A 72089-nucleotide genomic window follows, 5' to 3' on the forward strand; every position below is an offset into this window, starting at 1 on the left:
TGCGTTGGCTAAGAGCATCAAGATCTGCATTGGAGTTCCCAGAGCAGCGTCCAATGGGCTGTTGTAGCCGACGCGAGACAGCCCCCACTTCCTGTGCTACGGATGATAGAATCGCTTCGCCATTACGTTCGTCGAACAACGAGAATTCGCCGACATCCTCTCCCAAGAGCTATTTCGACACAGTTTTTCGATGTTCCATCAAGCTATTATGCCGTACAGCACTTATGTCCCCTGGCATAAGCCTTTGTCATTGCACTCCAGCCATCCCTGGACTTTGCTACAGCCTCGGGTGTTCGCGAAAGTACCGAGTCTCGCGGGAAGAAATTTCGTGCCTTCAAGTGTTGTGCGTCAGCAAACTCTTCAGGTAATGCACAGTCAAATGGACAATGTGTGCATTTTCACGGATGCGTCTACAAATGAGTCAGAATCCACGTGTGCATATGTCGTCCCTGAGCTCTGCATTGAAGGCTGCGCACAATTGTCTCGTCGCACTTTGTCCACGACCGCAGAGCTCCATGTGATGATCATGGCGATGCGATTTATAGAAGCACATGAAGACCCCAAATCATGGGTTGTTTACAGTGATTCACAGACGGGAATGCGAGCATTACAATCACCGGGCGGATCAGCAGGTCTTGCTTCAATCGTACACGACGCCATTAAGACTTAGAACGCGTGTGTAGTACAAGGACACGACATCATCCTTCAGTGGATCCCTGGCCATTCCTGCATACCTGGGAGTGATGCGGCGGATGCAGCGGCTTCCCGGGCACATCAGTCCGGTCCGGTTCGTAAGCTTATTTTACTCCCTCTGACACCCGCTTAATGTTGTCTACTTTGACGAAGAGACTAAGCAGAGACCTGTGGAACAGTGATTCTGGAAGGCCGCCACTGACCAACATAGACCCAGACTTTTCGTTGGTGGTCCTAGCCTCGCTTCTTCGGTCCATGGAGACCCTAATCCACCGGTTTCGTCTGAAGGTCCCATACAGCCGTAGCTTGCTACACATGATCGGGAAAGCAGCCTCCCCAAACTGCTCCATGTGCGGTGTTGTGGAAGATGTAGAGCATATTTTGATGTCCTGCGTACGATACACTGAAGCTCGTAGTCTTCTACAGTCGGAGCTGGCAGCACTGGACGGCCGTCCGCTCAGCGTTTCAAAAGTACTTGGGCCTTGGAGTCACAGTGTCAGACACCGGGCGTTCTCCGCCATAGTGAAATTTTTCCGAGACATTGATGCAGACAACAAGTTTTGAGCCTATGTGTGTTTTGTGGGTTTTGCTATTGGTCTGTTTGCGTGTTGCGTGTGTGCGCGTTCTGTGACATCTCAGTGTGTGTGAACTTTCTTTCTGTCGGAATCACCACCACCACTAATCATCATCATCAGCGTCATCATCGCCATCCTCCTGCTCACCTTCATTGGCATCACCATTCAAGGAGTTTTCCATCAAAGTAACTTGTGCAAGTGATGCGGAGTTGCGGGCCTCACATTAGTGAGGCCAAAATCTCCATTTTATTTGTTCCTTAAAACCAGCCAACCAACCAGCATCAGTCGCCTGTCGTCGACAGACAGGTAAGAGATGAGCTTTTTAACCCACACAGTGATCGTGATGTAAACGTTCTCTGAAACGTGTCCTCATATTTAATGCGCTCTTGCTGTTTAAGGTGCCGGTGCGGCTCGTGTGTCATAATGCCGAAGGAGATCGAGTGCTTGTGCTGCAAGGAGCTCGAAAACACTTCCGAAAGACTGCAGTATGAGTCCATTACAACCCACGAAGATTTCCAACTTCTATGCCTCAGTACGACTGCCTGAAGGTGGCATATTTTGAACGCCGTGGGCAGCGCGAACCTATGAGCGACCATATTCACAAGTCAGTCACATGTGTCCTTGTCGAACGATGTTAAAATTTGGGCGCTCAAAACTGATGTGGTCGTGCATTAAAGTCGGTAAAAGCTCCAGTACAGGGCGCAGCACATAAAACGACGACACAATACACAACTCTGAACTGGAGAAAAGCAATATAGGCAACTGTGTAATTGTCAGTGTGCTGTGTCTTGAGTCACCTTTTTCTGTATCGCCCTGTGCTTAGCTTTTAGCGATATTGAGTGTTCTTGTTTTCGATTCAGCGAAAAGTTGAAAAAAATGTTGGTTTCTAACAACAACAATAAATGAAGAAGTGATGAGAAGTGAGAAGTGAGTGAGAAGTTGGTTTCTAAAAGAATACAGCATGTGTAGTAATATACAGAGTGTGTGCAGATAAACTGCCGTGGCTCTCAGGTACACGTGGAAATGCCACGACACACACCCTGTACTGTGACCGGTTACCTATTTGCCTAAACTATATTTTATGTACATCTGTGTAGACGATACAGATACACTACGTATCATCAGTTTGCAAGGTGAGTTTTGCACAAGCTTGGGAAAAACAAGAGCATGGTCATCCCATCCTGTGCAGTGAACAGGATCTGGCAAGCCTTCCCCACAGAAACTGCCACAGGCTTCAAGTACCCAAGATCCTAACTGGAGGTACCTCTTCGCACAGCTCGTCTATCGCATTTAAAATAATTCAGCATCTGTATTTAGGGTGATTTATAGCTCTCAGGATGAGGAATGGTTCATGAGCTTGACATGTTGTGTTGAAACACAACACTAGTCCTTTTTAATGAGTCTTGCGGAACGATAGATGAGCACTCCTTTCGTGACATTGTGCGAATTTCTTGAGCAAGACTGATGAACAAACGAAAAGCAGAGTCTGTCTTTCAAATATGCATGTTCCTTGTAACTGCTGTACTTGTTAAGTGACCCATGTTGATGTCCTCCCTCATGTAATGCAGGCAAGGGCCTTTGAGATATATTCATAAATAAAGAAATATCAAAACCAGAAGAAGATGTAACATCTATTGTAACACCTATCCCCTCTCTGTGTGAATGATACATAAACATTCTCAGAAGGTATGTTGTCACACTTTGCCTCATTGTGCATAAAGCATAGTTCCACCTCTTACATCATCTCCACATCCTCAATCTCCCAAGCTGTACAAGGCTAAAGTAATCAGGTACTACATTAAAAATGTGGGGGAGGAAATTAAAAGCTGACACATCTAAAATTCAAAGAAACCCTGGTGCTTTCACGGGGCTGCCCATGGCTCAGTCCTGGATCAGATTCCCATAGAAAACAGCTTTTCTGAGCCTCAGTGATTGATTCCCTTGATTGCCCTGACTGTGAGGCAATACTCATCGGCTTGGTGGCAAGTGGGCTTGCGTCTGATTGTGCTGTTTTCAATAAAGCGAGCAAGGAACATCTCTCTACGGTATTAAGAAGGATATCAACATGACCTGTCAAGGCACGGCATTTCACATTGCTTGAAGTACAACACCGCTCATAGAAGTTACGACCACTTGTGTTGGGATAGCATGCTGAAGTTACCTCAGGCATTGCATCCAGAACTGGGAGTCAGGTTCATAGAGAACATCTTATAAGAGGGACAGCGACAGTGCCCAGTGTAGACACCCCAGGAATTTTGTGCAGGTTTGGGGAGTCACGCCTTTTAACAGTTTTGATGGAAAGCAGTGTGTGTGAAACACTGACCTCTGGTGTGTGAATTCTTGTTATTTATAACCAGGTACACATGCTCTAGTAATCTGGAAAAGCCTTAGCAATCTTGCAGGAAATTGCTAATGAGTCTGAGTGTCTTTTGTGGAAACATGTTGTAACTGCATTTCTATCCACCCTTCTTAGTTGCCCTAGCAAAAGCAAATATGTAATGCTGCACACGATATCTAATGCTAGCACACTAATTGCTTTGAGTGTTTTCAGGCTTCTGAAATGGAGCTACCTCGTGCATACGCTGTGCCATGTCGGCAGGAAAATAAATCAGATTGCCTTTACTTTTGAAATTAGCCCTTCAGTGCTTCATGTGACTGCAAGAATGGTATACCCTAAACAATAGGCAATAAGAATGATTTCTGCAATGTAATGAGCTTTGTAAAACAACAACTTTATTTGAAAATATATTCCAAAAGCCGGGTGACGACCTCCCAATGAGAACATCTGTTCCTTTCGCTCACCTGATATCGTAGCCGTTTTTAGAACAAACATCCGTTCGATAGATCGCCCGCAAAAAAATCGTGAAGGAAAACCTTTTTTTCTTTCTTTATTTAGTTCATTGCGCTTCTTAGAAGACGCGCCTTTCCTTCACCCCCAATGTGAGAGGGACAAAGAGCACACTATCGCCTCTCGCGTCCTGTTAAAAGAATAAAAGGAAACAGAAAATTCAACCCGAGATAAGGCCAGTTCCGATAAAGTCACCCGCCCAAGCAGCAAAATGTACTGAAAGTCGAATGCAAAAGGGGTGGCCGGGTATGTGGAAGTCCTTGAACAGACTCGTGAAACTAAAGAACATTGATAAGACACATACCGGCCACCCCTATTGCACTCGACTTTCAGTACATTGTGCTGCTTGGGCCGATACATTCTTTTTTTTTTTTTTTTGGCAAGTTGAAGCTCATCTTCGAGCATGAGGCGGCACTGTGCTCCTTCCTTGTGCTCTCACGTTGGGGACGAACGAAATACGCGTCTCCGAAGATGCACAATGAACAAAATAAAGAAAAAAATGGCGTTCCTTCACGATTTTTTTGCGTGCTATCTATCGAACGGATTTTTATTCTGAAAACGGCTACGATATCAGGTGACCGAAAGGAACAGATGTCCTCATTGGGACAACTTCGTAGCTTTTATAATTAAAAAATATATTATTAAAAGTTAATTAAGACATTTCCTTTGGACTTTGGTAATGCCCTCCTAAGGAGTGCCCTTCAGGATATGCTATATTGCAATTGATTTCATCTTGAAAAAAGTGTCATATATTTTTTTTTTTTTTTGTTCGCAGTTAGCTGGGGCACACTGTATATGGAACGCCGTGCAGAACCTACAGCAGGTGTTAAATGCAGGGTATATTTTTCTTTTTGAGAGACTGTAACAAAAACGTATTAACATATAAATGCCATTACATGAAGGGAACTGACAGCGTATTGCGTGACCACGTGACCCGTTTGAGCCAATTGTGGGTGTTGTCAGTGGCCCTCGTGTCGACGTCATTTTGATGGTGGGCCGGGGTGGATATTCTATATAAACGTATGTTTTCTCGGTTTGACGCTAGGCGTGCTGCCCTCGGATGAAGTCCAATGTTTAAAATTCGAGTTTAGAGAAACCGTGGGGTTTTAATGCATGCATTTTCGCATAGAGAGTCCTTCTTGGGTGCTTTATCGACTGCAAGTACGAAAACGCTCCCACACTTCTGGTCAGAGGCCCTTTAACGTGCGCCGGAAATTTCCGACACACGCAGCTGGAAGCACGTCGAAACCGCTGTACGGTATTAACTCCACACGCCGCACTTTGAGTCACTTGCTGCTGCAATGCGGTCTGTACCTGTTAGTTTGTACATGTAGATTCCTATACTCATAGTGCCTGTGGTCACGCAAAATTTGGTATTTATTAGAGCCTTGATTTGTGGAAACGATGTACGCGTCCACCATGTTTCCTGCAGCACCTCCTGTTCTTCCTTACGAGCATTCTCACTCACGGAGCAATTTTGATTGGCCCAGACAGTAGTGTAGCCGGAAATATATTTGGTAGGGGAACCCGGGTTCGAATCCCGGTGCCGGCTGTGCTGGCTGGGGTTTTTCCTGGATTTTCCTCAGACGCTTTCAGACATATGTCGGCACACTTCCCTTAGAAGTCGGCCCAGGACGCACATTCCCCCAGGGCGTTAGTCGTGACGTTGCCCACCTTTGTGAGGCCGACAACGGCGAGCCCTTTCACCACCATCACCACCATATTTGGGAGGGGTTCTACGGTAAATTTACAGGGTGAAAAGGATTCCACCCCCCGTTTTCTCAAATGCACTGCCAAAAGTACGAGTTCGAGGCGGGGTTTCTACCCCCTCCCCTTGGCTGGTCCCAGATATCACGGCTTACCGGCGTTCACGGCAAAAGTAGAATCAAGCCAACCCTCATGGCTTGCATGGTTTCCTATGTGAACGCAAAAAGTTGTCTCGCATTCCTAACGGGAGAAACGGCACGCATAACGGGAGAAACGGGAGAAACGCATAACGGGAGAAACTAGCCCCTCTTAATTATAAACCATCGGGATACCTTGCTGCTCATTGTCACGGTTGGTGGTGAACGTGGTGGCGTGTTATTATTTCGGAGCGACGTGCCTGCCTGTGTGTCCGCATGTTGATCGTGCATTGTGGGTGCCGACTTCGTAGGGAGCTGTGCCGGCATTTGCTTCGGAGCATCTGAGGAAAACCCAGGTAAAACGCCCTGACAACACAACCAGTGATGGGATACGAAGCTGGGTCACCTCCCAGTCTCTTCGTTCAGGTTTACAACCGCTTCAAACATCATGCATTCACACCCGCAGGAGTTACTACAAGTAATAGGAGTTAGTAAGAGGAGTTATTACACGTTACACAAGCAGTCATGTCTCGCGTATGCGTAACTCATTTAATCGGAAATTTCGTTACCTGGTGCGCGTGATCCGGAACGAACTTCGGAGCCTTGCTGTTTTCCGTGGCACGTCAGTAGTCAATAGATTAACCCTACGGCCAGGAAATGACGTCAAACAGGAAATGACGTCATCAAGGACGTATGACGTCACTCCAGGCCGCAGCCGCTCCGCCCTCATATCAGTGAGGTCAGTGGATAAGATAGTTAATCAGTGACGTCACATAGTTAATCTTAGTGATATGATATCAATGATAAGATTAAGTAACAATAATGACGTCATCGTGAAACACACTAGGAATCGAACTTGGGTCCTTTAGGTTGTCAGACGAGCGTCTTAAGCCACTGGGCCACGGGCTCTACATGTTTACTTGCGTCGCTAATCAGGATAGAATTGTGTGGGGTGGAGAGGTTGTTTGATTTCTTTTACGCCAGGTGGCGTCATGGGGGGGGAGTTGAGTTCGTTCATCTACAGATGGCAGCACTTCCAGCAAATTTACCGCCGTTCAACAGATGGCGCTACCTGCGCCCCCAAATTTTAAATTTCGCGCCCATTTGACTTCGCTCTTGGTTTAAAAGAACTCCCCACGATCATGTTGTTTTCATTTTAGAAAAAGAAAAACAATGGCGAGCCAGTTCTATGTCAACTTACTGTCAAACGCCTCGAGTGATGTATTTCCTAGTAACACAATGAGCGATTTCGTTCAAAAAAAATTACGAAGCACTTCTACGTCAGTTTCCTGTCAAACGGCTCGAGTGATGTATTTCTTAGTAACACAAGGAGCAAGTTTAGAATGAAACTCGCTCACCCAGTGCAATTAGATCGAAAGTGGCAGGTTGCTCTGACTGAGATGAATATTCCATTTGCAATTAACAATAACACGAGGAGAGCCCCTCCTCGTTACTGTAAGCGTGAGAGAGCAAGCAAAATGTGGGAGAAAACATTATTGTAAATTTTTTCTCCATCCCTAACGAAACAGTAAAAAATAACGAGTATAAAAAAAGAACAAATTCATTCGCTTTTTCATGACTTATTTTTATTATAACAGTTAGATCACAGTTATCTTTCAAGTCTATAGTCATTTCAAAGAATGAGCAAAGCATAGTGCTACTCTAGTTTACAAAACAGTTGAGCTTCGTTGACATTTGGATTTTCATACTCTAATTCACTGTGTTATGCAAAGTAAGTAACGGGCATATTGTAAGACAATTACACACATGTCTCGCTATAGGGATAAATATTCCTTCTATTGACGTTACATGACACAGTCAACCTAACACAGCATCGAATCGACATTTAAATTAAGTCGATCCACATACCGTGTGAGGACGACGATGAGGCAATGTTGATTTTGTGTTGGTGATATCCAAAGCGAACAGAAAGTCCAACAGATCACTGGTCTCTTTGCGGAGGTTTTCCGACAAAAGGAGGTCATCACACTCAAGTCTTGACTGATGAAGTTGTAGGACAACTTTCCCGTTGCATGAGAGAGTCTTAGAAAGGCTGTCTCGCTCCGATGAGGAGCAAAGTCGCTCTACACATGATGCCGACGAGCCGCTGAAGTTTCTACAGTGAGCCAGACGGTATGGGGAAGTGACGGAGACAATCATGAACCGTTCGTACTGCATTTCCGTGAATGCTACAATGAACTCGCATACAGCAGCCTCAGATGATTACGCTCGAAGAGTCCACTCGTACATCAACAGTCTGACTCGCTCAGTCTCACCAGCTCAGTCTCACCAGAGAGGGGCTCGCAGTGACGGCGAGAACATCAGGATTTGACAGGCAGGCCACATGACTGCCCCCCTCTCTGGATTCGACGCTGTGCTAGGAGTTCTGTTGAATGTTTCAGCCATCTTTATGTCAAGGTTTTCTTTCCCATACTTTTATTGACAACCTCCACGTGACAACAGCGTGCCTTGTAGACGTCATAGACACTAATCACCTCTTTCCGCAAACTCATCGCTAGCCTAATCTCACTTCGTTCCGCTTGACAACTTTTGCGCATTCGACATCGTGTTACATCTTTTCCTTCCACGTGATCGCTCCATGCATATGTCTTCGTGTTACATCGTTGCAGTCAACATCCTCGTTACTCGCGGTCCGCAAACTCTTCGTTAACCTTTTTTTCTTTTTTCCTTGCAAAGTAGAGCGTGGGTAGCACTTTCGAAATCTGCTTTCGCAAAGGAAGAGATCCAGTGTCGTCTGCTTTTCATCACTTTTCCGAAGAGAGGCGAGCATGGAATGATAGCGACACATGTTAAGAACTAAAACAAAAAAAAAAACAAGTTGAAACGAAATAGTAATGTCTTCAAAGAGTGCTTGATTATTATGTACATATTTCTACTCACTTAAAAACAAAATAAAATAAACTAGTGATTCTCCGATTAAATCTTTTTATTGAGATACTTTAACAACAATATAACAGCCCTCTTCGACAGCGTAATTCCATATCCAGAATGATGTTGGCCATGTGTTCGACCGAGTGTGTATACATTTTGTGGGCAGCGATGAACTTTTAGCTCCCGATCCTCACACAAACAACATACTTCTACACATTCCTGATCGTAAAAGCTATGACTGACATTCACCAATCTCAAGCACATCTGTAGCTGTTGTGTTTCATTGTGTGTGAGAGTAACTCCATAACGTGTTGGAAGACCAGTCTTGTCCCAAAGTCGTAACGCCAGCAGTGATGCATTAGGAGGACACGTATGGGCATAAACGTATTCTTCCAGCTCAACTTCTTTGCTACAGTTACCTTGTCGAAGTGAAGATGATGACTTCGTTAACTCAAAAGTTACTATGACGAGAAAGAATATGTGACACAGAAGACAAAATAGAAAACACACCCTATCCATTTCGCTCTTTTATGATGAAGTGAGAAGGTCTTAGTATTGAGGATGAATTTATTTCTTATTGACGATACATTTTTCTTATTCACAAACAAGTCGATTTTTCAAAAGGTCCAGAGTAAATAAAGTTATGTACTTGGCAGTTGAATGGAATCCATGCTTTATGGCAGTGTCGATAAAACACAGACTCTTTGTAGCAAGTTGCATGGCATCGAAACGAGTCGAATAGTCAAATAGCTCACTCATTTGCCGTGACCATTCGGTTAGTAAAACGAATGATGAACTTGTTAAAAACGAATCGTCTGTATGAAGCATGGAATACATTTCCTTTGCAGTTTCCCAAATGACTTGATTTGGAGGATTATTCGGTAGAGCTCGAAACAGCACAATGTTCGTCACAATTTGAAAAGCTTCCGCTAATGGCGTCCTCCTGACCGTTGTTAACCCACAATTTGATAGCTGCTTCCAAGAGGTATGTTTCTCATTACATGGCAGATGGAGTTGAAATATGTGGGACCTCCTATTCCATTTACCGCATTCATCTTCTCCTTTTTCCGATTGCTCTGTTTCGTCGTCTGTGGACCATGAATCGCCAGGCTGGGTTTCAACGTCGGACCATGCTGTACTGGTCATTTTTTTTTTCAACCGAGGTAATTTTCTGCTATCCACTGCTTGTCCGCACTTCCACTGAATCTAACTAAATACTGGAGCTTTCCATTTCTAACTCGTCTTTTTATAATCTTTTCTACTTTCGGTACTTCTCTCACTCTTACCATTTCACTCTCGTAGAAACTACCAATGATATCTTCATTGTTAAGGTCACGCAGTAGGTATGTATTAGGATAACCTATTTTGATTGCTCTCACCGAAAAAATCTCTTTCGTAAATGACTGTAAATATCTCTTTGTTAACTGGTGTCTATATTTGGTAATTCTAACGAGATTACCAAGATTGTAAACTGGCTTCTTTGGGGGTTCAGTTGGGGTGGGATAAAGTCTTTCTCGGAAAATGTGCTCGTTTTCTTTGGTTACATCCACAGGTCTCGCAGAGAGAGTCCTGTGCACTCGATTGTTGTACGCTTTGATTACTTGAGGTAGAATCTTCACATAACGTTTATGACCCTGATAAGTAAAGATACGGTAAAGTGTAGACACAATAGTTCTCTGACTTCTCTCAACTATCGAACATTTATAAATAGACATAGAATGATATAACGTTATGCCTTTTCTTTTCAAGAACTCTCGCACTACCTTGTTCGTAAACTCTGTTCCTCGATCACTATGTATCAGCCGTGGAGTGCCGATCCTCTTAAATGCAACTTTAAATGCTCGAAGAATCTCAGGAGATTTTTTATTGCGAATGGGTACAACAGCGAGGAGCCGGGAAAAAGCATCTATACAGAAGAACAAATAGCGAAAACCATCATTTTGCCCTTTTAGAGACTGCATGTCCTTTAGGTCGATTTGGAACATTTCCTGCTTTCCGAGTGCAATTATTTTCCGAAAGGTCTTGGGTCGCTTGTACTCCTTATGTAAGCTGTAAACATCACTTGTCTCCAGATATTTAGCAACTCTGCCCTTCTTTTCACCGATGGCTTGAGCGAGTCTCTGCACTCCACCAAAACTGCCGGCATGTTCTGGGTCGTAATAGGCGGCCATTAGTGCTTTCTTCTGCTGCGAACTCGAAGAACGTCAAGGGATAGATAGGCATTTATTGTAGCTGACACGTCTCCTCTCATCCAGGAAGGTTGTCTGTTGTGAAGTTCATACTTCAGCAATTCGACAATGGACGAGTGTGGCACTACCTTCCCGTGACATATAACTCTTCCGTACTCGTCGTAAGCTAGAACAGTTGTTATCAGTTTGAGTATTGCTAATACCTTTTTATGATGCCTTGGAGGGAAGTGCGACAATATGGTTTCATCTTGAAAATAGTCTTTCTGTTCCTCCTGCACAGGCTTCAATATGGGGTCCATGTTAGGTTTCGGCGGGCACGCTTTGCAGCACGTGTGATTGCTGGCGAGGCACCTTCAGGTGTGCTTGCTTCACTTGTAACAGGCGATGCTCGACTGCTCGATGCTCCCGTTACTCTGTGTTTTTTTAAACGATTTGGATGCACAATAAGTGTTGGTAGATTCAGTTTGACCAATAGCGGCAAGATGCGATCGAAGTAAGGAGGAGTTGGAACATTTCTCGCTCTTGAGACAAGATAATAAACGAGATCGATTATATTACTATTCTCCAACGTTTGACCGTCAACGATTACTTCGAAGGTTTGCGCATTCCAGGAGATTGTTGGTTGTAGAAGTTGCAGAAGTTGGTTTGCTCTGACCTTATAACCACTACTCATAAAACCAACAATTGTGTCACTTTTCTCCCCCTCCTCGGTCTGTGTTCCTTCTTCTCGCGATCCAGGAAGTGTTTCGCTTGTATGTTGTTTTGCAGCTCTACTTGAATGTAGCAAAGAGTGAAGATACTGAATTATCTCTTTTGCCTTGATGTCATCCGGTTCATCTTTCTTCAATATATTTGGGATGTGATCTTCTCGGTAAGGTACAAGTTCGTATTTCTGCATCGATTATACTCCGATTGCTTTTGCAATCGCTCTTCCACCCAATGAGGAGATGAGACCCAACAAAGGTGGCAATAGAAACTGCAGAAAACCACCCGATTGTTGCAAGACCTTTTTAGCTTTCTTGACCCCCGTTGCGTCTCGTTTTGCCAAAATGCGAATTGATGCTGCGTAAGGTTTTAATTGCTTTCTTACTCTCGGAGTTACTGTGATGTTTCCTTCACAAAGGTTCATACAAATTTCTCTGACCGTATTCAACTGATCCTTTGTAGCATGCTCCAAAAGATAATAACGTTGCTCGGGTGACGTAGTTTCTGCGAGCAAGTGAAGAAAATGAATATTCTTCTTTACACGTTTCATGTTTTATATACTATTTGGCGATGATCGTCGGGAAATATGTTCGTCCACACTCGATAGTGGTCTGAACAATTTTGAGACAAGTCAATTACGATGTATGAATACGGTTTCTTACAAGCATCCTTATATATGCTTGTCAATAAGTCGCTTTTGTTCCGTCCAAACAATTGTCGTGAAAGTATTTGTAATTGATCCACAGTTCGAGCAGAACGACATAGAATTAGAGCACTGCTATTGAACTGAATACATCTATACAGAGGATCATTAACAAATAAATATTGAGTAATGAAGATGGCCGAACAGTTGAGATGATGGCATCCAGCTACATAGAAGTTACAGATTTCTTTTAGCCTTTTCTTGTCAGCCAAGCAATCGTCAAATATGATTAAAGAATTTCTAACATCCTCCAGGTTAGTGGGAATATCTTGACTGAAAGTTACCTCGGGAAAATCGTCAAAAATAGGTTGCTTGTACAAGTATATGTATAGTATACGATCGAAAGGTTTATCGAAGACAGTGGCTCTATGCTTGATCAAACGTGTAACGAGTGTCGTCTTTCCACTTTGACTTTGTCCAGATATAGTCATTGAGACAGGAGTGATAAACCTATAAGGTCTAACCTCAGTCATCTCTTCCAAGTAAATGAAGACTGGTATAAATAGCACATTACATAAGACTTTTACTCTTTTTTTCTTCAAGCATGTGTGTTTTTTTATGAAAACGATAAATGGCAAACAACACTTATCCTTTATGCACTCCTTTAGTTTGTCAATGTTGGATATGGGAGCTGAGAAACTCATATCTGTATATCTTGTGCAGCAAGTCAGTGTAGAATTCTCAAGTTCTAGCACTTTCAGTTTGTGCAAACATGCAATATGAGTCTGTGACTGTATCTTTTTTTCGGAACAAGTCTGTTCTAGACGGTTTTTTTTCTTACTTTTTCCTGTTCAAACTTGTCTAGACATGTGATGAGCACGTGATTGGTTACGTCAGAGAAGGTAACCAACAAAGTCAAACATGTCTATGCATGCACTGTTCGCAAAGCGCTATATAAGACTGCCCTCCATGACGATTCTTCGCACAGATCCTCACAGGAGGAAGGGTACGTTACACTTTTTTCCTTTCGCTCCGATATGTGGGAAAGTGTGCTTATATTTATTCTTATTTTCAGCTTCACTCTGTGTGTAGAAAAGAATAAGTGAGCCAGAGTGAGAAGTCACCACAAGAGAAAGGTATGACATCTATTTTGGATAAGCTCGATAAACTCAAGAAAGCTGGAGATGGAGATATTCAGAAAATGAGTACCCTACCGAAGAATGAAAAGCTGGAGGTCTTGGATTTGCGAAAGATTGACACGGTGTACGGCGAAGCGGTCTATGTAGAAGTGTTGATGGAGAATGACAAACGTGTAAAGTTCTACCTTCCTAGTCGCTTTAAGCGTTTGACAGAGGATGATCTAGAGGAGATGCGACAACTGCCAAATCTTAAAATTGAGAAAAAGGAGAGATTCAAAGATGGCAAGAGAGTTGCTTCGCCCGACATTCTATTCACTCATGGGAAGAAAAAGTGATGATACATCGACATATCGGCAGCTCCCATCCTGAGACACTTCTCTCCACATCATGGTGACCTGTCACTTATGTCCTCAACACGAACGTCAGTACTATGCATCAATAGAGGGACTCCAAATTCATCTGGCAAACGTTCACGAACTCCAGACACCCTGCATACCATTTTGTGAGACTCTCTGCACACTACGGAACTACACGAAACGCTTCGAGTTGCATCTACATGACAGAGACGAGGCGGGGCATGAAGTGACAACGTTTTTTCATGAGTATGAACACTATCTTGCTAATGTATTGCGACACTTTGGATTCCCACTGCGCTACTTCACATTTCTTAAAGTAGAACTTGGGCGACATACGCCCGATGAGGAGTTACGACTTGAGATTCATTTTGTACCTTCTAAAGTGAGAACTGTTTGGTCAGAGGGAGATGTACTGCCTTCGATTGCACAGACGAGTAGTGAGATAGCACAAACATTAGAAAACTTAGAAATTCAAGGCTCCGGTTTTTTTCTCTTTCGCATTCTTGCTTGTATTCTAAACATTGGACGTTTGGCTCCTCAACTAATTGGATGTTCCCAATTTGAGTTACCGAGTGAATTGAAACGAAAGTATCGTTCCCTGTTGAATGTGGATTACGGACTACATGAAGATGAAGAGAACATGTGTTTTGTCTTCTCCGTGATTGCTGGACTACATCCTGCCTCGCATCACAGGCGGAGGGCATCTTCCTACAGACCATACATAACACAGTATGTATTTCCTGATACATTTCCCGTAGCTTTCCCAAAAGATGTAGAGATATTTGAGAAACGTAATGAAATTAGCATTAATGTGTACGCGTACGAAAAGGAAGAAAACTACATTTACCCCATCAAAGTTGTTGATGAGGAGCGTCAGAAACATGTGGACTTGTTACTAGTTGACTCTCATTTTGTGCTCATCGCAAATTTTAATGGATTGTTTGTTCCACGTGGACAATTTCATTGTAAAAGATGTACAATGGGCTTCTGCTCAGAGGGAAGTCTGAAGTGTCATTTAAGTATGTGTAAGCAACAGAAAGTAGCCAAGACCATTTACCCAAAGAAGGGAGAGACATTAGCATTTGCAGGGGAACATCTCATGTCAGAAGTTCCCTTCTACTGTGTGTATGACTTTGAAAGTGTGCTGTCACCGTGTCTGGATTCAGGAAATGTGTATGAAGATCACATCCCCTCTTCATTTTGTCTGTTAGTGATACGCGCATCCGACTCATATGTCCTCCAAAAGCATCTGTATCGTGGACCTAATTGTGTCACTGTCTTTATGGAGCTACTGCACAGACTCCATGACGACATTTTGGAATGGATACGTACAATTGCCCCTCTAGAAATGACCGCAGAAAACGAGCAGCAGCATGCCACAGCAAGTCACTGCAACGTTTGCCAGGAATCTTTTGCAAAGAAGCAAAAAGTTCGTGACCATGACCATGTAAGTGGAAAATTTCGACAAACTTTGTGTAACACCTGTAACTTGAAACTGAGAGTGCCTCCTAAGATTCCAATCATTGCACACAATGCCAACTATGACTTGAGTTTTCTTTTGTCTCACTTGCATTTGCTTAAGAAAGTAGACATAAAGGTGATTGCCAGTAGCTCCCAAAAATTCAAGGCTATAGACGTTGGCTCTTATCGATTCCTAGATAGTTTAAACTTCTTGAATGCAAGTCTCGAAACATTAGTGAAAAATCTACGTGAGAAAGGTGAAGACAACTTTCGTTGTCTTCGTCAATTTTTTCCAAACGAAGAACACTTTCAACTAGTTGTTCGCAAAGGAGTGTTTTGTTACAATTTTGTCACCACTTTCGAAGCCTACAATGAGCTTTCTCTACCTCCTCGGGATCAATTCTTCAACACTTTGAATGGGACAGAAGTAAGTGAAGAAGATTATTGTCATGCACAGAGGGTCTTTGAAAAATTTCAACTCCGTAATCTGGGAGAGTATTCAGACCTATATTTACTCACAGACGCACTGCTTTTAGCAGACGTGTTTCAGGGCTTTCGTAAGTGGACACTTGACTTTCACAAGATCGAACCTTTTCACTTTGTGTCTCTGCCCGGATTAAGCATGTCTTGCGCTCTAAAAATGAGTAAGGTAGAGCTAGAGTTGATTCACGACCCTGACGCGTACCTGCTGATTGAAAATGGCATACGAGGAGGTATTACACAGTGTTCGCTGAGGAAAGCGACTGCAAATGTACCAGGAACAGAGCAGTTTGACCCCAAAAGCCCAAGTAGCTTGATCCACTACATAGACGTTAATGGGCTTTACGGTTCAGTAATGAGAGAACCACTACCTTACGGAGGTTTCGAGTGGCTCACAGAGGATGAAATCACGAACTTGGATATAACACACCTCCCAGATGACGCACCTATGGGTTACTTCCTCGAGGTAGATCTAGCATATGACAAAGAAATCCACCAACGGCACAGAGATCTGCCAGTTGCCCCCGAGAAAATGTCAGTTCCCTATGATCTGCTGTCAGAGTATCAAAAGGAATTGATGAAGAAGTTTCACCTTCCTGAGAAAGCTACCGATGCAAAATTACTGTTGACATTATTCGACAAAGAGAGATATTTTCTACACTATCGCAATCTGCAGTTGTATATGCATTTGGGCTTGCGTCTCACCAAAGTTCACAGGGTTCTAAAGTTCAATCAAAAGCCCTTTCTCCGATCCTATGTGGACTTCAATCACGATCTTCGAAAACGAGCTACGAATGCCTTCGAAAGCTCCCAAGCTAAGATTTCAATTAATAGCGTGTACGGACGTTCGTGTATGCAGGTTAGAAAGTTTGTAAACTGTCGTCTCACAGTAACCGACGAACAAGTGCTCAGACTCCTACGCAAACCAAACCTAAAGGAGTTCCGACCGCTGAGCTCTCATGTTATCCTCTTCCAATTCTCTCAATCTGTGCTCCGCATGAGACAGCCACTGTACCTAGGATTCGCGATACTGGAACTGTCCAAGCTGAAGATGTTTGATTTTTACCACAACCACCTTCTTCGTGTAGCTCCAGATACTAGACTGTTGTATATGGACACAGATTCCTTCATCATAAAGTTGAGTGAAGAGAAAGCGCTTCTCGAACTAGCTGACAAGCATCTGGATAACTCTAGCTATGACCCCGATCATCCGTTATATTCCGCGAAAAATAAGATGGTACTGGGAATGTTTAAAAACGAGATGCCTCGTGATCACATTCTCGGTTTCTGTTGTCTAAAACCAAAACTGTACGCTCTCGAACTGAGTAGCAAAAAGCAGTACAACCGTGCGAAAGGTGTGAAACATTCTGAAGCACAGAAGCTTCTTTATTCCCTGTACACCGACGCTCTTGAGTATGGCAGAATACACTCTATTAAACAGAACCTGATCGTGCGCAAAGACAATGTAAACAAAAGTGTCTCAGTGACAAAGATTGCTCTCAACCCTTTGGATACAAAGCGTTACATTTGTGCAGATGGAATTGAAACGTTCCCTTTTGGTTTTCACACCTAATCATATGTATGCATCGGACAAGTGTAAACAAAGATGGAACCAACAGGATGGTAAATGATGGAAAAGCCAATTACCATCAATATAGATGTTACTCTTTTCTTTATTCTTGTGTTTTTTTCTAACAAGTGTTTAACACTAAAGGAGTGTTGATTGTACATATCTTCATTTGACTTATTCAGTGCACCTTTTTTCTAAGTTTTTTATGTGAATGAGAGAGTTGTCACTTCCTTAAATAAAGAAACTTTTTCAAAGTGTTTGCAAAAAAAAAGTGGAGTATGTACTTTGCAAAACAGCTTGTTTCAGTTCTCTTGTTTTCAAAGTGATGATGAAATTGTGACTGTATAATACTTTTCGCCATTTTTGTGAGCTGTCTGATGTAATGTATCCTACTTTTCTTGCTAAGATGACTAAATAAAGGCTCTTTTCTTTTCAAAAACAAATTTATTCACTTTTAGAGTACACTACAACATGACATGTTATCTGTTTTTCGTGGTATCTGTTTACGCACAAGTATTGCTATCAACCTATCATTGAGTTTAAAGTTGGTGTGTGAGAACCTCCGAGTACACTCTTCAAGTAGAAACCCACAGCAGAGAAGACTACCTACATAGAGACAATAAAGTCCACATGTGGCTGAGCCGTATCCCTGCAGTCGTTTCCTGTTGTAGTGAAATGAAGATGCTGGGTGTATGAATTTGTAGAACTCCTTGTATAGTGGTCGCATTCCGTAGCTATCGAAATAAGAAATGCTCCTATCGTTAGAGATATGGAATAGAGTCCAGTGTTCTCCCGGGGAAGATCTTGGAGCTGTATTCACCACATAAAGACCCGGTCCAGCTTTTTGCAATGCAATTTCATCGCGAGCGAAAGTTCCACGAAAGCATGTCCTTGTGCAATGGTTCCGAGCAAAAGCTGCATAAAATTCCCATTCTTCCATTTTGATTCGTTTATACGAATTTAACGCGTCTGTCTTTGTTTATTTCCAGAACACGAGGTGTCTCGGAAACAAAGAGCACCGTGACAGCTTCTGTAAGGTTAGCAGCAAATGTCAATGTGAGACGAACATTAGCTTGAAGCACTGGACTTAGTGACTGCAGTTCCACATCCGGTGTGAGGTGATAATAAAGCATAAATGTCTCTTTTGCATATGCAGCCGGAGCTAGAGGTATATCCTTGCTCTTAAGTTTGTGAAGCAAATTCATGTATCCCTTTGCATAGATGTCTCGTTGAAAGTCGAAGTCGTCGGTGTAGTGTTGACCGCCAACGTCGAGCACTGCTCTTTTGAGTTTAAAATTTTCAAGCTTAAAAGGGTTCCGTTCTCTATGACCCTGATATGCTTCACTCTTGACCATCAATACGGTCAACTTAGAAGGAACTCGTTCACTATAGAGATCATCAAATATCACCTGAGATTGGTTTGGAGCGATTGTCCTATACTTAATCTCTAAACCTCGAAGAAGGTATGTGGCGGGTGTCGTTTGAAGTCTTCTTTCAATGCCAACGAGTACGCTTGGAGAAACCTGCACACGTCGGAGGTAGAGCACAATTCGAGAAAACTCTATTGTATGCTTTTCAGTCTCGCTGGGACCAGAGAGGAGTCTAAATTCGTCAGTACATTGACGCAACACCACTCGAATATCGGTGTTATTAAGGACAAATTTTTCTTGCTGACAGATGTCGCTAAAGATAGGAGAATAAAGATCACAGAGAGTTGATCCTTTGGTGCGTTTATAGCGTGCGAAAAGTCCTTTTGCTTCGTTGGGGATAGCAAAATTTTCAGATTCTCCCACTGGATCTGGTTCGTAAAGCATTGCGGACAAGGTGTGAGTTTGAGTAACATTGTTTGCATTTGTAACAATGTCCAAGTAAGAACGATAGGCATAATGTTCGAAATTAGATACCAGAGTCGAATTAAGATAAATGTGGACATGATGAAAGAGAGAAGATGCAAATGCTTGTACAGGAATAACGTTGTCATTTGTCACTGTACTGCCAGTTGTAGTCAATGCTGCGTCTCCATTTTTACGCACAACTCTACATTGAATGTGTAAGAAACTCGACTGGAGATCAAAGAAGCCGCCACCGAGACCTGGAACATTATATTCAATCACACCGCTCGAGGTAGGTGCAGAAATGGGGAAAAACTCCACATATTCTGACTTCTCCAGAGAAAAGTTTGTCGGTGGAACAGAAAACAGGTCCAACTGATTCGTTGTGCAGAAGCAAGAATTTTTATGTACTAAGGCGATGGTAGACATCTTTTTTTCCTCAGGTGAAAAAGTCAACCTTTCTTCGTTTCTTCGTTGGTTTTACTGATCGATCAATTCTGTTGCCCTTGCTTTTATTACGTTTCCTACCCTTCCCTCTGAGTCTATGCAGCAACTCGTCACGAGTTGAATGGATGGTGCGACCAACCCCTTTCCTTAGTGCCTCTCCAAACGTTGTTCCCTGTTTCACTTCCTCCGCTATGTGACGTCCTGTGTCAAGAAGTTTCCGACCTACATAGGGCGCTACTTGTTTAGTCAGTATAGGTATAAACCGCTGCACCAACTCAGAAAAAAAGCCAGATCCAACTTGATAAAGAGGAGCTGAGTAATGTGGCAATGGTTGATCTCGTTTACCGCTGCCGAAATGCGATATACAACAGGGTGTCTGAGTTATATGCATTTTCGAAAATGTAATGTTACTCCCACACGACCAGAACCAGCAATGAAGGGAATGAAATCACCTATCTCGTTTGCCAGTTCGATTTGAATGCTAGTCAGCTCCTTGACAGTCACATATTTATAGTAAAGATTTGTGAAAGAGTAGGACATAACCTCATTCCGACTCTGCAGTCTAAATGGGAGAAGTCGAAGAAGGGGTGCGGTTATATCACCTACAGCTTCACTTTCGATGATATCGCTGTAAACGAAAATGTAATTTTGCGCTGGGAAGAGGCAGACATCACGCTGAGCAACTGTGAAACTGGAGAAGGTTGTTCGTTTTCCAAATCCAAGCATCAGAGCTAAATATGGGTGAAATGTAACGTAACCCTCATTGCGACGTTCCAGTTGACAAACTCCATTATAGGGATTGTAAAATATGAGACGAGCATCTTCTGGTAGGTGTAAGTTTGCTCGATATGCGTGATTTATCGCATCGGCGAGGTCCTTCCCTGACTCATAATACCCTTCTGGAACTTCGTATTTGGTTGTGCGTGAACGATACGTGATTAGGGTGACTTTCTCTTCAGTGTCCACCTGATATTTCAATACTTTTACTGGCTGGCCTTCATCCAATTCCGAAGAACCGATAATCTTTTCAGGAAGGCCAAGCTTAGCAGAGAGAGTTGAACTTAATTCCAGACCAGTATTTAGTGGAAGTTGTATTTCATAATGACCACTGACTCGTATTATTTTGGCTTGGTTTTTGAAGTGTTTCGTTAGAAGTTGACGAAAAGGTACAATAATGCTTTCTCCCGCAAGAAACTTAACTTGCTCTGTCGTGGTTACGCCACCGAAGAGGCTAGTCTCCGATATACCATTAACGATATCTGTGACATTATTAATTGCAAATGGGATATTCACCTCCGCCAGAGCAACCTCCCACTTTCCATCCAATTGCACTGGCTGAGCTAGTTTAACTCTGAACTTGCTCATTGTGTTACTAGGAAATACATCACTCGAGGCGTTTGACAGTAAGTTGACATAGAACTGGCTCGCCATTGTTTTTCTTTTTCTAAAATGAAAACAACATGATCGTGGGGAGTTCTTTTAAACCAAGAGCGAAGTCAAATGGGCGCGAAATTTAAAATTTGGGGGCGCAGGTAGCGCCATCTGTTGAACGGCGGTAAATTTGCTGGAAGTGCTGCCATCTGTAGATGAACGAACTCAACTCCCCCCCCATGACGCCACCTGGCGTAAAAGAAATCAAACAACCTCTCCACCCCACACAATTCTATCCTGATTAGCGACGCAAGTAAACATGTAGAGCCCGTGGCCCAGTGGCTTAAGACGCTCGTCTGACAACCTAAAGGACCCAAGTTCGATTCCTAGTGTGTTTCACGATGACGTCATTATTGTTACTTAATCTTATCATTGATATCATATCACTAAGATTAACTATGTGACGTCACTGATTAACTATCTTATCCACTGACCTCACTGATATGAGGGCGGAGCGGCTGCGGCCTGGAGTGACGTCATACGTCCTTGATGACGTCATTTCCTGTTTGACGTCATTTCCTGGCCGTAGGGTTAATCTATTGACTACTCACGTCATATCTAGATATATATGATTGGGAAAGAGTGGATCGTTCGCAAAACAAGCGCACGTTGGTGTTGTCATCGTGTAACTTTGTCGTTTTCGCGTTTCATTAGGTGATGTCAGGGTAGTATCTACCTCGCACATGACCTTTTCTTTCGTATCTCCCTCACGCAATGCCATTCGAAGTGATCGGAAAGGGCCACGAAAGCAACGCATGTGATTGGTTGCTGCCAACGGTGGGTTGCGACATCCGGCACACATCTGGTCACATACAACTTGCGACGTAGATTGTTTGCAAAGAGCCGGTAATCTATTTTGCTATCCGTGTCCAAACGTAAAGTACCATTGGGAACAACGTTCCAAAACCAGGTAGAACAGTATAAACTCAGGCCAGCTGGCGGATGAAATCTATGAGCGTAAACCAAGAAGACGACGAGACGGGCACACAACAGCGCATTCGTCGAGCAAATTAGAATGGGACTGGTGTACTGTAGAAAGAAGTGACATTTCCTTGAGTTTCTTCGGAGACGCGTCTTTTCTTCACCCCCAATGTGAGAGGACGAAGGAGCTCACAGTCGCCTCATGCGTCGAAGATGAGCTTTAACTTGCGGAAACAAAACAAAAACAAATGTATCGGGTGACTCTATCTGAACTGCCCTTATGTTGGGTTGTATTTTCTGTTTTCGTTTAATCGTTTTCCAGGACGCAAGAGGCGACAGTGTGCTCTTTCAACCTCTCACATTATGGGTGAAGGAAAGTGGCGTCTCCGAAGATGCGCAATGAACGGAATAAAGAAAAATGGTGTTCCTTCACGGAGTTTTTGCAGACGATCTATCGAACGAATTTTTGTTCTGAGAACGACTACGGTACCAGGTGACCGAAGGAACCAGATTATTGGGACAATTCCGTAGCATTTGTAATTAAGAAGTTAATTATTGGAAGTCAATTAAGACAATCTATTAGGAGTTTGCTAATGGCCCCCTAAGGAGTGCCCTTCAGCACATGGTATATTGCAATTGATTTCATCTCGGAAAAAAGTGATGTATGTATATATTTTTAAAAAAATATGTACGCATTTAGCTGGGACACCCTGTATATAGAGGTTGTCAGAGAATCTTTGTAGATATTGAGGGAAACGATTCCTCCGATGTGCTAAAAATTCCATTTGGTTACCTTCCCTTAAGCCAGTCGTTCGCCTGCTTTCACTTGGGAACGAGGAAATCTGTGTCGTGATGTCAACTCACTCACATTAAATGTCTCAGCTTGTGCGTCTATCCGGCATACACTAACGTCCCACCTGCCGCCTTCACGGTGCACCGCGCAGTGACGTCTTCTCGAATTAGAGCGGACTCCAAAAACCTAAGAATTCCGTTTCGCGTGCGTTGTCGGTGAGCGAAGCATGCAGTAGTTAGAAGATCACGGTGCCGTACTTGCTCGGGATTAAGCGTTCGTTAGTGCTTGTGGTTTGTGGCTTGTGGCTTGGAGTTTTGCGCGCACCCAGATGTTTAACAATGGAACTCTTTCTGACCACTGTCAGACGAAAACCATCTTTGGAGTCCGAAAGCACAAGCGCAGCGTCAGAGACGGCGCTCACGCCGTTGTGCAGGACTTTTTGACCCAGAGAACTCGCTCTGAATGTAGCTCAAATAAAATGTCAGTGTATCGTTTTGGTTAAAGTTCATGCAATGAGACCGGAAGACGTCCGGCATCGCGACAAGGGAAATCATGGGGTGGGGTGGGGGGTCGCGACGAAGTCTTCTATATATATATATATATATACAAGGAAAAAAATAGCCAGAGCTCTGTGGCTGCACGTATAGCAAATGTTTAACTCAAACGTCGCCATGCCAGTACTGGACAGCTGTTTCGGCCTTGTTGGGCCTCATAATAGTACGCAGGCAGGCAACGTCTGAGTGGATGGCGTCAGAAGGTCACGTAACACGTGATTCCTCCCGTCAGGGTGAGATAACTCACTCACTGAAAGCCCAGTGCAAAGCCAGTGAAGTATAAAAGAAAAAAAATAGCCAGAGCTCTTTGGCTGCACGTATAGCATATGTTTGTAACTCAAACGTCGCCATGCCAGTACTGGACAGCTGTTTCGGCCTTGTTGGGCCTCATCAACAGTACGCAGGCAGGCCACGTCTCAGTGGATGGCGTCAGAAGGTCACGTAACACGTGGTTCCTCCCGTCAGGGTGAGATAACTCACTCACTGAAAGCCCAGTGCAAAGCCAGTGAAGTATAAAAGGAAAAAAATAGCCAGATCTCTTTGGCTGCACGTACAGCGTATGTTTGTAACTCAAACGTCGCCATGCCAGTACTGGACAGCTGTTTCGGCCTTGTTGGGCCTCATCAACAGTACGCAGGCAGGCAACGTCTGAGTGGATGGTGTCAGAAGGTCACGTAACACGTGATTCCTCCCGTCAGGGTGAGATAACTCACTCACTGAAAGCCCAGTGCAAAGCCAGTGAAGTATAAAAGGAAAAAATATCCAGAGCTCTTTGGCTGCACGTATGGCATATGTTTGTAACTCAAACGTCACCATGCCAGTACTGGACAGCTGTTTCGGCCTTGTTGGGCCTCATCAACGGTACGCAGGCAGGCAACGTCTCAGTGGATGGCGTCAGAAGGTCACGTAACACGTGATTCCTCCCGTCAGGGTGAGATAACTCACTCACTGAAAGCCCAGTGCAAAGGCAGTGAAGTATAAAAGGAAAAAAATAGCCAGAGCTCTTTGGCTGCTCGTATAGCATATGTTTGTAACTCAAACGTCGCCATGCCAGTACTGGACAGCTGTTTCGGCCTTGTTGGGCCTCATCAACAGTACGCAGGCAGGCATGCCCTGTGTAGAGCATAACTCTGAGAGGTCTAGTCAGCAAGAATCGAAACAGTAGTACTTTTCTGTGCCTTTAAAGAATATGAGAAAAATGCCCTAACGTCGAGCGTTGGGCGAGTTCGGCGGCCGCTTTTTCCTGTCGTTCTCTCACTCTCAACCTTTCACAACACTGACATCACGCTGCCCCTCAGAACATGGGGCACCCCCGCTTCCTAGTGTCCTGGTCGATATTGTCGTTTTTCTTTTCTGGTAGAAAGTACACACTTACCGAGCAACAGAATCGGTGATTTTATTTTTGTGATCTCCGAGGTAATACATTGGTAGTTTTATTTCGTGACAGTTGTCACATCAAATCGCGAACGCCTTGGAAGGTGTTGAGCAGACCAAACGAGGTAATGACGGAAAGAAGATCAATGACGGCATGTTTTATGGTAACGTGGACTGAGAAACGGCATCACTAACTCCCCTCACGCTTACTTCTGGGGACAAAGCGGGCTGTTCCATGATTTCAGGAACGAAGTTGAAAAAGGTAGACCCTCCAGGGGCGGGTTGCACTCTACATCTTTGCAATGACGCAGTCAACGTATTTTCATTAATTACAAAGATTAATTGCGAAAGTTAGTTAACGGCTGCGCTACTTACTGATACACCACCACCATTAAGTAGATGCCGTCGGGAATAGATATATTCAACGACTTTGGCAAAAAAAAATGTCAATCGCGGATTAGTCTGTCTTACGTCATGTACCCTGGATATATGACAATAAGCACGCATGTATTTTTAACATATTCATTATTTTAGTACCTAGAACGAGTTAACCCGTAAGGAGATTACGGCCTTGCACAATGTTGAGAAAGAAAGTTTTGGTGAGTTGGGGAATAAAGCAAGTTTGAGCCACATGTCCGAAATTTATGCTAAATGATTGACATGTATTTACACTGCAAGAAATACGCGTGGTAGTTTGTTCATCTTAATTCCCTTTACCATTAGAACGCGTCAAAGTTGACCCGCATAATTGGTTCCGTCGTCACATCGATCTCGAATGAAATTTTGATGAGTTGCGCCTTCACAGAGTACAAAGGACGTTTAAGCCACAAGTTCGAAATTCATGTTACAGGATTAACAATCACCTACATTATAACAACCACGTGCGGCACTGTGCAAAACGGAGATTCCTGTAACGGTGAAGTAAGTTGGAGTGCAATGGAAGGTCATTTGCTATTCACATATTAAGTGCACAGGCGATCGCAGTGCATTACCGCAACTAAATCAAACCGAATAGCATGCAGTATGGCATAGAGCCAGTACGGCATTATTAAGCCAAAACTCTGACGCTCTTGCCGTTACTCTCATAACTCCCTCTACAAAAAAAAATAAAAGATAGAAAATACATGAATATAATAATAAAAAAAATAAAATAAACACTAAACAGGCCGCGGATCGAACCACGGCCCTCGAAAGCTATAACCAAAATCGTCACCAGTGGGCCAACACCACCCGTTGCTCTCACCTTCAGGAGTGAAGATACACACGGTTCCCAGGCCACACTGAGCTTGTCAACACTTCTTTTGTCGTGGGAATAGCATTGGAGCGGCCCACAGTTGCGCACAAAGTTGCAAAGCGTAAGAGACAACTTCAACTTTCATGTCTGACATGGACATTTTCTGCAGAACCCATTGTTTTGGCCAAGTACGAGAAAAATAGCACACCAATGCATTCTGCCACGAAGCCAACACGGCGAAACTAAGTCCTCCAGGAACAAAACTGTGACGTTCTTGCGCTCCCATTCCACTTGTACGCCATCGAAGGGCCTCTCACAACAACACCCATGTGTGGACATTTCTTTGTAAAGCTCCTGGTCAACTGATATTCTAACAAAACCAGATGGGATGCATTGCTTCAATGGAGGGCAGTGAGTACGCCGGTCAAGCCAACTTTAAGAGGCTGTGTGCCGCACTTTTGGGAATGCTTTGGGAAGTTATTATCAGTGTGTGCAATATAATTACGTGAACATGCACTGTTGTGTTGTCAGATGTTCTTAAAACTGAACGGCGATTGGCGATAAACAAAAAAGTATACTGCAAAAATTTTCTCAAATAGGTTAACACAAACGAATTCATCGAACAGCGACATCTTAATAATTAGTATGACAAGAGATAACGCTTCAAAATTCGTGTCCCATCCGCCGGCGCATAATGTACCAACCATGCTCTCAAAATCATATCTAACCTAAGAAATGAGGTCAAAAGCAGTTACTAAATCTAAATAAGCAGAGAAAAGTTCAACTGACGCGTAAAGGTAACTTCTCTGCTACACACCGCTGCTACGCGGAGAAGCCACTTTGACTGTTTCCGAATTTTGGCATCTGGGCCAAGTTTGCCGTGCAAGGGAACCGCAGACGATTGAGTGACTCTGGCACTTCTTCTAAATGTTGAATCTAGGGGTACCCTACAGCGCATATCCACAGGAATATTACAGTGTATCATACATTACCAGAGATATTAAGCGATGAAATCGTTTCCTCCGTGGGATGTCTGGGGAACCAAAGGTATTTCATGTCTAACGATATTTTTCGTTTGTATAAGCTTAGAATAGATGTCTGAACGTGTATCCTCGGGAATATTACGACACCTTGGATAGAAGAGCTGCTATAGTACTTTTCTATTGTCTTGGCGGCAAGTTTCACTCAATGGTCGCGAGAGGGCGCAAGGCGTCGTTGTCCACGAAAGCTGGGAATGTCGAGGAGCCAAAATATCTGTGCAGTCTCGTGTTAACCGGCAGTATGCAGTGTGACAGCTCCCATCCTACATCCGCCCTATTACCCCTCAGTATATTCGATACAACGTAACCTCTGTGTTCTAACACGTGCGAGATGACGACAGAACGTTTGCACTGGTAAAAGAGAACCTTGTACAACTCCCGCACAGACTTAAACGTGACATCTTGATCGGTATCTGCAGGAAGCATTTCCATGTGCCTGACGACGTTCCCGTAATATGCCGACATGAGCTCCGATCGTGGCTTTGTATGATCTCAAGATACTCCGAAAACTCAAGCCCGTGTGCCCAACCAAAACAGAGCCAAAGGTCTAGCAATGTGGTTCTCCTCCTCCAAGACTCTGAAGATATGATAAATTCTCAGTGCTACGCATTTTATTGTTAAATTCAGAATTTCAAACCCACCACACTGGACTGGCGCCTGGACAACCTCTCGTTTCACCCGTTCCGGCCTTCCTTCCTGGAATACGTTATGTGTGTGTGCGCGTTAATACCTTGACTATTTTGTTGGAGGGGGAAAACACGTTCCACAATACCACATTTTAGATGCCATCTCACTAGAAATGATTTTCTTTTTATCCAGATATGTTAGCTCTTCATCTTGATGCTCTAGTTGCATCACCTCCAGTTCTCTGGATATTCTCTTCCATGTTTCATTAGATGCTCCTTCAGCAGTGAAGTGAATTCCCAAAATTTTGGCGCTCTTCACTTCTACTTCTCGTTGTGCTAGAGATCCGCCAATGCCAAGCACTGAAGATTTTAATCTATTCATTTTTGCTCCCGACGCTAGGCCAAAGTCTGACATGAGGCGAAGCGCTTCTTCCACGCACGCCGATTTAGTGGTACAAAGCGTAAGGTCATCCGCCTACGCGAAACAAGTCGGAAAAAAATTACCCGGTACCGGTGGTCTCTTGACACTATATGCCAGCTTTCTCACAAACGGCTCGAAAGCAAGCACATAGAGCAGCGCTGACAGTGCACACCCTTGTGTTACTCTGGAGCGCACGTCAAACAACTCACTACGAATGCCATTAACTTCTATAGTGCTCTTAGCTCCAGCATACAGCAGCTGCACAAAACATAGAAATAGCTCTGGGAAACCCATTTTCGCCAGGACAAAACACAAAAATCTATTATGTAGGGTTCGCAACAGTGACACTGAGCACTTGAAAGCACGTTGTGCGTGAGTTCCAGGAAAACCTGGTTACCCCCCCCCCCCCCGGCCCTTAATCAGGGAAATGACGCCTTGACGTTGCACTGCTCGAAGTTACGGGTTGCACGGTTTGACAGCTGCGACCGTTGGCCGTAAATCTGGACCAGACGGCGGGGGTTAAGAAGGGACGCTCCTGTCAAAGATTTTAAAACAATCCAATTGGGAGTCCCAACACTTTGAACCCAGGCCGTCCGATTGGTGGTCCTGGGTGGAGGTTGTGGTCCAGATTGTCACCCTTTTAAGGAGGTGTCGGAGCCCGAAGAGAGGGAGAAAGACTTTGCAAGGGTCTGGGACCCGTGTGAATTTTACTTCCAGCCCAGAGAGTTTTGTAGCAGTATGTGTAAATTGGTGTTGTACATAAGTGTAAATAAACCTCGTCGTTGTTGAGCCCCTTGTCCGTTGGACGTCTTTATGGAAATCAGTTCCCGATCATCGGACGTCACAGAGAACCGACCTTCCAGCTAGAGAAGCAAGTGGTGCAAGGAATCTTACTTATGATTAACACGGCCAAAAGCTTTATCCTGGTCGAAACTGAACATTAGACATGGCAGATTCTTTGTGCGAGCATAAAGAGATACGAAGGCAGAAAAAATAGGCGATGTCAAGTTGCCGGTGGTAAGTAAATCAAAGAGTGATGTTAAACGGTAGGAACAACTTATTTATTTACACATGGTAAACAAGACTTTCGTGCACGAGACTGCACTTCTTCAGGTTACAAAAATATAAACATGGTACAGGCACATATATACAGTTGAAGGGGGAATTCTGGCATGAGAGGGTAACAGGTTGATGGAAAGGATGCAAACACAGATAAAAATCAAAAGAACATAAATACAAAAGTAGGGGTATCAGAAGCGAAACATAACGCGAGCCCAAGGGCTTATACACAGGAAACGAGAACACTTGTTGGTGACGTTCGAGGAATTAAGGATAAAAAGGGGGGGGGGGGGGTTATGGCGACGGAATGAGGACACAGGTGCGGAGTACAAAGGTGACCAGTGGACCGTGAAAAAGTGAAGACGGAGGTGGTCTCAGGAGAGAGACAAACGAAGAAAATGTGGAAATTGGAGAGTTGTGTGTGTGTGTGTTTATCATTATCTTTTCTTTTTTTTTGAGAAATTATATTTACGGGTTCAATAATTGTAGTGGGCTTGCGTGGATGTTCAAACCATGAGGCTTCAGAGACTGGAATTTTGCAATTAAAAAGGATTCGCGATTTTTGCGCTTCATGTCACTGTTATAACCCGATTCAAGGACAACGATTTTGAGGTCTGTACCTAAAGCGTGTCCAGGAAGGTTAAAATGTGTAGAAACGGGTGTAGGATGGTTATTAACAATATCGGATTTATGGCCGTAAAACCTTTCCCTCATGGTGTTCGAGGTTTCTCCAATATACTGAATACAACATTTAGTGCACATAATGAGGTAACATACGTTAAAAGAGTTGCAGTGCAATCCCTGTCGGATTTCGAAAATAAAAGAGTTTGAGGTGCTCGAGATAAATGTACATGGGCTAATGAAATGACATGTTTGGCAGCGTTTGTTACCACAAGGGGACCACCCAGGATTTGGTCGGGATAGACGGGATGAAACTAGTAAGTTACGAATGTTACGTGATCGACGGAATGTGATATTGGGGGGAGCCGGAAAAATTATTTTAAGTTTTTCGTCGCTGTGAAGTATGTTGAGATGGCGGGTGAAGATGGACCCTGCGCCACTCAGTGCTTTGTTATAGGCGGTAACGAAGGATAAGGGGTTTTGTTGCTGCCGCGGTTCATGTGAAAGTAATTTATCCCGATCTAGAGATTTGCACGCGGAGAGAGCATTGCTTATAAGGTTGGGAGGGTAGTTTCATTTTCTAAAATCGTTGGACATTTCTTCGGCGCATGCCTCAAAATCTTCTGGGTTAGAGCATATGCGTTTTAGACGTGTGAATTGACCAAAGGGGATGTTCCTTTTCTGAGTATTAGGATGGTAGCTATTAAAATGAAGGTACTGGCGTTTGTCAGTGGAACAAGAGATAAACTGATGTTCTGAGGCTGGAACAACATAGAAGGGACAGATACAAACAAAGCCTCAAGCCTCTTCGTTTGTCAGTGGGTTTCTTGTATAGATTCGTGACCAGCTTACCAGACTGTATAGAGACAGTCACGTCTAGAAAATTCACTGATGCATGGGAAAGATTACACGTGAACTTGATGGCCTGATGTACGGAGTTAAAATGCTCGAAAAACGCAATTAGGGATGGTTCATCACCCGACCACACGATGAAAATGTCGTCAATGTACCTTAAGAAGACTAAAGGTTTGATCGGGAAGGATGCTAAAGTTTTTTCTTCAAATTGCCCTATGAAAATGCGAACTATGCGAATCTTTTCATGGGGCAATTTGAAGAAAAAACATTAGCATCCTTCCCGATCAAACCTTTAGTCTGCTTAAGGTACATTGACGACATTTTCATCGTGTGGTCGGGTGATGAACCATCCTTAATTGCGTTTTTCGAGCATTTTAACTCCGTACATCAGGCCATCAAGTTCATGTGTAATATTTCCCACGCATCAGTGAATTTTCTAGACGTGAGTGTCTCTATACAGTCTGGTAAGCTGGTCACGAATCTATACAAGAAACCCACTGACAAACGCCAGTACCTTCATTTTAATAGCTACCATCCTAATACTCAGAAAAGGAACATCCCCTTTGGTCAATTCACACGTCTAAAACGCATATGCTCTAACCCAGAAGATTTTGAGGCATGCGCCGAAGAAATGTCCAACGATTTTAGAAAATGAAACTACCCTCCCAACCTTATAAGCAATGCTCTCTCCGCGTGCAAATCTCTAGATCGGGATAAATTACTTTCACATGAACCGCGGCAGCAACAAAACCCCTTATCCTTCGTTACCGCATATAACAAAGCACTGAGTGGCGCAGGGTCCATCTTCACCCGCCATCTCAACATACTTCACAGCGACGAAAAACTTAAAATAATTTTTCCGGCTCCCCCCAATATCACATTCCGTCGATCACGTAACATTCGTAACTTACTAGTTTCATCCCGTCTATCCCGACCAAATCCTGGGTGTTCCCCTTGTGGTAACAAACGCTGCCAAACATGTCATTTCATTAGCCCATGTACATTTATCTCGAGCACCTCAAACTCTTTTATTTTCGAAATCCGACAGGGATTGCACTGCAACTCTTTTAACGTATGTTACCTCATTATGTGCACTAAATGTTGTATTCAGTATATTGGAGAAACCTCGAACACCATGAGGGAAAGGTTTTACGGCCATAAATCCGATATTGTTAATAACCATCCTACACCCGTTTCTACACATTTTAACCTTCCTGGACACGCTTTAGGTACAGACCTCAAAATCGTTGTCCTTGAATCGGGTTATAACAGTGACATGAAGCGCAAAAATCGCGAATCCTTTTTAATTGCGAAATTCCAGTCTCTGAAGCCTCATGGTTTGAACATCCACGCAAGCCCACTACAATTATTGAACCCGTAAATATAATTTCTCAAAAAAAAGAAAAGAAAAGATAATGATAAACACACACACACACAACTCTCCAATTTCCACATTTTCTTCGTTTGTCTCTCTCCTGAGACTACCTCCGTCTTCACTTTCTCACGGTCCACTGGTCACCTTTGTACTCGGCACCTGTGTCCTCATTCCGTCGCCATAACCCCCACCCCCCTTTTTATCCTTAATTCCTCGAACGCCACCAACAAGTGTTCTCGTTTCCTGTGCATAAGGCCTTGGGCTCGCGTTATGTTTCGCTTCCGATACCCCTGCTTTTGTATTTATGTTCTTTTGATTTTTATCTGTGTTTGCATCCTTTCCATCAACCTGTTACCCTCTCATGCCAGAACTCCCCCTTCAACTGTATATATGTGCCTGTACCATGTTTATATTTTTGTAACCTGAAGAAGTGCAGTCTCGTGCACGAAAGTCTTGTTTACCATGTGTAAATAAATAAGTTGTTCCTACCGTATAATATCACTCTGCGAGCATAAAGACAGAGATCCCTCAACGCACTCAGGTGACTATGAACATGTCTCTCGGGGACAGAACACGCTTGAACAGGCGAGACCAGACACTGCATGACTTTCGTTAGCCTTAGCTGCAACGCTTTTGCCAATATCTTGTAGTCTGAATCAGGCTCCAACAGCTCCCCATAGAGCCCATAGTTTGAGATAATTCACACAACACTGGGCACACGACCAATGAGAGTGCAACGTTGTAGAAATTATGCAATGCCAGTCGCCCAATCAGGAGCCTTAACTTTGGCTGAGCTTTTGGCCGGTTCTGGCTACCATCGACTTCTACCGGATTTCATGCCTACCGCCGTTACTCGATATTCAAAGTAACTGAAGCTTCTTTTCACTAGGAGAAATATTTATTTGACACAAAGCACTGATTCAAAGATCTTATACATGGGTGCACTGTGAAAAAAAAGTCCACTGCGTTGTTGACGCACTAACTAAGTTCGAACTTGAAGCAAAACGAACAGCCCTCGAAATCCGACACGGCCCGAGAGTGTTCTTCACTCTCCAACCGCTCCAACTCATGAAGCATTCCAGTTTCGGAGTTGATAGACTGTTCGTGGGATAATAGTCGTGTCCAGGAACAGCACAACACACGTTGAATCACATCGACGCATGAATAAACCAACGAACACTTCTACAAACTGTTCTGCCGATTGACATCACTGAAACACGGAACACAAGAGGACGCCGTGCCGGCAGATTTTATGATGAGCATCTTCTTTCGTTGCTTGCAGAGCGGAAGGCAATTGTGTGGCACGTAATCGTAATCCTGTCTTTGTTACCAGCCCCCAAAATCCAACGGCGCCCGAACGCGTTCTTCACTCTCCAACCGCTCCAACCCACGAAGCACTCCGGTTCCGTAGTTGATAGACTGTACGTGGGATAATAGTCGTGTCCAGGAACAGCACAACAGGCGTAGAATCACAAACTGTTCTGCCGACTGACGTCACCGAAACACGGAACACAAGACGACGGACGCCGTGCCGGCTGATGCGAGCTATTTCGAAACTATGCTGAAACTGTTGAAACGGCCGCCGGGACGCTGCACGCAAATGCGCGCGTAGAAAATGCGATTTCAAAACGTTGTCGACCAATCGGAGCGCGCGCCCAGTCTAGGCCAATGAGCTTGCAACGTTGTAGATTGGCGTAGTGGTACATACTCTACAGCCGCATCCTCGGTTACCTAAGGAGGACTGGTCTGAATTTAGTAGTGTCACCGGTGGCCAGGCCATCAGATCTGTGCGACGTGCTTCATCCTGACACAGCAGTTTTATAACTCCTACTCGCATACAAAGTGGAAGCATACCCACTTCCACACACAAGTTCATTAACGCCGTCAAGGGTTCCGCCAAGTATTTCCAAAACCTCTTGTAAAACTCTACGTCAGAACCTGGTAACTTCCCGGGTTTTAGAGAGACAAGCGCTTCTTTCAGTTCTTTGGAGTGCATTTTCTCTGCAAACTCGCCAATGCCCTCCTGAACGTTCGGAATGCAATCCAGAAACCTTGTCAATGCAGTGTCATCTATCTCCTTGTCTTCGTAGAGCGTCCGATAAAAGTCCACACAAGCGGTTTCTAATTGTTGTTGTGACTCACACACTACCCCATCGGCGGTAACGATGTTCCCAATCCTATGATTCTTCCTTCGAGAGCGCTGCGTGTTAATCTGACGGGTTGATCGGTGGCCATTGCAGTCATTAACTCCATCCTTCCAACATGATTGAACTAATAATGTTCTTAATCCTGGAGTTCTTTGTATGCTTCTTGTTGGGGAGCGCTTTCGAGCCCCAACCCCCCGCAAGCACCGCAAGTCCCACATAATAGAGTAAATGGCGTGCCTCCTTTCTTCAGCTCGTCTTTTACCCCACTTCTTAAAGAGGGCTACAATCTTTTCTTTAATATTGTCCCACCATTGAATTGACACTATCACATCTGGAGTTTCTGTTTGTAATAGTCTTGTACTTCCGTACAAGTGCTCCCAGATGTCTAAAACCTGTTAGCACCCACAAACCGACGAAGCTCTTTCGCTTTCCACGGCATTGGTCTCTCGCTTCCCCCTATCTTATCGTATTCTTCTCGCAAAACGCAGTTGAAATCCCCGGCCAAAATATGCATTCCCCCACCCAGCACATATGCGGCAAGTGATCTGAAAAATTTATTTCGTAGGAAATTATCTACCGGAGCGTAAATATTTACCACTTTATATGTAGTTCCCCGGTAACTGATATCAACAACTATTACTCTGCCCTCGTCATCTCGGGTATATTAGATTATGTCCCCTTCAACACACAATATTGTCATACAAATTGCAACTCCTCCTTCCTTTCTCGATCCAAAGCTATGAAACGAAGTCATGCCCAAACTCTGTTCCAATAATCTTTTATCTTTTAGCGACACCAGATGTGTCGCTTGTAAACAAAACACATCGGGTTTTAAGTTTTCAACTATTTCTTTGAACGCGTACTGTTTTTGTGCAGACCTCAGTCCTTTGACGTTAAATGTAGCAACTTTAAGCATGAAAACTCTGAATATTGCTGCAACATTCCACCACACTCTCACCCTAGTGCTTTTGAAGACTCTGTCCCCTAACTGGCCTTTTTCTTCTTAGCCACGCAACTTCCACTCCTGCCTCCGGGCTGGATTGTCGCAGACGCGAGTAGGACAGGGAGCAGATGCCTGCCTTGAAAGTTCTTTTGTGCCGAGCCCTCCGAGTCACCCTCCGATGACAGAATCCTTTTAGCCCTAGCATCCGGCATTTCAATATCTATAGTTCCGTTCGATGGCGTATTTGAAGACGACCCTGTCTCCGTGTTGGTGTCCGTGCTCTCCGGTTCCGTATATGTGAGAGAAGATGAGCCCTTAAAGGGGTGGCAGTAAACTCGAAATATTTCAACGGAGCTCTAGAACAACGTGTCTTCCTGTCCAGTACTGGCATGGCGACGTTTAACTTAGAAACATATTCTATACGTGCAGCCAAAGAGCTCCTGCTAATTTTTTCCCCCTTATACACTTGACTGGCTTTGCACTGGGCTTTTAGAGGTGTCTTAGGACACCCTGACGGGAGGCATCACGTGCCACGTAAGCTTCTGACACCATCCGCTCAAACGTTGCCTGCCTGCGTACTGCTGATGAGGCCCAAGAAGGCCGAAACAGCTGTCCAGTACTGGCATGGCGACGTTTGACTTACAAGCGTATGCTATAGGTGCAGCCAAAGAGCTCCTGCTAATTTTCCCCCTTATACACTTGACTATAAATTACATTAAATTGCATAAATTGACTATATATTATATTACAGTGAACCCTGGTTAATATGACCCCGATAATATGACATACTCACTTTATGACCGTTTTTCTTGGGAACCGTTCCTTCGCCATGTAAATCCACCTGGTTAGTATGACAATCCGCTTATCCGACAATAACTGAGATTTTTGTCACAAGTAGGGTCAAACACAGGTACTATATTCTCGTTATTATGACCACGTCACATGACCCGCAGAGTAGTCCCAGGGAGAGGCTACAGACATACCTCAGGCAGAGGGTGACACGTATTGAAGTAGGGCACCAAGGTTTGGGATGACTCCTGATGTTGTTGACCCCGGAATTACTCATAGGGCATTTCGGACTGCCAAAGCACTAGTGCTTGACCTGAAACAGCAATGACCTCCAGACCAGGTCACACTGTGCTTCTGCTGCAATTGTGCACCTAAGAATGGCCGGAACGAAGCGGTCTCTGAGGTCAGCGGATTGTGCGTTTCTCTTTAGTATGACAATTCGCTTTATGACCAAAATCTGCGGGGACGGAGGTGGTCATACTAACAAGGGTTCAGTGTATATAGGCCCCGAGCGAAGCTAACTCTCGTAGGCACCAGCGCCGCCCTGTCGGCGGTGGCGTTGTCCCTTGTGTGGCCATGCGCCGCAGCGTTCCGCGTTCACATGGATGATTCGCTCGGCATGCGGGATGACGTCCGTTAAATAAAGTAAAGTAAATTGTTGCATCGTGAGATGCAACAGCAACTATGGAGATTCTGTCGATTCCGCGATATGCAGTAAGTATTTCATCGTCAACAAAATCTCTGACGAACCGACAGCCCCAACTACAACCCAACGATATTCCCTGACGTGTAACATGCGTCGCAGAGAGGCACGAGAGACAACGCTTTCAGGACGTTTCTTGTCGGCGTTTTTGTCGTGTGTTTCCTACACCAGCAACAGAGATATATTTTACCGTTACCCGTTGCATCATTAGTTTTAACATTTCGATTTTGTCAACGAGGCTTCACGTTGAGAGAGTCGTACAACGCCTAAAAGTATTCGACAGTATCAATTCCATTCCATGCATCATCTCAAAGTACTTGTTCTTTTTATTCATAGTTGCATTCCACACACAGCGGTGTACAAGAACATATGTTGTTCTCTTTCAGATATCTGAAATGTGCAAAATAAAAGCTCCTGGGCCTTAGTACTGCTGTACTGAAAAAAACAAATGAAAAAGAAGTCATTGCAGCATACAGCCCAGTAACGCGTTACTCCTGTTTCAGCTGTGCATGAGTAACCCTGAAGCTGAAATGGGAGATCCCACGCTTTTTTTGTTCCCTGCTCTTGGAACAATTGATTTATATTGACTGAATCGCTGGAACACAAGACAAGCTTTGCTTTACAAGGACAAGCACAAGCTTTGGGTTACGTCTTGCGCTCTGCCGGAATGTCCCATGTTCCCTGGTAACTTGTCTTTATTTCAGAAGCGCCTTTCTGAATGTAGACGCAAACTGCCGCCGCAAGCGTGCACATGCTACAAATGCCCGCTCTGCATCCACAGGGCGCACTTACAGTGGCTCTTTCGTTGTTCACCATCAATAAAAACGTCTCTGTTGTAGTCAATGAGGTTATGTATCAACTTGCGAACCTTTTCCTTGATCACAGTTTGTCAACAGCGATTGTTGATTCGTGTCAGTGAAACGCACTGCCGTGACCGTATATGCCCTCACTCACGCAGTAAACGCGGTTGGATCGGAACAGAAGCTCGCCCTTGTTGATATTCTGGCCTCGGAAGAACGCTTTGATGTCATTCTAAGGACCTAAAACCAGTTAATATTCAGAGAAAGAAGACATCCGATGCTCTGCCTACGGTTATCATCGCCATCACAGGCTCGCAACGAGGGGCGCTGACGCAAGCCCGATAGTTGCGCCGCCAAACAAGTGCTTGATGCCTATATATCGGCCGCGAGGCGGCGAAGTTTGGGAACAACAGCAAGCTTTTCGAATCGGCAGAATCGGTTGTTTCTTACCATCAGAAACGACTCACTGAAACTCGCTGTTACTGATATACTCACCCGTGTCACAGTTTTTGCAGCACTGGCACGTCGTGTACTGAGTCGTGTCCTGCACATCCCAACAGATGCCGCGAATGCCGCATACACATTTATCTGTCTGTTCGCATACGTCTTTAGAGCAATGTTGCACGGGCGAAAGGACTGCGTATGCGCTCAGGCACAACGTAGAGACAGCAAGGGCCACACTAGTACCATAGCGCCGCATGATTGCAGACCAGTCTAACGGGTCCCGTCTGGATCCAGTAGCAGTGACAGATGCGTTTTTGAACCGTCAGGGCGAGAAACTGGAACGCAGCTGCGCATGTTCCAAAGTTCAGAGGTCTATAACCTTTTGCAGCAGTTTCATTCAACTGGAGTGGGGGAGGGGTAATCCAGTTGTTGTACCTTGTTGTGACAGTTTAAAGGGACGATTTCGTACACCGTGGCCCATCTACAAAGCGTATCATTCGATTCTTCATCGCTGAAAAAGTAATATTGCGAATTCGCTCGACCAGCATCGTCACGGTTATTAAATAAACGAACTAAGTGGATAAAAACTGCACCAGCATATCACGATTTGTGTTGCCAACAGCGATGTCCTTTACGCCGACACGATGGCAAGTCCTTGATTGAAGAAATCGTCTTCTCTCGGTCCCTTTTCTCGCGTTGAGAGCAGACGACTTCCTATAGGTGCTCGAGGATTATCGCGATGGCAATAAATTTGCTTTATGTGGTCAAACTAAAAACGCATATTGTAAAATGTGGCCGAACAACAGCATCAATACGTCTCGCATCCCCATTTCGAGAACAAGCGGGAGCTTACGTGGACGACTCGGCCTAATAAAGTCAGTTCACACATATTTATTGGTATTTATATTTACTGGTATTATTTATATATATATATTATTGATATTATATTTATATTTACATTGGTACTGTTCGGTATTTTGAGCATTTCTCGTACGTCTCGCCTGCGAAAAGAATATTCCGAATGGAAGTGGTGGAAACGTAACCCGGGTGTAACAACTCTTTTGTCGACGACAATGTGACGAAAGTGGATACGCAAAAGCAGCTGTCGGGAGTCACCTACTCGAAGGCTTAAAGCATCTTCAACAAAAGGTCTGACTGCCACACGCGTGTACTCCACGCGTTTCGTTCACGATGCGTATGTGGTAACAGACGTTCTGCACGCACGATATCGGATGGCGCCGAACGCAGCTCAAAGTAAAAGCCGCCGTCGCGCGGTCAACTGAGTACGCGGTGTTGAAAGGTAGGTATCACTTTGCTGATAAGACACCAAAAGTGATGTGTTCAGAAATGGTCGGCACCGCACGAAACGACGATCCCGCGTACCGCGGTCGCCGCCGCATTCCCAGAATTGCGGAACACCTACTCTTAAAGTTGGCTTAACCTGCGAACTCGATGCCCTCCATTGAAGCTATGCATTCCGTCTGCTTTCCACAGAATATGCATTAGCACTGAGGGTTTGAAAAAAGTGTCCACATCTAGGCGTGACAGCAGAAGGTTCCTCTATTGTCCACAAGTAGATTGGTAGCGCAAGACCGTCACGGTTTTTTGCCACAGAGACTTATTTTCGCCGTGTTGGCTTCATGGCATAATACATTGGCATGTCTTAATCCTTGACGTCAAAACCAGGGCTTCCCCAAAAAGTGTCCACATTGGACATGAAACACTGGCCTGTCTTGTGCGCTCTGAGACTTAATGCGTACTTGCAGGAGGTGCTAATTTTTTTCCCACGACGAAAAAAGTACACGATAGCCCTACGAGGGCCTTCAGAGTATTTCTAACCGAATTCCTCGCGCTGTCTTGTAGCGTTGCTGGTATCGTGGTATAGTGAGAGAGTTCCGGATTTGCGTTCTTGGGTTGGATCCTTAGTGGGGCACTTTCGTTTTTATAAACATTTCATGTTATACACATATATTTTTTATTTCATTCATTATACCTGAAGCACTTTATAAGCGCTACATCAGGGGATTTGTACAAGGTCGCACAGTTTAACAAAATCACCATAAGAAAGAGAATATGAGCAACATTCAATGACAAAGCACTCCATTATCGGATGGGGCACTGTATAGGTGAATATAAGAAATATTCTGTTGAGCCTAACCTGAGCCGAAACAAGCCGGCAGAAGGAATCGTTAGGTTACCGAAACGAAAAATGATTACGAAGTTGCACGCATAACGAGGAAACGAGGCTGTCACAGCGGGCATAGCGGGCCCGTGATTTGCTCCTTCTTCTTCTTCTTCCCAGGAAGATGGCCGCGATCTGCAAGGGAGATTGGCCAGGGCTAATTCATTATGACATGAGTATGATAGTGACACTAAGCGCTAGACGGGCTCCTCGTGACGCATGACGTAACTTCCTCGTTTTCGTTAAAAGTGGCAAGCTACATACCGTGATCGGTATTATACGGGAGGGTAACCCAGGTGAAAAGACGTTAACGTTGCATGCGCCCACAGAAAACAAGAAAATGGCGGAAGGGTTATTTGCCTAGAAGATAACGGAAGCTGCGAACCGTGAACCACGCAGCCGTAACCGTCAAGATGGATTTTTAGTTAAATGAAATAGATTTTAGGAAGCTATTCCGCCTGTCAAAAAGAGCACGTACTACACTGCTAAAATTTTTTATACCTTTAAGGTATAAACGGCTTGTCCCAGGGCGCATACCTTTTGAGGTATAAACGCATAAACGTATAAACATATATACCCTTGAATGTTTATTATCAAACCCGACGTCTAATCTCGGAACACTGGTATATTCGATTTATTTCAGCGCTTTATATAAGAGTGGCACTTTCATGATCTAGCTCGCAACAAAATTAGAACAAAATAATCTTGAGCGACAAGTGCTTTAATAATATCAACTACCGCGAGAAGGAAAGGGAGAAAGAAAATGCCTGGAGACGAACGCACACCAACGTACCCACAAACACATATTCACAATGTGCAGTTGTAAAACGTAGAGAGGAGCTCGTGCAGATTACTCGCCACGCAGGAAGCAGCGTGGGAGGATTTAATGGCGAACAGATACTGGTATAATACATGGCTTCGGAAAATGTGGGGCCGCTTTTGCCGGCACGGTTTTCACAGCATCTCCAACAGCATTCAGCCTGGCTGCTAAGTCTTCCCAGTCTCTGTCCCGATGTTGACAAGTATATGGTGAACGAAAATGCTCCTCGGAATATATTACGGATGTAGTTCCGTATCAGGACCACAGGCCTTTTTTAAAGAAAAAGAATAAAAACAAAAATCAAATGCTTTTACGTGAAAGAGGAGCTAATTAATAACGACGTTAAACAGGAATGACCCTCATATATTGCGTGAAACGTATAACAATTTAATTTTATCGCCCGTTTCTGGAAGGCGATCCGCGATCTTTACTGAGGGCCTTCTGATCTAAACCGGAGCAGTCTCGACGCCCGCGCCAGATAGTGCGTGCCGGGGGGGTCTGCCCCAATATGTAGAACCTAACCTAGACTAACCTCAGGGCGATTTAGCCCAATTCAACGACCCTACCTCTTGCAAGATGGCAAGTTTCGACTCCGTTAGGCTTAGCAGTCCCGTGTTTCCCTTGCGCTAAAAGTGAATCAGATGGGGTTGTAGAAATGCATATAAAATGTTCTACTCCACAGAATTTTATAATTCGTACATTTTTAGATTCAGTATATGACCTTCTTCCACTTCTCTGCAATATCTACCTTCCTAACTCCTGCACTAATTTTTAAAAACGAGTGGTCCCGATATGAAATTACACCCTAAATTACCGTTGGTCTGCATGCATCGGGCCATAACCTCGTATTGCTGGGAAGTTGTTCGAGCACTGCGAGAACCACGCGACGACGGCATGTTGGCTGCCTTCCAAAGAATAGTCGGAAAACTGAAGAAGTGAAGTGACGGAAATGACGTTGACGCGCTCGCGCCCCAGGCGTAGTCAGCTAATATCACGTGCACGGCCGACACGACACCGACAGCTTAACGACATCGGATATCGTCGTTACGTTTGTTCTGTTCGGTAGCCTCCTGCTTCGCGGGACGGAGAAGAGGATGAGAAGGACCGCGCGCATCGCTCGGGTTCTGTCGAAGTTGTGCAGCCGAGTATGTTCCGTCGAAGTTGTGGTCAGAGATTACGCCACTGTCTCGTTGACGAAGCGAGCACGAAATATGCCCCGTGAAACCCGTCTCGCGCTAGTTTTAACCACCACCGTTGCTATCGTTAGCTCGTGAGGTGGACTTGCGATTAAGACCTTTGGTTTAATTTAAATACATTGTGACCACGGCTAGAAGCAAAAAGTGTGATAGCCCTAAACATGGAGAACCCCAAAGCACAACAATGCATGTTCTTGCTGAGCTGAGCGGACATGTCTTCGTTTGAAAAATACACGCAACCTTAGAATTCCGGTACATTTGCTCATAAAATTGGCTGTACCTGCCTGCAGATCACTCCCGTAGGCGCGACGTAATACAGTAGTTTCTATAAGATAGCACAGCATACTGAGTGTTGCACACAGTGTCGTCCACACCTGGAAGTATGGAGTAGTTCATGCCTGTCCCTGTAGAAGCAGAGCGGCTGAACATTCGCCAATATGACTCTTTGTTTAACTAGGTTAACTTGCGTAGTTGCAGCTCCTGTGTGTCGGCGATAGCACAGCAGGTAGCGCAAGCCATAGAACAGTTGTGTAGATGGCTCTGTCGCTGGACATTGGTACAGACGGCGCTGATCCGAGCACGTTTTAAGAACACATCTTTCGTGGTATCTGATGTCGAAAAAATACTTCAGAGTGGGATGCTGTGCTCCGGAGGTGTGGCATGTGATGTGACGGAACCTCCTCCAGACCGCAGCTCGGAGTCGATTGAAGTCGTGGAGAGCAGGTGATAGAATGGATGAGTTGTGCAATCCAGCTCGGGGATCCCCTGTTGAGGGTTACTGGTGGAATCATCCTACAGTCGAGTCCTGAGTGTCGGCTCGAAATTTGTGTGAGGGCAGACTTGGTCGAGACTCCGTGGAGAAGGTGTAGGCTTTAAGCGAGCGTGGTCGCCAAAATTGCACTAAAAGTGATGCCACCGACGTAGCAATAGAAGAAATGCACTTGCTCATGCGCGGCCCGAGTCCGTTGCCCGTATTCACCAGTCACACTTAGCCACTGGTTTAGTGGCGTCTTGTTTAAGTTGATCACGTGATCTCTACGGCTCTGAAGCCCTTTGACCACAGCGCATGCGCATTATTCACATTGTCACGGGATGGTTGAGGGGAGGGAGAAATTAGCAGACGATGGAAGGGCTGCGAAGAGGAAGATGTCTGCTTTTTTTTTCTTTTTGCTATGAGGTTGATAAAGAAAAGTTCAGGCGGCGCTGCTACAGGTGGTTGCGGGATGGTGTGTGGGTGGCCGGCGGTTAAGCCAGCCTTTGTGTTTGTTAATATGATCTCTAAAACAATGTACAAAGAGCGCGTTTGCCAAGTTATTGAAGAGGCGGGAGTACGTATTCTCGTGGAGGCGATCGTTGTAATTTTGTCAGTGTTCGGTCGTCGATTGTGGTTGCGTATAATAGCTGCACCTCCATGGACCATCGCATGTTTATCGTTTGTTGTGCGGCTTGTGTGGTGAATTGCAACGATGACGATAGCATTTCGATGGCTGGGGCATGTCAGCAGCGTGCTTTTACGCTTTCAAGTCTGGTGTCATGTGCGTAGCGTGTGTGCAGGCGCATCATCACGGCAATTCCGCACACACAACCACAATATTCCTGAAGCAATGGTTTCTACTCTTACAATGTCATGTTTTTCATGCATTTAAGCAGGGTTAGTCACGTTCCAGCCACATATCTGTACGACAATTAGTTTTCTTCACGTATTGCATTGAAGAACTGCTTTCCTGAAACAAACTAAATAAGAATGTGTATCATATGTCAGAGGCATTTTGTGCCGGTTATGCAGTAAAAGTAGTACGCTTGAGGCGCCACATATCCTCCTGGTGATGATGTGAAGGAAGGAAGCTTCAATCTTTTCAAATGTAAATGAGTGCCGTGGTGTCTTCCATTGTAACAGCATCTAGGCACTCTTTGCTGTGGGCTTTCGAGTGACAGATTCATACACATTAGAATCATTTCCCAGGCAGCACAAACCCTCGGGAAAAGAATGGGAACGCAATGGGAGCTCCGGCTCCTGAACGGGCGATAGTGCCCGACTGGTTCCCAGCGGTGTGGGAACTGAGGAGGTAGAACATAAGAGAAGATAAGGTGGTCCCCCGACCGTGCCCTGATCATTTCCCGCTCTGGTCTCCTTTTGGTCATGTAAACAATAATATAGGATCGCTCCCCGATGCTGCTCTGATCATTTCCCGGTCTGGACTGACCTTGGTCATGTGACCAAAATATAGGATCGCTCCCCGATGCTGATCTGATCACTTCACGATAATCAGTCACATGACCGGGGTGCAGCAACGGATTTCTCTTCCCAGACAGTCAGGCGCCGAGTGATGCAATCACATAACCGACAGTTTCGAATCTGGCCAATGATTTTCCTCGATCATCCAGCCGTGTTTGCACTGTCGGAGTCCCCGTCGTTCTCGCTGCGAGAAACGAATGTATCCGGCCGTGCTCCCGAAACTTTTGAGGAATTCCAACATTTTTAAGCGATTCATCGAGTGGTAAGTGCTATATCTTTTTGTGGTATTCCTCGCATTGGGATAAATGTTACTCATAGATGCTTTTCAACATGAGTGACACCGTTCTAGAAGGCTTCTCTCGAAACTTAGCATCGCATAGTTTCGATTTCAGTGATCCATTGTGGTTTATGCCTTGCTTTTAGGATAATGGACTCCGTTTTGGTGAAAATATGGTTCAGTAAAGTGTGGAATCGTATGTATTGTGTATTTGACATCAAACGAAATGTACCCATTTCTCAGGATGACTGCGTGCTGCAGCTGTGCTTTTCATCTCCTGCGTGCGTACAAAACTGGAATGCTGGAGGACTTCTGCTCAAGGTTGGTTTTTGGAGTCAGTTTAAATAAAAAGGAAAGAAAAAAAGGAACCTCCGAAGCGAATAAATTATTCCGCTTTAATCCGTTTGCGCAATGTGATCGACGCATGATATGTCAATTTCTTTGAAACTGTGAGTGGATGAAAGCTATCCTGATCTTTCATTCAGAATGTCATGCTGGACCACTACCAGAGCGTGCTTAAAGGAATCAATGCCTTGATGAAGGTATCACCGAAGTGCCCACCACCAGCTCTCTACCTCAGAGCCAGTGATGATGGTCAAGACTTTTCTAGCCGATCTTGTCATGTCATGCTGAAAACTGTAAGTTTGGCTATTTGGTCTGTATTCAATAACGTGTGCATCATGTGGTGTGGTGTACTTTTCTCAGTGTAACCCTGACCTCGAGCTATCTTCCACTTTCAGAATCCACCCCGCACTTCGGTTACAACACTATGACCTATCGCGCTGTGATGATTGCTTGAAAGGAATACAGTCTGGTATGCTGTGTTGTTTTTCTTTTAAAAGAACTTCAGGTATCCATAATAAGAGGCCTTCCTAGCAAGAAAGCCATAAGAAAAGGCCATCTTCTTGATACATTAATATTTCTCCTAAAGACAAGGGTACGAGTCACACTACATGTGCCATACTGCACTCTCAGAAAAAAGGGTGGACCTTTTAGGAGGTAATAGCTGTCGCATATGTTGTGCCTGAAAGGTTGCAAAGTTCTACCTGCTACCTCACTCTCTGCCACGAATAATAGGGTTACCGCTTCTGATTCGGTGAGAGAGGGGGGCGTACACCTTTTTGTTGTAATTTGGACGGATGATAATTTTTTTTTACCAGCTTTTTACACCCCTTATCATGTTGGCTTAGGAGGTAACTAAGGAAGTTACCACCTTCTCACGCCTTTTTCCTTAGATTGTGGTTCCCAAATTGTCTGTATGTTGTCCTCGTATTAGCAAAGGCGCGAATATTTCTTCTATTTTCTTAAAAGAAGGTATAGAACGATCATGCCACATGTAGTACGGATTCTCAAGTTGTTCACGTGTTCCATGTTGTTGGGCGTAACTCGTTACCTGTAACTCGATACCGTAACTAGGCTACTCTGCTTAGCTATTTTCAGTAACTTTTTGCATAGCTCTTTGCTTTTGGGCTCCAGTAACTTCTTGAAGAGCTCGTTCCTTTCCCTTTTTCTTTTGTTTCGGGGGTGGGGGGTTAAGTTCGTCAAAGTAACTTGAAAAATGTTCAAAGTTCCTTTTGTTCAATCCTGGTCTACAAACATCGCAGGCTGAGTCCTCCCCCCATGACTTGAGATGAAAGATGGCACGTGCATGGCGCGACTAACTCCGGTTACACGGTGTTGTTACACGGTGAATGTTACAAATTATGTTTTAGCCGAGCATTAGGAAGCTCAGGTATCGCGCATCTTAACGATTAGAAGTGTATTGATAATGATAGAGGGCATTGAGTAGCAGGATTAAAACTTTGCACAGTTCTACGATATGTATGTTGGGGACAACTCGTAGAGCATAAACTTGCTTTGTGCTCCTTTTTCATGTGCCTTGTTACGAGATTAAAATCATCAAATCCCTTCCTAAAGAGGCCCGTAAATGTAGGCTTCTTTTGTCGTAGCAGATATTGATATCACTTTTGTATATCAAGACTATTTTGAAACGTCTTGAATCGCCCATTGTGACAGCAAGGTCTGAATTAACCATATAGACAGGTCAAGAGCTGAAAAGTATATATATTGAGTAGCAAATAACTTGAAGGTAACCTGTTACGTTTCTAAAGTAGCTTAACTTCACGTCAATTTGCATTACGTTTTATTACGTGTAACTGCGTTTGAAATTTAGTTACCGGACGGTTTCACGTCAGTTCAGGCAGGGAGGTCCCATCGACCTCCTGGGTCTTCAGTATTTTTGATATTTATAAGCTTATCGTATATTATGATCAACATTTTTGCCGAATAGCTTTCGTGCAAAAAAATTGAGAAAATCCGGCCCTGAATTCTGATGTTTCAGTTTTGCCGTGTTTGCACGCGTGTACCTCCCGAGTGTTAAGAGATACTGTTGTGAAATTTTTTTATGCTGTTTTATTATGCCTATAGACCAGCTGTCAGAGAGCAAATTTTAGCGCGCAGGTGCAACGCTGTGTGCTATAAAAAATGGCGAACATGCCCTCTCGCGCACTTTTGTCCTGATTTCAACGCCTGATATCTCTGGCTATAGATGTCCCTGATCGTAATACCTGGTATAAGCTCACTCATCTTTTAATGCTCTTTCATCTGATATATCTATCCTGCATATAGTTCCTAGCGGCATGTGCTTAAAAAGGCAAATGTTTAAGCATATTTCGAAATAAACGTGGATTTTGCGCGTGTATTTCTCAAAAAGGTCCCACTTAATTTCGTATATATTTTCCCAGGATATGGCCCGATGTTAGGCCTTTCACCTAACGCAAAAACTTCTTCTCCAAAGGCGTATACTACTGATTAGCGCGTTAAAACGCGGCCCCACTGCGTACGAACGTGTCGGAGATATCTGCAGCCAGAGGAAGAAGCAGGGTCATTCCACGGGGAATGGTCCAAGGTTGTCAATCGACCATCACCAATATGTTTAAAAAAAATAGGGTGCGTGGGGGACACTGTCAGATTAATCGTACGGAATGTCCTAACTCGAAATATTGATTCCATGTGTTTTTAGAACACCTCTGAGTTTGCGCCAGGCGAGAAAACCATACCACAGGTCTTTGTCCTCTTTTCGCGCGTGCTTGCTTCTATATACGAACTAATGTGGTTTTTATGTCATCCGAGGATTATGCAGCATAAGTTAAGCAGGGCATGCGAAATAACTCTCTCCCTCGCCCTCTAAAGTCGGGCCCAAATGTCGCCGTTTGTGCAACTTTTGTGATTTTATTCCGCGTTCCCTGCTTACCTTGTTGGAAAAGTGGGTACGGCTCCCTGTTTACTAGCACATGGGGAACGCTAACAAAAAATTTCGCATGTCTGGGATATACACTTGTTCTGTGAGAACCGTTGGAAAGTGACACACATCAAAACTTTGCATTTTAGAGAAGAAGATTTCGAATTGTGGCAGACCACTTAAAAATCGCCGACTTACGTCATTCGATAGCACAATGCTTCAGCTACAACATATCAAAAATCTGGAGAATTACTTTTTGACAAACGCGAGAAATGAATTTTTTTCTCGGCCATGGTTTGCTTGGCATTGGGCGCGGAGAAGCATCCTTCGAGGCACATTCTGGTCTGACGCGTCGTTAAGCAGAGACCCTTTAACAGGTTCGTTTTATATGCTTGGTACTACTGTCTTCCTGGGTTTTTCGGCGGTTTGTCTTTTGCTTACACTTGTGACGTGTATACTTCCGCGTCACACTAAAAGAGGAAAAAAGTAAAACCACAAGGTGTCGTGCCCAAAACACGCCCTGTTGAAAATTAACGTTCAGCACAGCTATTGTTCTCCTTAGGCCCCTTGCGTACCGGGAAAGCTTTCCTCTCAGAAGAAAACGCGATTCTGCCCTCAGAAATTGGTTCGAAGTGGTGAAACTTCCTTGTCCCAAGCAATGCAATCAGCGGCTGTGTCTTTCGGCAAGGATGGTGCTTTCGCTTAGCGCTTGCTGGAACTTTTACGCAACATCACACGGCAAGGGGCCGTGCGACGGAGTAGGAGGAACTGTTAAAAGGCTCGCTGCCAAAGCCAGTCTCCAGCGGCCACAGGAGGGGTAGATCCTAACACCAAGGGACTTGTATATGTGGGCAAAGGACGCGCTGAGCATAAATTTCTAGTGGCTATCAAAGGACGAAGTTGCAGCAGAAAGGACCATCCTTGCCAAAAGACACAGCCGCTGCATTGCATTGCCTGGGACAAGGAAGTTTCACCACTTCGAACCAATTTGTGAGGGCAGAATCGCGTTTTCTTCTGAGAGGAAATCTTTCCCGGTATGCAAGGGGCCTAAGACAAACAATAGCGGTGCTGAGCGTTTATTTTCAACAGGGCGTGTTTTGGGCAGGACACCTTGTGGTTTTACTTTTTTCCTCTTTTAGTGTGACGCGGAAGTATACACGTCACAAGTGTAAATAAAAGACGAACCGTCGAAAAACCCAGGAAGACAGTAGTACCAAGCATATAAAACTAACCTGTTAAAGGGTCTCTGCTTAGCAACGCGTCAGACCAGAATGTGCCTGGAAGGGTGCCTTCTCCGCGTCCAATGCCAGGCAAACCATGGCCGAGAAAAAAATTCATTTCTCGCGTTTGTCAAAAAGTAATTCTCCAGATTTTTGATATGCTGTAGCTGAAGCATTGTGCTATCGCATGACGTAGGTCGGCGATTTTTAAGTGGTCTGCCACATTCCAAAATCTTCTTCTGTAAAATGCAAAGTTTTGATCTCTGTCACTTTCCAACGGTTCTCACAGAACAAGTGTATATCCCAGACATGCGAAAATTTTTGTTAGCGTTCCCCATGTGCTAGTAAAGAGGGAGTCGTACCTACTTTTCCAACAAGGTAAGCAGGGAACGCGGAATAAAATCACAAAAGTTGCAAAAAAAGGCGACATTTGGGCCCGACTTTAGAGGGCGAAGGAGAGAGTTATTACGCATGCCCTGCTTAGCTTATGCTGCATAATCCTCGGATGACATAAAACCACATTGGTTCGTATATAGAAGCAAGCACGCGCGAAAAGAGGACGAAAACCTGTGGTATGGTTTTCTCACCTGGCGCAAACTCTGAGGTGCTCTAAAAACACAAGGAATCAATATTTCGAGTGGGGACATTCGGTACGATTAATCTGACAGTGTCCCCCACACACCCTATTTTTTAAAAAAATATTGGTGATGGTCGATTGACAACCTTGGACCATTCCCCGTGGAATGACCCAGCATCGAAGTTTGAACAAAACGGCGCGACAAAGGATGTTCGCCGCTTTTTATACGATACAGTGCTCCACCTGTGCGCCTAAATTTGCGCTCGGAGTGCTGGCAGGTAGGTATACTAAAGCACAAAAAAAAATGCACTACGATATCTTGTAGGACTCAGAATGTATACACGTGCAAACACGGCAAAATTGCAACAATCGAATTCATGGCTGGATTTCTCGATTTTTTGCACGGAAAGTATTCGAATGATTAATCCTACCAATGTTGATCATCATCTGCGATGAGCGTCTAAATATACATGAAAACTCATGAAAATTCAGAAGGTCCATGGGACGTCCCTGTCTGAGCTAACGTGGAACCGGCCTACAATTATGTTCTGGCTAACCTTTTCAGTGGCTCCCATCTTTCAACAGTTAGAACTTAACTGGTAACGAGTTCCAACTTCTATCTCTGTTCCATATAACCTGTGTTAAGTGAATATCTGTGAAGTAAATAGTACATATGCGGGACTGGTGGTTATATACTTTCAATGTAACTCTCTTTCTTTCATTGCTGGTGAAGTGATGCATTAAAGAACCCATATATTTTGTGACTATGATGCAATAAAGAGTTTTCTACAATGACATATTGATTTTGTTTTAAAAATCGCGCAAATTAACCCTTGTTTGGGGGGTAGGAGGTACCCGCAAGTGTGCATTGGCTGCACCTCGGGAAATCGTTGGGGTACGATACAGGCTGCCGATAACGGACCATTAACATCCCCGTGTTGCAAACCGTATGCCGGACCATGGTCGGGAGCCGACCCGGTCGGGTCGGTCGCCGCCGGCGCACCGACGTTGGGTCGTCGCGCTGTGCTGCCTGGGTTGTAATGATGCTGATAGCAACACTCATGATACAACACTTAATCACATGAGATTATTATTTCTATTATTATATTATTATTAGTATTATCTCATTATTACTCAATATTGTGTTCATCCTTCATTCACTGGTGTGAATTTAGGGGTGGAGTGTGAGTCAAGGTAGAGGTGAGCTAGTACGAAATGAGAGTACCTGTTCCTGTCAGGTAATATACAGGACATGTCAAAAAAGAAGAACCGTGGGCACTTAGCACGTACCTGTACTGGTGTAAGGAGAACGAAGTTGCAACATAATTGAAAGTACAGTGAAGTGAAGTGTATATTAGAAGTGGCCATTCGTTTGGTTCATGCAGTATTACTACAATTTCCGCTATTCTATACTTAGTGCTCGAACTCAGCTCTTGAGGATCTGGAGCATATTCTTCCTCATTGCCCTCACTACCAACCTTCCCGAACCACACTCTCCGAGTCTCTTCGTCAGCTGGACTCTCGCCCTTTCTCCTTATCGAAATTGCTTGGTCCCTGGCCCAATCCAGCCCAGCAACGCTCTGCACTCAAAGCTCTTCTGACTTTTCTGGACACCATCGGACTTCGATCGTTATTGTGAAGGGGCTCGTTCTTTTATTCCCCCCATCCCAACCAGCAATGGGGTAGAGTATCGCCTGTGGCGATGAAACTCCCCACTCTCCAAGGTCGAAAATAAAGTTGTTGTTCTTCAGCTATTTATAACACATTGAAGACAGACACAACAGAACGAAATTGCAGGCATTGGGACATTCATGACAAATAGAGGCATGGTTGCAATGTGGATGTGAATGCAGATGTATATAATAAATCTTGTGACCTGATTACACAGGAACGTGTTTTTCTATTCTTCAAGATTTGCCTTGCAGCATATGAGACTACACAACAAGTGCACAGATCACACCAATGTAAAGCTGGAGTGTCATGACAGCTGTCAACAATGCATAGCATCTCAGATTTGCCAGGATATCTTGCAAAAAATGAGCATGCCTGTGTTCTCAGATCACGTGATCTGTGATACATCTGCAGTCACGTCATAATGATAGCCATGATTTAGCACGGACGATACAAATGTCAATCTGCCACGTGGTGGCTGTCCTCAGCATAGCTGCGTTTCAGACAGATCGATGTACTTGTGCGCTGCAGTACAAGGTGGAAAAACAGCATTACCAATAACAACAGGTCCCTGTGATCTACATATACAGGGTGTCCACGCTAAGTGTGAAAAGATTTTTTCAAAATATATCAATCACTTTTTCCGAGATGAAATCAATTGCAATACATATAGCATATGCTGAAGGGTACTCCCTAGGGGGGCATTAACACACTCCTAAGGCAATGTCTTAATTAACTTTCTATAATTAACTTTTTAATTATAAAAGCTACGAAGTTGCTCCAATGAGAACATCTGATCTCTTCGGTCAACAGATACCAAAGCCGTCTTCAGACCAAAAATCTGTTCGATAGATCGTCCGCAAAAAATTCGTGAAGGAACGCCATTTTTTTCTTTATTTTATTCATTGCGCATCTCTAGAGACGCGTCTTTCCTTCGCCCCCAATACGACAGGATGAAAGAGCACACTATCGCCTCTTGCGTCCTGGAAAAAGATTAAAAGAAAACAGAAAATGCAGCCCAAGATAAGGGCAGTCGCGATAGAGTCACCCGATAGATTTGTGTTTTTGTTTTGTTTCCGCAAGTTAAAGCTAATCTTCGACGCATGAGGTGCTCTTTCACTCTCTCACACTGGGGTAAAGGAAAGCCGCTTCTTTGAAGATGCGCAATAAACCAAATAAAGAAAAAATGGCGTTCCTTCACGATTTTTTTGCGGACGATCTACCGAACGGATTTTTGTTCTGAAAACGGTTTTAGTATCTGGTGACCGAAGAGATCAGACGTTCTCATTGGAGCAACTTTGTAGCTTTTATAATTAAAAAGTTGATTATAGAAAGTTAATTAAGACATTACCTTAGGAGTCTGTTAATGGACCCCTAGGGAGTGCCCTTCAGCATATGCTATATTGCAATTGATTTCATCTCGGAAAAAGTGATTGATATATTTTTAAGAAATCTGTTCACACTTAGCGTAGACACCCTGTATTTCACGGTACTGGTAATTTTGTTACTGGTTCTCTTTGCACCGGCTCAGACACAGACACCCCTACATGTCCTTCCATCACAGGTCCGTGTTTCATGATCTCTATTGTAGCGAAAGTAGCAGTTTATCCGAGCAGTCACCGCTTAGGGGTGGGCGCCTGTACGGGCGCTTTGCCTGCACAGAACGATGGGGCGCCAGCGAGGCGGCGGAGAGAAAGACATGAGGAAGAGACTGGAGGAAGAGGGGGAGAGAATGTAAGATGGCGGCATGACGTGTAACGCGTGTGTGACGGTGTTCGAGGCTTTTTCTGTGTTTAAACAGTTTACAGGCGTGTATCATATAATAATGTATCCCGGACGTCAATAAATTCATCCGGTGAGCGTTACAGTTGAGCTAGCAGGCCAACGTCTGAAGAAGCCGTGATCAGCGACATAACAAGACGGTCATGCCGAAGAACAAAAGGAAGGTCTCCGATGAGGCGAACGCTCGTGAAGGCGACATCGCTGAGCTTCGTGCAAGCATGGCTACGCTTGAAAGCAAGGTGAGCCAGAAGATAGATGCTCTAGCACAGATATTGGACAAAATTGTCGCCCAAGAAGGCCAAAACGGCGGCCGACAGTCCAAAGTCCCGGGCGTTGATGCGTCTGTGCAATGCGATACGGTTCAGGTAGAGAATCTCGGCGGCGCGGCGGCAAACGCCGACAGAAGGGGTGTTGGATATCCCCGCGTGTCGAGTGACGTGCACGCAAGAGTGGTTGCTACGGGAGTCCCTTTCGCTGCCCAGGTGGACGGGCAATCTAGCTTGAATGGAACTCCGGAGAGAGAATCACTGCTTGGTGCTCGATACCATCTGAACCCTGGTGAACGCCGGACGCAGCCATGGACAAGGTGGGAGAGCAACGATGAGCCTTGGCGTTCAAGTGAGTCCTCAAGACAGGGAGATAATGACAATTTGGAAGTGCCACGAGACTTCTTGGAGGGTCTCAGGTTCAACGGCAAAAAACGACGACGCTTTGTTATTCCTACGTCGTGTAGAAGACGAGATAGAAACCTACGGCGTGTCCGACAGAGCAGCAATTGTAGCACTGCGCAAGCGTCTTGTAGGACATGCCCTTGAGTGGGGACAGATGGCGGCTCGAACATTCCGTGACTGGGAGACATGGCGTCAAAAGTTTGTTGAGCGCTTCACGTCTACTCGGGGAATTCGAGAAGCACAGCTGGCTCTATCCCGCGTTGTAATGGCAAGTAATGAGCGCCCTGCGGACTATGTAGACCGCGTCCGTGCACTGGTACATCGAGCAGGATTTCGAGATTCGTCGCCGCAGTTCCTAACTACTATTTATGAGGGATTGCCAGCCCAGCTGCAGTGGCATACAGACGTCCGAGAGTGCACGACGGTGGAGCAGCTGACTCAGGTGTTGAATCGTTATTTTGATGCCTTAGATGATGTGACCCATCGCCAGAAAACAATGGGTAGTCTACCCGGACAGGAGAAGACACCCAAGAGGGAAAGAAAGGCAGCGGCAGAAAAGGCTGATGACCAGGCTGACAAGGACAGGTCAGAGATTGTCAAAGAGGGTTCAACAAACCAGAAGCCAACCCAAGCGACAAGCAAGAAGGAGAAACGGAGTTGCTTCCGGTGCGGTGAGGTGGGGCATCTCATAAACCGCTGTCCACGACCGCCGAGCCCGCGTGACAGTGAACCTCTCCCGGAACAGCGAGTGACGTGTGTGTTGGTGTCTGAAGAGGAAGGCACCACGCAAGCTTTCCAGAGGACGGGCGTGGGGGACCCGGAAGAAGTGAGCTCCCAACTCAACGTGTGCGGCCTCACCTGTGAGGTGTCAACATCTGTGAACGAACTGTCTGGACTTTATGACATCAACACAAGACCGGACAGGTTGCCCATGAACGACCTACACCACCGGCCAGTGATAGAACTGACGGTTGGGGAGAAAGTGGCACGTGCGCTGTTGGACAGTGGATCAGATGCGAACCTCGTATCCGTACAGTTTTTGCGGAATGCCAGTGGAGGGGTCAACACTCGTAGGGGCAGCATTGGACGACTCGAACTGTACCAACATGACAACAGTAACCTGACTACTATTGGTGGATTAGACATCGAGGTCACATGGAGAGATCAAACAGAGTGGATACCCTTCCAGGTGGTACCGGTACAAGCTACAGATTTCGTACTGGGAGCGTCATTTTTGGTACGCCACCGTCTGCTGACGGACCAGCGGGATCAAGTGACGTCGTTTGCTCAGACGGATGATATGATGTACGTTAGCAACCTCGTTGGAGACAGCGTTGCATCAAAATGGGTGGACAGATTCCCAAGTGTATTTTCAGACAGGATTGGGAAGACGGGAGATCCTAGAGACCAGTGCAAGTTGCACATGTCCGAGGGCCCACCGATACGCATCTACCGCAGAAACCTCCCGGCAGCGTGGCAAAAGGAGATACAAGAAACTGTGGAGAAGATGGAGGCGGCGGGAATTATTCGGCGAAGTACAAGCGCCTGGTGCTCTCCCCTGCAGCCTGTCAGAAAAGCAGACGGCAGCGTTAGGATTTGTGTGGACTATCGCGAGTTAAATAAGCGAGAACTCGGAAATGCCGCACCGTTGCGCGATATGCGGGAGATATTGAGGAGCTTTGCGGGTTCCACAGTGTACACAACCCTGGATCTACGGCACGGCTATTGGCAAGTGCCAATGAGCGAGGAAAGCATTCCATACACGGCATTCCAGGGCCCGAACGGCCTTTACGAGTTCACAAGGATGCCCTTTGGGTTGAAGTGTGCTCCCGGTGTATTTCAGGGCATAATGGAAAGAATTCTGACGGGACTAGTTGGGCGCACATGCTGGGTGTATTTGGATGATATCATCATCTTTGCAAGCGGAAGAGAAGAACTAGAGCAAAGGCTCACCGAAGTGCTGGAACGACTGGAGCAAAGTGGCCTTACTTGCAACCTGGAAAAGTGTCAGTTCTTCCGTGACGAACTAAAGTTCCTAGGGCGCGTCATATCAGCAAAAGGTGTGGAGATCGATCCGGCAAAATGCGCGGCTATACAGGAATATCCACGGCCACGTAACAAGCGGGAACTGAGAAGATTCCTTGGAATGGTAAACTGGAATCGCCAACACCTCGAACACGCGTCGTCAATAGCAGAGCCTCTTGCGAGGGCAACTTCACGCAAGAAAAAATGGGAATGGAGTGAAGAAATGGAGGACGCATTCACTAAGCTGAAAGAGGAGATGGCTCGTGCTCCTGCACTAAGGTTACCTGATTTCAGCAAACCATTCATTTTGGCTACTGACGCAAGCGCTGTAGGAGTTGGGGCTGTTTTATTGCAGACCGATGACACTGGGTTCGAACACCCACTGGAGTTTATGAGCGCTACTCTGACGGAGGCACAACAGAGGTACACAGTCATGGAAAGAGAGTGCCTTGCGGTTGTGAGTGCCGTGGACAAGTTCCGGCAATATCTGCTTGGACGGCAGTTTACCGTCCGTACGGACTGTAGTGCATTAGTTTGGCTACAGGACAACAAATGCAAACCGGCACGCCTGGCCCGGTGGGCACTCACCTTACAGGAGTACGACTACACTATGGAGAAGATCAGGGGAAGTGACAACTGCTGTGCGGACGCTTTGTCGCGCCACCCTACAGGTGACCTAGTCTCACCTTTGGTTGACAACGGTGAAGAGAACCGCAGCGAGTGGGACTCGGAAATGGAAAGCTCCAACGAAGCCATCCTAAGAGTGAGCTCCCTTGATGTCAGTGCCGAATGGGCTTTGGATCAGGAAAATAGCCCTTGGATCGCGGAATACCGCCAGCAACATTCTGAACAATGTCAGAAGCTCGGGACCCTCTGGTATGAGTCGATGGAAAACGATGGTGGTAGCCATATGCGCCTGATGGTCCCAGAAGTACGAATACGCGAAGTCCTACGCGAATGCCATGATGCTGAAACCGCGGGACACGGCGGTGTCAAACGCACGTACCACCGGGTATCCGAAGAGTTCACCTGGCCTGGATTGCGGGGCATGGTGAGAGATTATGTGGCATCCTGTGTAATATGCCAAACAACAAAAGCAACAAACACCAAGCCTGCTGGCGTAATGGCTATCCGAGAACCTCATGGGCCGAACTATCGACTAAGTGTGGACCTCATGGGACCATACCCGTTGACAGCGGGAAGAAAAAGATGGATTCTCACGATTCAGGACACTTTCACGAAGTTTTTGTGGGCTACCGCATTGTCGGAAGCTACCGTGGAAAAGGTTGTGGAGCGACTAGGTTATCTTTTCTACGAGATAGGGGCCCCAAGGGTCATTATCACAGACAACGGCCCACAGTTTCGGGCAAAGAAATTTGGAGAGCTCCTAGAGCTATGGGGAATAGAGCTTCAGCATTCCCCTGCATACAGCCCACACTGCAATCCCGTGGAGCGAGCAAACCGCAACGTGAAGTCATATTTGATGGCGTACCTAGAAGAAAAGCACAAAGACTGGGACACGAAGTTGCCGGCACTCTGTTACGCTATCAACACCTCGCTGAACGAGTCAGTCGGGTATACAGCCATGGAACTTCAGTACGGACGGCGCGTCAGAACGCCCTTGGCCTCACGGTTACATTGTGAAGATACTTCAGAGGTGCCAGCTGTTGAGGAACAACTTCAGCACTTCAGACTCCTTTGGAAAAGGGCGAGTGAAAATCAGAATCAAGCAAGTACTCGCCAAAAGAAGAACTATGACAAGTCACGACAGGAGGTAACATACGAACCTGGGGAATTAGTCTGGATACAGACGATGACTCTGTCAGATGCTAGAGAGGGCATTGTTGGAAAGTTTGCACCAAGGTGGAGAGGACCTGCCCAGGTCATTGAACAACGTGGACACAACCTCTATGAAGTGGCTGAACGTGACGGCAAGCAGTCAGTTCAACATATCAGCCGGCTGAAACGCGCAACGCTGCGAACAGCAGAGGTTGAAGAGGAAGTTGGACATTCCTTGTAGTTCTTCATGTCGCGCTGACAAGTGTGCCCAGGTGTGATTGCTGAGCAACTTTTGAGTGTGTGGTTGTGTTTATTTGGCGGACCACGGAACGCTTTCGGAACCGTGTCCCGCTTTGGGGTGGGCGAATGTAGCGAAAGTAGCAGTTTATCCGAGCAGTCACCGCTTAGGGGTGGGCGCCTGTACGGGCGCTTTGCCTGCACAGAACGATGGGGCGCCAGCGAGGCGGCGGAGAGAAAGACATGAGGAAGAGACTGGAGGAAGAGGGGGAGAGAATGTAAGATGGCGGCATGACGTGTAACGCGTGTGTGACGGTGTTCGAGGCTTTTTCTGTGTTTAAACAGTTTACAGGCGTGTATCATATAATAATGTATCCCGGACGTCAATAAATTCATCCGGTGAGCGTTATACTATTTGTTTGTTATGTGTAACAGGCAGCATTTCCGGTATTCAATCAGTCTTCATGTCCAATGTACAGCAGTAATTTCAACTGTTCAGTGGTGGTACTTCCTGTGGCAGTAAGAGTTCAGCTAGTGCTTCAGCTTTTCATGCTAGACTGCCCAATAGAATTCCGCTCTGTTGCACTATCAATGCATTGGAGTTGTGTCTCCACGCACAATGTAGTAAATATTTCTTTTTTCCATAGCATGTGGCATGGGACAAACATCTGTACTTCACAACTAATATTTGATATTCTTAATAATAATAATCCTTATGGAAATGCGTAACAAGTTTTATTGATTTAATGCAAAGAAACAACTCAAAAGCATGAGGTACAGGCACTGCTGTGCCCATAACAGATAATTCGGAAGGAAAGAAAAAGTGTTGGGCATACACAGTGCTGCTCACACAATGAAGGGGAACACTGTCTGAATCATGGTCATGGGCTTGTATTGGCAGTAATCGCATCCCAGAATTATGTTGCTTTGATAAAGTCTGCAGACAGGTTCCTTGTGTTTTGTATCTTGCGTTGGCAGCCTACAAAGCCACATATACTGTTAGCAGATGACATGTCAGCTGGAAGCGGTAGAGCACACACTTTAGCTATACATGTACTTACATGTGCGTCCTTATAAAATTTTAAGACCTTCACTTCTCGGTGGACTTGCTCCTGAACCGGCAAGGTGAAACCTGCTCACAATTTCGCACGCAGCATCAGGGCACTCCTGACAGTGGTATCGACATCATGACTACATGGGCTGCTTGACACTCTAGTGTTGTGTTTATATGCCCCCGTGAAGGCTCTCATTTGTCCATACAAATTCGTTGACACAAAACACTGCTCGCAATATTGCCTTGTATGCCTCTGCGGGATATTTCTACCTGTACTTTTATCGAATAACCAAGTCTGATATCCTAAAGACACGCTTTTTTGTCAAAATTTCTCCCAGTCGACATATACAGCAGCACCCTGCATTCAAGCCGATAAGCACCACGAGCACAAAATTGTGCCAAGAAACATGCTCATAGCGATTTCCAAAAAACATTAGTGCTTTCATAATGACAGAACACAATAGTGCTTCCCTATGGGGCTTGCATCTTTCTGGGCAAGCAAATCAAGCTTCCAAGGGGATCTAGAGCTTCCTCCATATGTTGCCCTTTCCAGAGTCAGATCTGAAATATTGTATTTTGTTAATGCACTGGGACATCCCACATATAACTCCAGGTACCCTCTGAATTATTATATCGTTTTGGAATGTCACTCGCACATTTCAAAGGCGAGCTACGTGTTTGATATTTGTGCTGTTACATGCTGGGTAACATCCCAGTAAACCACAAACATCTTTTCGATGTACCAAAAAAGTCCAAATATCTAAGTCCAAAAGTAATGTCCATTCGATATCCATCATACGTACACTGAGTACGTTAGAACAGGTGGAGGTCCATAGAACGTGCAGTATACTAAAGTTGTAGATATCTAATGTACATCCATTCTTAAGTGCTATCAACGTCTAATATATGTGACAAAATTTGGAGTCTTCAACCTGAAGACATAACTGTAATTCTTGGTCATGGGCACTTATGTAAACGGATTCGTAGTTTCATAGATTCTTCTGGCCCTTTACATATCTATCTCGATTTCTTTTGCGTGATGTATCTGTACGATGTCATCCATATTACTTCCCAGTGGTTTCGGTTTCGTACACTTGCCATTTTGTCTCCTTCCACGGCAGATAACCGTCGGCTGAAGTATATAGAGCCACACGGGAATAAAAACGCGGATGCTTCAAACCAGACGGTAAAGCCACGAACCTAAAGCTGGGCATATTGAATATCTTTACGTCTCGTAGTGTATTCATTGGCTTTGCATAAGCATAGCCAAGTCACTAAGCATACACGCTTGCATCCACCACGAGGGAAATTCAGTGCTCAAATGAAGAAGTGGACTGCAATACGAAGGTGTACCTGCGTGTTCCGCGCCAAATATTTTCATGCACTTAATATATTAAGCAAGTACAAAGTCATGTACTACACATCTGCAAGTATCTGATACAACGAATGGTACCAGATATGTACTTACTAATATGTTCAATTTCTATGCAGTTCAAACAATATTCGAATTGTACAACTGCAAGTTTATGACAGAGTGTTCTCACAGGGTTGTCATCTTTATATAGACTGGTAATGCCTTCTAAGGGCACGCTAAATTGCCAACATTTCTACATCTGCAACAATAAATATACTATCTCTGCATTAAATATACTTAGCCAGGTGCATTCATTTATAAAAGGTACAATGTCATATGTACTACGCATTTCAATGATGTGCAAATATACTTGGTTTCGCCCAGCTTTTGTGTAAATCCACCTCGATATAATCTTAATTAGAACCGAATGAAGCCACCAAAAATTTGTTTCAGCTATCTTTCAGTTCCTCCTTGAAGCATCAGGCAAGGACTGACTAATAAGTTTGGCATTAGCTCATTAGCTTTTTGAGACTTCGTGTTGTGTCTGTCCCTTCGTGTTCCCTAGTCTCGGGGTTTTTAGATTATGCATTAGCTCTTTCATCGTTCGTCTGCCAGTTTTTCCACCTACACCATAGCATATGCCAATGAGCAACCAACCTGTGTTCTTTCTTCTTGGATTTTCACATTTATGTGTTATGTCGCTGTTCTCTGTTGCGCGGTGCATTAAATAAAATTCATGCTGTTTTGATTTCATTTCCACTGTTTGGTGCTGCTTATAAGCAAAAAATCACCCGAAGTGCATGACACACGAAAAGGTACATCGGACATCCAATGGAGATTCCTTTGGTTCAGAGGTACATCCTTTAGATGGTACAAAATCCAGCCTGGACATCCATACAACATACCAGCAACATGATTTGGTCAAGCATTCGATGATCTATAATACGTCGTTTCAACGCAGTTTGGATACATCTGGATATCTACTAGACATACCAAATATCCAGGCCTATGCATACTCTGGACGTCTAAAGGACATTTATGGTTTACTGGGATGTACCATACTTCGCTGTATAGCTGTAAGGCACATGGAGGTATAACTGCTCCATGGAACCCCCCCTCCCTCTAGAGACCTCAGTTTAGTTTAGTAGACAAACATGATGGATGCATTTTTAACAGGAAACACTTAACAGTAATCTAGGAACACAAAGCTCGTTCAAAAGTACCGGCGACCACTGTAGTGTGCAGCAAGTCGTTAAATGTATCAATCAGAACCAGCAACGGCAGCACAGCACGAACTATTGTTAGTGGTGTATAACAGAGGCACTAGGGGCTGTATTAAAAGTACCACGCACAATCAGCGTCGTTTTTGTTGCTGGAGGTAACAGCTGTTTGTGCACGACCTCCTGTCAGCTTTGGATCGGAAAGTGACTTGTGTCTAGCTGCCAAGGTTGACATCACTAACTTTGACGATGTTAGTCCTCAATTAGGAGAGTGGATTTCAAAATTCTACTTTATACCAATCGTTAACTTTTTATCGGCGGCGGGTTTATTACTTCACCTACTTCGCTCACGGGTTCCTCACAACGTTGTTTTTGCTTAATTTGTGCAATTTCGACTTGAAAACTAGGAAACAGCGTCCAGCAAAAACTAATTTTGGGTTGTTTTTCGAAAGGCTCATTCACAGCTGCTTCGCGGTAGACCGCTTTTAAACTACCCCCACCCCTAGTTTAAATCAGTACTACGCAAATACATGGGAGTTAGACCATCGCTAGAGCGCCGGGTTTACATCGTGTGAACGGCGAACGAAATGAGATTTTGAGTGCAAATATTGATTGGAGTGCAACAACAGTCGCCTTACGAACGCTTCTAGTAGCTTTACACGTCAAAACTTACCTGTATTTCGCCTTAAAATTTCCGGAGAAGCGTAGATTAGGCCTATGCGCTGTGCACATAAACTCCACGGAGGCCGCCATGGGCCTCACGGCAGCCGGGTTAGACCAGCGGGGTGGTTGTTCGTGATTGGCGGACGAAGTACTCACGCGATCAAATGAAACCAGACGTCACTAAACCACTGGCTAAGTGGGACTGGTGAATACGGGCACGTGTGTTTCGAAAAGCGACTAAGGAGCTAGGAAAACTACCGTCGTCTTTCATTTCGTTGTGACTGTTGGAGCGCTAGCCTCTACCATAGATGCATTGGTGTCTTCGAGATGAAGGTAAGATCCATGCAGACAACAATTTGGGACGCAAATGTAGTACCGGTTATCTTCATCAATCAATTTATTGATTAAACTAATTGAATCAATCAATTACTGGAGAAAATCACTAAGTGTCGACGCGTTTTTTTTTTCTGGAATATTTTTTGCTGATTTCGGTAAAACAGAGGTTCCGAAAGCAGCCAGTGAAAACGGGCTTTTTTATTTCAATAATGAGCACTTGACCAATGTCTCAGGGGCTCCCAAATCTTTTAGATATGTAGATATTGCAACTTGTTTACGAATAATTTAACCGGAGGCCCTCATAAAACACCGTATAAGAGTGATGACAAACGCCGCGAAACGTATGCTACCGAGTCATTTTAAGATGGGTGAAGACAGCGACATGACCGACTGCGACCACATTGAAATACAACTCCCAGCAGCTGGCTCATTTTCTTGTTAGCTTATACCCAAAACGCACTGACGCAGGATCCACATCGCGCGTAATCGTGATTTCGCCGCAATTGTGGTCGTCCTTAGGTGCGGACAAAGAGAGTCTCGGCGACAGAGATCAACAACGCAGACACTTCCCCCGCGTTCGCGAACATGATTACACACTTCACGGAAGGTTGGCGCAGGCGCAGTGGCTTCCTTTCACTTCGTCTTATCTCTACTCGCAGTGCCGGTATAGTGAGCCATAGTGCCGGTTCCGGGATGGCAAGATGGCGGTGATGACAGCGGCTCGAACGAACAATAACATTGACCATTGACATGACATTGACAAACGCTGAAACGGCTCAAATAGCATTTGCATTAATGTGAATATATTTCAAGTAGACATCCTGGACCAATAGTTTCTTTTAATTTGAAACTTCAGTGGGTGTTGTGCAAAGCTCTCACCAGACGGCGTCAAATGAAAACCTGGATCACGAACGTGAAGTGCGGACGGCGCAGCGTGTCCAGCGGGATTGCGTCAACCAGGATTGCGGGTCGATCCAGGTCGTGAGCGACAGTGCGTTTTGGGTATTACTGTCGCGAGTGGTTATCCTCACCCGTGCTGCAGACCATCGAATGTTTCTCATCTCCGGATAGCCACATCTGTTCTGTGCGTTTAAAGATCTCTCTCTCTTTATCGAGTATTTCGCATTCTAGGGAATATCTGTAATATTTCTTTTCCATACAATGACGAAAAAGCTCACAGAAAGGCCAAAGGAATACACAAATGGTGAATCGGCGCAATCGCGTGTACAGAAGATCAGAAGAACGACGCTTTTGCGACTATGCTAAGTGATCATGTACGAAAACGAAATATTCTGCCTAAAAATAAGTGATCCGGTAAATGTCGCTTCAGTGACGAACAGCAGGTTTGCAGCATGCATTGACGAACAGCGGTCTATGGACGTCCCTGTGTACTCTTTTTTAATTGCAATAGAAATTATTGTCGAGTAAATTGTTCATGTCTATATTAATTTCCACAAAGGCTACTCGCTCATGATCGTAGTCGGTGCCACCAATTATTAATATTAAGAGGGTGCCTTTCTCACGCGGACCAATCATTTCGCATCACGAGCTTCTATAGCGCATTTTTGATTTCGCAATGACATTCAAGCAACACAAAAGGCTTGATGCATGTTTCAATTTCTGAGCCAGTTTCTTTCTGAGCCAGTTTTCTGCCGGTTTCTTCTTTGTTTTTTGTTTTTACCTGAGCACGAGCTCTCGTGCGTGCCCCGCGTGCCCACGGTGTTGTTAATAGTAATAATAATGGTACTGCGATATTACACGTAAGGTTTGTCATCGCAGTGTGGCGACATGTTGCACGTGCCACAGGGTAGGACTGCGGATAATTTGGACCACCTGGGGTTCTTTTGACGTGCGCCGGAAATCTCCGACACATGGTGCAGGAAGCACTGTTTACCTCTCCCACATTGCTACGGCTCCCGGCCGGGATCGAACCCGCGATCTTAAGCTCAGCAAGCCAGCACGTTACCGACAGCACGTCACGTTGCCGTGCTGACGACGTTAAAAGTTCTCTTTCTTATCTCTCCTCCTCGTCCTTCCCGGAATTTTTCCTCCTCTCATATCCTGGTCCAAATATGTCAAGTTTGCTTTATTGCATGGTTGTCTGCTATTCCGCGAAGCCGGCTTTCTCTGCCGTGTCCCTGAATTCTGGCCAGTGTCGCGAAAAGGAAGTGATAGATCCAGCAGGCTATATTATAATTCGCTTTGCATTATTCGCTTTCGAAGGTATTACCCCTACCGCAGCAGTGTATCGCCGAACTATGCCCACTAATATCGTTTTGTACCCTTTCAGGAACTGACACTAACTGTGACAGTAGAGTGGCACTCCTTCCTGTGCCACAATCAACATCTATTCATAGGTCACAGATATATAACTCATATATAGAAAATATAGCAATTTAGAGGCTTCACAGCTCTGTTTAATTTTTCCCTGTATACTGCTTATGAGAAGCAAGTGTTGTACAATATAAATATGTAAGTTATATTCAAAAATCAGTGCTGTGGACATATCCTCCTGAGGACATATATAAAAATAAGACGACAAGACGAGTACAAGAGGACGAAGTACATGCTAATACAAAAACTCCAGTTACGTGACGACTACATAAACACTCAACTTCTACAGGGTGTGTCATTTAACTCGAACCCCACCTTAAAAAATAACGGCTCATTACATCACAACGAAACCAACTGCATAGTATTAGTAGTAGTCTAAACTGTTTCAGGGTATTTTTGTACCGCAATTAACTAATTAATTAGTGGAAATTAATTTTATAACTTTCTAGTTACAAGGATGAAGTTGTCAGTTGTGAAGTTGTACGCGGTGCCATGAGAAAACGAATCCAGTGGCTTGCAACACTCGAGCTCGAACGACTCGTTTTTTCCCGGGTCTGCAGAAATGTGCCCGGACTTCCGAAACTTAGATGGCGCATGTTTCCGTCACGCCAAAAGAGCGCTCGATCGCAGCGCCCTCCCACGTCCACTTGACGAAAAAGGAGATATGTGATCCACTCCACGTATACTCTTATCTATCATCCTTGCATGGTGCCGTATCTGCTAGAGGATCAGAGGGCGCAGTGACGATGACAACGCGGCGCTTTGTCTTTTTATTGTTTGTTTGATTCCCTCCTGTTTTTTCTTCTTTCGCCGTGATGCAACTGAAACTACGGGACAAGGATTGTTATCTTTCAACGGAAGCACCTTGATTCTTTGTTCACTTTCGTCTTCGTACACGCACTCCTTGTTGGGTGCTCTGCAGGTCAAATAATGCCCTATTCCAACGAAGAAAGAGCTGACATGGTGCTTGTCCTAGGTGCTGCACAGAGCAATAAGAAAAAGGCAGTGAAGATTTTTCAGATGTGGCATCCAGGCAGGAGACCAAGCCCTGCGACGATTGTTCGTCAGTGCGCCACGCTAAAAGAATTTGTCAAGTTTTCCCGAAAGCGTCGTAGGTCATCGAGACCTTCAGACGACGTTCGAACCAACATCCTGGCGTTCTTTGAGGCACACCCCCTAGCCAGCATCCGGGAGGCCAGCGGTCAGAGTGGCGTTCCGTTGTCGACGGTGTGGAGGGTAGCGAAAAATGGGGTATGAATTTAAACACGTCTAAATGTAAATGTGTGTCTTTCTCCTCCAACAATTACAGAGTCTCTTACCAATTAAATAACACGATTCTTGATACCGTAGACGATTATAAATATCTGGGCGTTACTTTAAGTAAGGACTTAAAATGGGACAAACATATAAACAGAATTGCAAGCAGGGCCTGTAAAGCATTGGGTTTTGTCAAGAGGAATTTCAAAAAAGCTCCTAGAGATATTAAAGAAACTGTCTACAACTCATATGTTCGACCATCCTTAGAATATTGTAGCGCGGTGTGGGATCCCACTGAAATAAATCTTCGGAAAAAACTAGAAAAACTACAAAACCAAGCGGCCAGATTTTTTTGTAATAATTACTCTCCTCTGGTTAGATCAACATATCTGAGATCCATGCTGGGACGGCCTTCACTAGAATGCCGTTGGAGACAATCTCGATCAAAACTTTTTTATCACATATATCACGGACATACAGGCATTCCTCGAGGGCATTATCTTTTCCCACCGAGTTACATTTCAGAACGTGTAGACCATGAGTATAAGGTTGAACCCTATCGTTTTCATATGTCCATTTTCAGAAATTCGTTTTTTCCTAAAACAGTTGAGGAGTGGAATAGACCAGTGTTTCCCAAAGTGTGGTCCGCGGACCCCTGGGGGTCCGCGAGAGTGTCCGTGGGGGTCCGCGACCGTCTATCACGTTTCAGTGAGGATTTTCGTCCCCACAAAAACGCGCTCGTACATGCTGCTCGATTTCCAAACACCCAGAACTTCCAAAATTGCTACAAGCATTGTTCAACGGCTAGCTTCTAATTTCTGATAGAAAAGTCCTGCAATGCACTTTTGTCCGCGTCATACACATACAAACAAGAAGAATAAACCAGTCCGGAATAGTTTCTGAAGCTGTATCGAAAGCACGCAGCAGCTGACGAGGTTGCTGGTTATGCACTGGCTGTGACAGGGTGTGTGTGTGGGGGGGGGGGAGGGGTTCGTGAATTGGTTCTCATAGCTTCCGGGGGTCCGTCACCGCCAAAAGTTTGGGAAACACTGGAATAGACTACCACTAGATCTTGTTTCTTCCCCAAGTGCCATTTTTTGTGAAAAGTTATGCACATATGTGTTAGAGTGACTGAACTTTTGCGATGTGTTGTTATCTCCTCTCCCCTGCACAATGCCACTTAGGTGGAGCAGCAGCGTAGTGTAAATAAATAAATAAATAAAAGAGGCCTGCCTCCATCCTGACCACGTTCAACTGCATCAACAGTTGCAGCAAGGAGACTTCGAAAACCGATTGCACTATGCCAGTTGGCTTTTGCGTGCTGTCGGTCAGAACCCGCAATTTTTTAGTAACGTCATCTGGACGGACGAGGCAAACTTCTCCCGGGACGCGCAGGTGAACCTGCACAACGCTCGTTATTGGAGTACCACCAATCCCCATTGGCTTCGAAAGTCCCATCATCAATACAAATGGTCCCTCAACGTCTGGTGCGGGACATTTGATTCTTGTTCTTGATTGTTCTTGATTCTTTGTTCACTTTCGTCTTCGTACACGCACTCCTTGTTGGGTGCTCTGCGGGTCAAATAATGCCCTATACCAACGAAGAAAGAGCTGACCTGGTCCTTGCCCTAGGTGCTGCACAGTTCTTCGGGGCCCCGTGGAAGAGTTCGACGCCAACCTCCCACTCGCGCGATATGAATGTCATATGCAGTGAGTATACAAGCTCTATCCACGCAGCAAAACTCGGAAATAATATCACATAACAAAACATGCAAGGACCGCATAGAACACTGAGGCCCTGTAAGCATAATGGACCATTTCCATATTCGCGTCGCCCCTGGCGACAGAATGTCGAAACTCGTGTCTTTCCCCTTAATAATGGTGACGCGCTTTTCGGACTGGCACATTGCGTGGGAAAGTAGCAAGAGAAGATTGGAAGAAGGATGCGGAAAGAGTGAAAGCGCATTGTATACGTTACCAGACCTCAAACGTCTGCGTAACCTTGAAACCGATCATCTCCCCACAATGAACATGACAGTCTCCCGCAGGTGGGTCAGTAGCGATGTTTTGCACTCAAAGATGACGGACTCAAGGGCTGGGCATGCGCATACGCGTTGTCGGAAATGGGCCATTACAAGTTATCTTGTGATGTGTACACTATAATGTGTCAACGTTCTACTTTATTATTTCGTACAAGTTGCCCTATATTCACTTGACAGACATGCATATGTTGCACAGCTGGCTCAGCTTAAACAAAAGGGCACGTGTAGCAGATAAATATGCTAGGCGTTTCATTACAGCTTGAAGAGCGTTTTACTAGAGGGAAACATGTTAGGTTGTGCTAATATGTTTGTCAGCAGACTTAGTAGTTCCTGTTTTATGCTATTGGAGCTCGTGTGACGCTCTCTACTGATTTAATTCACATATAACTGAAGTGTTCCATATTGTTGTAGGAAAATTTAATACGACGTGGAACGGTCAGTACATGGACAGCGCCTCAAAACAATATTTACAATGTATGAGCCATGAGGCTATGACGGGCGATATACACATTGCTACGCTTCATGATACAAAAGGGATATGCACTATTTACATTCGATGGAACATGAGACGAGTGATGGGAGAGATGAGTGATGGGAGGGGTACTGTTCACGGACACCTCACGGAGGGACACCTCGGACAGATACGGAGCCCCCTTGCACCAAAAGCGAAGGGTGGAACCGCCACCGCTGCAGAAACTCGTCGCCGCCAAGTGCAAAGAGTTCTTGTTGCAAGCTGTTGGTCACGGGAATACGCAGTTGACGGACCAGCAGGAAAACGGGGATGTTCCGCCGCCGTTGAGCGACAGCCTTGCAACAGGCCCTCCACAACACTGCAGCCCCACACGCAGTGAATAGCACACTCAGCCTGTTTGGGCGCCTTTGATCACACTGCACGGGACAAAGGACATGCGTGCAATGTCTAACCAAGTGCCAGAAGATGCGGGAAATGCGGCACTCGTATAGCACGTGGTAGTTTGTTTCTGCCCTGCCGCAGTACGGGCAGGCCTCAGTTGATGTGATGTCCCACGCATGCAGCCGGTCGCGTGTGGGAAGTATCCGCCAGGCAAAGGACCAAATGATGTCGCGCAGTTGACCAGGAAGCCACGGGCCGACGAACGATGTCCAAGAGATGCCTGAAGCATAGTCCGCCCGTCTTCTAAGGCTCTCAGTGGTTGCGGCAGAGTCCAGCAAAACTAGTTTGGTCATCGTTGAAGGCGAAGTGGATTGCAAACTGGAAGCAGCGGGGAGCAGAGACGAGACCTTCTGATAGTAAGCCCGAACCGCCGCGTGAAATCGGTGAGGAGCTGCACGATGGCCATGTTGGAGTGTGTCCCACCAGAGTCCGAGCAAGACTTTAGTTGGAGAGTCCGCCGCATTGAGAATTCGCAGTGTGGTGCTGAGCGCAATGCCCCGGTTCATCAACCCAACATCGGGAAGGTTGACTCCGCCAGCAGACTGCGGGAACGAAAGTATGGTTCCCGAGACTGGTGCCCTTCGCTTCTTCCAGAAGAACGACGAGAGGCATGAATGGATGCGCGTCACAGCAGCGTGTGGGGCGATCGAAACATGACTGAGATGCCACACGCGCCCGAGCAGAACACTACGCACCAGGTAGGACCGCTCGTGATACGATAGTTCATAGTAGCTTGCAGACTCGCATTTCACTTGCACCTCTTCGAGAGCCGCTGACCAATTGTCCGCAGTTGGCCCGCGTGTGTTAAACACCACACCAAGGATCTTAAGCGATGAGGCGCACACGAACGGCAATGACATATACTGCGCCGGACTACCGAGTGGCATACACTTCGTCTTCCGATAATTCAACGCTGCTCCAGAGACAGCCGCGTAGGATTCGTATACGCGCATAACCTCGACTGCTGCGCTTTCGTCACGCAGAAGCAAGGTTATATCATCCGCATATGCGGCCACTTTCCATTCCCCAGAGAAGGGGAGGGGAAAACCACGAATTCGCTCAGCTGTGTCGATGTTCCACAGTAGGGGATCGATTGCCAAGGTGAACAAGGCTGGCGAAAGGGGACAACCTTGCCGCACACCTATAGTCACCGAAAACTGTCCGGAAAAACGCTGGAGGAGGTACAGGCTGCTCCGGTGATTACTGTACAATTTCTTGATGACACCAACCATCCACTCTGTGAAACCGTACACCTCCAGCACAGTGAACATGTAGCTGTGGGCGACACGATCGAATGCCTTCTTTTGGTCGAGAGACAGCAGGCAGCCGTTGGGAACGGTCGGGGCCACGTAGTGCAAGGCATCCCGCAGACCGGATAAGGTGTCGTACATTGTGCGTCCCGGCACGGAGCACGTCTGCGAGTGGTGGATGACCGACGGGAACACACATTGCATCCTGCTTGCGAGCACGGAAGTTACGATCTTATAGTCACAATTGAGTAGTGTTATCGGTCTCCAATTTTCAGGGTTAGAAAGGTCACCGGAGTTCTTGGGTAGCAGAATAATAGGGCCGTATCCGAATGATGTCGGGAGATCCGCGCCGCCCAAGCAGCTACACAAGACTTCAAAGAGGAATGTTCGAATGTGTCGCCAAAACGTCGCATAAAACTCAGGGGGAGTCCGTCCGGCCCAGGACTTTTCCGGGACGATGCCCGACGCACTGCGATGTCCAGTTCTTCTATGCGCAGCGGCTCTTCAAGACAACGCCGATCAGACTGGGATAGAGCCGGGAGGCCATCCAGGAAGGCAGCTGTCTCGGTATTGACAGGGGCCCGAGCATACAGACTGCTGAAGAACTCTTCAAAGCCGGTGAGCATCTCATCGGGGTTTTCCGTAACAGATCCGTCAGGACGCCGGAACTCAGTGGCCTGCCGCTGGTCAACCAACAGCGCAGAGTCAAGGAACCGAGCTGCACCAGGACCGGCAAAAGCCTGAGATCTTGAGAAGCGTTGCTTCGCCCTTCCAGAAGGAGACTGAAGTAGCAGGTCGTAACGAGTCTGTAGCGTCTCCATATTAGTGATCATGCCCATCGTTCTGTCCAAGGAAATTTTGTTGCCAAGTATATGAAGGAATGGTCTTGTGACTGGACCTTTTCCATATTCGCGTCGCCCCTGCGGCGGAATGTCGAACGTCCTGTCTTTCCCGCAAATAATGGTGACGCTTTACGAACTGGCACGTGCGTTGCGTGGGAAAGTAGCAAGAGAAGATTGGAAGAAGAATGCGGAAAGAGTGAAAGCGCATTGTACTCATTACCAGACCTCAAACGTCCGCGTAACCTTGAAACCGATTATCCCCCACCCCCCAATGAACATGTCAGTCGCCCGCAGGTGGGTTCATGGCGATGTTTTCCGCTCAAAAATGGCAGACTCAAGGGCTGGGCATGCGCATACGCGTTGTCGTAAATGGTCCATTCCACAGAAACATTATATTTCATACAGACGTGTAAATTGTTTAGCCACCAGTTCAAGCACATGTGCTGCCCTAGATAGAGATGAGCACGGACAGGATTGACAGCATTTGCATCCACACGGTATCGAGCATGTAAGGTGCATGACTGCACCCACCCTGTGCACGGCGCCCCAACGTCCCTCCTTGTGGACGCCTCCGATAACGCGATAGCAGCAGCGTTACAACAGGAGGTCAGCGGCATACGCGTACCGCTCGCATTCTTCTCCCGAAAGCTCCACGTAACGGAATCGAAACACAGCCCTTTCGGCAAAGAATTATTTATTAAGTGTGGCATCAGGCAAGGCTGTACCCTGAGCGGCCTGTTGTTCAATCTGGAAATAGACCCCGTGATCCGCCGAGTTCAAGGCGAAGCGTCTACTCACCAATGCTTAGATGATTAACTCCACTTGCAGACCGGTGGATAATCACATAAATAACTTGATTGACGCAAAATTGTTAGGTCTAGAGTCGCCGATATTTCCAACACACACCTTTGTTCTACCGCATAAGCCAGCGCAGTATAATAGAATAGTCTATGTTCGAAATATCGGCAGTTTTGAACTGAGGCCAAATTAATTTGAGAAAAATGGCATCCTGTTGCTGTCGGTCAGGTCCCCCAAACTCACCTCGGAAAAGCGTGCAACGAAGAAGGCCGCCACTAGATACCCCACTGTTGCCGTTCCGGATCACT

General features: G+C 45.3%; 1 protein-coding gene across 1 annotated transcript; it reads left to right on the plus strand.

The window, feature by feature from the left end:
- The first annotated feature begins 12889 nt into the window (after nucleotides 1-12889).
- Nucleotides 12890-18320, plus strand: LOC135378513 (uncharacterized). The gene is made up of 2 exons (XM_064611570.1): nucleotides 12890-13395; nucleotides 13465-18320. Exon 2 carries the CDS (start codon nucleotides 13916-13918, stop codon nucleotides 17396-17398), a length of 3483 nt encoding a protein of 1160 aa, XP_064467640.1. The 5' UTR covers nucleotides 12890-13395; nucleotides 13465-13915; the 3' UTR covers nucleotides 17399-18320.
- Nucleotides 18321-72089: the final 53769 nt, after the last annotated feature.

This window comes from Ornithodoros turicata, chromosome 1 (genome assembly GCF_037126465.1).
Source record: "Ornithodoros turicata isolate Travis chromosome 1, ASM3712646v1, whole genome shotgun sequence".
NCBI lineage: Eukaryota > Metazoa > Arthropoda > Arachnida > Ixodida > Argasidae > Ornithodoros > Ornithodoros turicata.

Bases quoted from the DNA above. Each gene is read 5' to 3' on its own strand.
- LOC135378513 (XM_064611570.1), top strand. From the start codon at position 13,916: ATGGTGACCTGTCACTTATGTCCTCAACACGAACGTCAGTACTATGCA.